This window comes from Pangasianodon hypophthalmus, chromosome 25, assembly GCF_027358585.1.
Source record: "Pangasianodon hypophthalmus isolate fPanHyp1 chromosome 25, fPanHyp1.pri, whole genome shotgun sequence".
In the NCBI taxonomy this organism is placed as follows: Eukaryota; Metazoa; Chordata; class Actinopteri; order Siluriformes; family Pangasiidae; genus Pangasianodon; species Pangasianodon hypophthalmus.
In genome coordinates this window covers 3,273,644-3,343,140 of record NC_069734.1, presented here as the reverse complement: position 1 = coordinate 3,343,140, position 69,497 = coordinate 3,273,644, and the positions used below count along the sequence as shown (strand labels likewise).

Below are 69,497 nucleotides of genomic sequence, written 5' to 3'. Positions count from 1 at the left end.
TTCTTCACACTTCCAGGTTACAAATGAGGAAGCTGGTTGGCTTGTCTGAGTTTGGTGTTTACAGCCAGTGGTTTTCAAGTAGTCAGATGCTTTGGAAAGCCAGCTACAGGCATATGTGCTGCCTGTGTGTGTGTGTGTGTGTGTGTGATACTACATACATAGTGATACTGTAAAGTTATCTGTTTGTCCATCTTTTTTCTCCCGCTGTGATGGTCATGACTGCTTATATACATATCACACACACACACACACACACACACACACATCTACTATCATATCTTGTTTTTATCTCCTGTCTAATGCACATGCTCAGTAGGAGATCAGATATCCAGTCTGCGTTACATCACATCAGCCTGACTGCCACAGCTGAAGTGTTTGTGCTGGTCAGTTACACATTCAGTTGAGATTTTACAACCAACCTGAGGGTGGATCGCTTCTCAGGTTCTCCCTGTGTCTGTCTGGGCTTCCTCCAGGTTCTCTGGTTTCCTCCCACATCCCGAAAACATGCCCTAAGTGGACCGGTGACTCTAGGTGTGTGTGAAGGAGTGTGTTTATGGTGCCCTGTGATGGATGGGTGTATTTCCGCTTCACTCCCAGTGTTCCTGGGATAAGTTCCGGGTCCACTGTGACACCGACCAGGATGGAACTGTTACTGAAAATGACTGAGATGAATGAATGATTTTTGTCTAACGATCTGAAACTATTCAATGTGGTGAATCTGAAAAAAAAAAAAACAGGAAATCGGAAAGGGGGCAAATACATTTTCACAGCATTATATTATAGTATCTGGAACCTTTGCCCTAAATTAATGCAATACCAGAACTCATGGACCTGAGAGACTCATGCATCAACCGCTCATCAGATTTCTCAGAGCAGGCTGGTTTTGTCCAGATGCCAACAGTTCTCAGAATCGGACTACTAATATCCCACTACTACTGGCTGGCGACCCAGTAAGTGACCTTCGCTAAACCCCTCCCCCAGACAGCGATTAGCCAATCATAGCTAGGCGCTGGCACTAATGTTACTCAGTTAATATGCTGCATGTAAACAGCGTACTAAACAAGATGTCTGATATGTCTAAAGTTTAGAGCGAAGTGAAATTTCTCCAATTTCCTAAACCTAAGAAAGAGGAAGTGATGTGAAGACTTAGAACATTGAACATTCTTTTCTTTCTTTGTTATTGTCTTAGAGTTAAATGCTCTCCAGATTATCCTATTTCCCACTTACATGGGAAATTGCATTTGCATTTTTTTTCATAGGGGTTTAAAAACGTACATAATGAAACCAGGAGCTGGTTAAAGATGTACTCCAAAGTCTGTGGTTTATACAGTAACTACTGAAAGTAAGTTATATATACTATAAAAGGAAATAAGTACCTTTTATTCAACCATTGAAAACTTCCTTTACTACGTCATCATGAAGAGGTAAATGTTAGTAACAAGTCAGAAACAGAGATATCGAAATTACGCTTGCAACTATCTTGTCAACGTTTGCGTGCAACTTTTAAGTCGAGAACTGTAATAGTTTTGATCGCACATTAAACACTTCCCTCAGAAAGGCATTGGAGAACTTGAATAAGTCATGTGTGGTCATGCTGTATAACAGTTTCATGATGATCTGTAGTTCTGGAGAGTCACGGCCTTACGCTGGCTTTTTAATTCAAATTATTACCTGTACGAGTTCCTAATAAAATCTAAAAATCGAATTTTTAAAAAGACTGTGCCATAATGTGTGTTCTCCACGTCAGATTATAAGATCTAAAGATAGATCTGTGACTAACGAGAATGACTACATTCTGCTTATGTCATCAGTCGTGTAAACAGAAATGTTCTGCAAAGTGAGCTTGAGGTAATAAGTAAATTTTTTCGTTTATATTTCATCATCGTTACTAATATATTTGTAGCTGCGTTATGAGTTTTGTGTCCACCTCTGGTGCCTACTATTGGTGGCATCAGTGCAGTGCTTACACTCACACAAAAATTTCTCTCACTACCAGAACATAATCGTCGGCCATCTTTTGCTCAAAGAGACACTAAATCGGTCACATTACGAGATCTAAGAACGCCGATCTTTAACTCATGACCATAATTCTTTTACAACGTAGGATTTTTGGCTGCAACAGCAAAATCTGGCTGTACGGAGTAAACCCAGCTTTGCATTTTCCTCTCTGAAGCACACCAAATTCAGTCCATAAAGGCTTTAATGATTATTTGATGAGTTGAACGAGGTGTGTTTAATGAGTCCTGCAGCGTTAAAGTCTAACGTCTCCAGTTGATCTTCATTACAAATGTTCACTGCACACATTATCAGTCAGGCTACCGGGTCCGTACACAGGGTCACACGAGGTAACACACACACACACATACACACGAGAGAAAGAATATATCCATTTCTTCTGCTGTGCAACACGAGTGAGCTTGCTTAATGTTCAATAATCCCCATGATGGTCATTATTCTGAGCCCCATTCTCCTGGTGTGACATTCACTTTTTAAAGCATTCTCTCTTGCTTGTCTGTTTTTGCAAAACTCTGTCCCAGATTTTAAGTTACTTGGACGTTGTTAGAAAGAAAGAAGTTGCACAAGTGTCACCTCCTTTTATTCATTTGGAAATTGGAGTTAATGGTCATTTGTGCTCATTATATCCAGCTTCATGGTAACGGCCCACCTGGTCAAACAGAGAGAGAGAGAGCGAGGAGCAAAGTCCAGGTGTATGGCCTGGTCAGCAAACAGCTAATCGCTAGCAATCCGTGTCCATACACACACAGATATGGACTTATAACCTTAGCTACAGTTGAATGGAAAAGTTTGTGCACTCTCTCCCTTAATTTCTGAGTGCAAAAGTGAAAAAGTCCCTGTTTTCTTTTTTTTTTTTCATTTATATACTGTATAAAACCAAACCAGATTTCTAAGTTCTTCTAAAAGTCATTTCCTGAATACCCATTAAAAACATGCAGCCTAAATACACTCCACTTTATTAGGAACACCATACTAATTCAAGGTAGGCCCTCCTTTGCTCTTAGAACAGCCTCCATTCTCCAACAAGGTGTTGGAAACATTCCTTTAAGATTCTAGTCCATGCTGACATGATCACGTGCATTGCGTAATTGCTGCAGATTTGTCAAAGTTAGACACGTTGTGAATTTTGAGGTGCTTTTCAGCTCACCACGGTTGTAAAAAAGTGGTTATTTGAGTTACTGTAGCCTTCCTGTCAGCTTGAACCATTCTGGCATCTCTGGCAGAACTGCAGCTCACTGGATGTTTTTTGTTTTCTGCACCATTCTGTAGTGTAAACTCTAGAGAGTGTAAACCGTGGGTGAGAAGTGAGACTGCTGTGTGTGAAAATCCCATGAGATCAGCAGTTGAAGTTGAACTGAAATTCTCAAAGCAGCCCATCTGGCACCAACTACCATACCACGGTCTGATGTTTGATGTGAACATTAACTGAAACTCTTGACCTGTATCTGCATGGTTTTATGCATTGCCCTGCTGCCATGTGATTGGCTGACGGGATAACTGCACAAATGAGCAGGTGTGCAGGTGTTCCTAATAAAGTGGTTGGTGAGTGCATGGAAACAATTGTCTCAAAGTCAGCAGTTATCTTTATTAACAATTGCAAAAGCTAGCTGACCAAAATCTATGTGGATTTTGGGTTTATTTCTGCAAAGCAATAATAACGTCCTTCTCCTTGTGAAACTGGTTTTACTGCAACTCCTGAGAATTTTACTAAGATTTGGGATATGTGTTGCTACAAGGCCCAAAAAATGTTTATTATCATTTTTTTTTTTTTTTACAAATTGACCTCTGGGCCTGCACACTACATTTTGTCCTTAAAATACATATCATGTATAGAGTATATTCACATTCAGTGCTTTAGTTTCAAGCTCAAAAGTTTGCATCCCCAAATCAGAAAAACAGCTCAACTTAATACAGAAAATACTGACCTTTCACAGTGCATGAAGGCAGGAAACACAATGTTTGCAATGTTTACAAATGGTAGACTTCTTGGAAAAAAAAAGAGAGGCTTGAAGAATAAAAGAATTCAGATTAATACCTTAAAATACATTTTTTTGTGTGTGTGATAATAAAGGAATGGCTAAACCTATGGTAATGCTGTGCATACTTTTGCTCTCGACTGCATTAAAACCTGAATTCTTCAGAGTAGTATTTCAACATGAAATTGCTATCACTATTTTATTTGACCTTGCAAATTAGACAGACTAATCAAGTAATTATCAATAAATCTATCACACTTTAATTCAGCACACTGATAACTTTGCTATTTCAATTGAGTTTTCCCGTACATCTTATCGAGCCACAGTAAGGGACACTGTGTCACATTACCATAACTCACACTGAATCAACACACCTGCAGCGCATATTAAACAGCAATTGGTCGAGGAATTCACCAAGGTGCCACATCAGTCACAGGTCTGAACAGCATACGTGCCACGTGCGAGTTTCGCCGGTTTCGCCGCATGCTCAACACTTTGATGGATCCGTCCTCCAATAGGGAGTCGTTTCAAACGCAGCCCCGAGCCTCGGTGCTAGTGATAAGCCGAGTATGATATAGCTGTGTTCCTTCAGTCGGCTCCTCGCTGCTAGATTGTAAGGATTTGCACAGCTTATCTACTCGCACTAAAGCATGATCTAGGCGAAAGGTTAGCATTACACTGCAGTCCTGTTCTACACACCACTAATGGGGCCAATATGTCACCAGGCAGCATCAGTTCAGAAGCCGATGTAGGTGAAGGGTGAGTGAGGAGAGGGGACGACACCACACCGTGCCTTCACAGAGCTATGAAGATCTACGTAGCATCTACATACATACATGGATCTATGTAGGCCATTTCTTTTAAGATTATTTCTGGTCACACGAGATCCCCAAAAAATCTTGACTGAATTCTATAACAGACTGTTCGATGACATGTTTTCTCCATGTCAGATTATACAATGAAGATCCTCTAATGACAGACCTGCGATTAAAGAAAATGACTACGTTCTGCTTACGTCATCAATCAGCGTTATCCGGAAATCAGTTTGTGCAGAAACGCAAACATTATTCAAAGTGAGGTTTTAGGTAATAAGGATTTTTTTTTTTTTTCGTTTACGTGTAATCATCGTCTCTACCGTATTTGTAGCTGACTTTGGCATCATCCACTGACGTCCTCCTATTGGTGGCTTTTAGATTTAGCGCTGAGATTTAGCACTCAGATTTTTGCAGTGTCACTAAATCAGCCATCACGTTATGCATTCTAAGACTCAAATCTCAAACCATGACCTAAGAATTTTTTACCATGTGCAATTTTTTAGCGATAGCAGAATCAGGCCAAAATCAGAGTAAGAAAGAGAACAGTGCTAGTGACCTAAAGGTCACTAACCAATGGCAAGCGATTAATTCTTTTTGTATGAGTCATTTAGGTGAACAACTCAGTATCAGTCACTGCCATGCACTGAGTCATTCTTTGTGTTCAGTTGCTTTTGACAGGTTTCGTCACTGCAAACTGCAAAAATGCAACATGCAAACCAAAGACCTACATTTCTATCCATATCTATAACTAACTTCATGATTATCAAACAGATTTAATGCAGTTTTATGTTATATGCCAGTCCTTTTTTTAATCTGAATCTGATCCATGCACCTTGATTCAGTGAATCATTTCAGTCAAGACCAAGATTTGTTTCTCTCTATATATTCAGTGGTTTATTGTTTGACTCAGCTAATATATTGTTCATGACAAAGATTCATTTCTCTTGTTTTTAATTTGATTCAGTAAATCTTTTCCATCAAGGCCACGATTCATCCTCTCTCCTTCAGCAGGTCAGTATTTGAGTCAGTGAATCCTTTGCTCTTCTCAGGTTCAGCGGATCAGTGGCTGAGTCAGTGAATCATTTCAGTCGAGATTCGCTCCTCTCTCTGTATTCAGCAGTTCAGTGTTTGCCGATATTTTAGTCATGACCAAGATTCACACCTCATTAAACAGGTCAGTGTTTAAGGCAACAAATCTTTTATTCATGACTGAGATTTGCTCCTCTCATGGTCAGCAAGTTAGTGTTTGAGTCAATGAATCTTTTCTGTCATGACGAAGATTCGCTCCTCTCTCCTTCAGCAGGTTATTGTTTGAATCAGTGATCCCTGGTCATGGCCAAAATTCACACCTCATTTAATGGGTCAGTGTTTAAGTTAATGAATTTTTCCTTCACAAGCAAACTTCACTCCTCTCACCTTCAGTGGATCAGTGGCTGAGTAAGGTTGAGTGAACCTTTTCGGTCAAGACCAGGATTAGCTCCTGTCTCTGTATTCAGTGGCTCAGTGTTTGCCAATATTTTTTGTCATGATCAAGATTCACACCTCATTTAACAAGTCAGTGTTTTCTCCTCTCATGTTCAGCAAGTCAGTATTTAAGTCAGTGTATCATTCCATCACAACCAAGATGTGCTCCTCTTTTATTTAACAGGTCATTCAGCAAATTAAAATTTTGGTCATCACTTCTTTTTAATTATCCCTTTTATCTGCCTATGTATTGATCATTTAAACATTGATCAATTGCATGTGTGGCAAATCCGATCTGATATCGAGAAGCGAACAAAACCAGGGCTGTTGTTAAAGTGGGCGGAGTCAGTGTCCATACTTAAGTATGATATACTGACTGTATTCTGCTTTGCCTTAAAATTGTTCAGATAAAAACGTCCACCAAGTAAAGAGATGTAAATATTATTAGAACAATAAACAGTAGATAGAGAGTTGCATCATGTCAACAATCCTGTATTTCCCTAGAGGTCATGCAGATCACGATATCAGTGAGTTTATCAGTATCACATGGCCACAGTGTTGGTTATTGACATCCTACCATGAACACTCATCATGCTGAGGACTTTACAGTGACCGAACAGCAGGCAGAATGCATGCAGACAGAGCGAGAGAGGAAAATGTACAAAGTTCAGAGAACGACCGGACGCTCTGTGTGGTTCAGTGACCACGTTTTACAGCTCAGTGATTGGCTTATCTTCTCCAACAACAGAGAGAGAAAAAGAGATGATATGTCCCAGAGGTAATGGGTGACAACAAGGCTCTCCAACTACACATACTGTTTGTGTAAAATAAATCAGCATGTTCATAACATATAAGAAAATGTAAATGGTTTAATGTAGTGTGAAATATAAGGGAAGCATTCATCATTTTTCTGATAACTTCTTTCTTAATAAAGACAATCAGTTGTTAGTATTCCTACACATTCCGCTTGTTGGTTATATGACGGATCCTTTAAATACAGAGTAGTGACAGTACTCTGTGTGTGTGTGTGTGTATGTAATGGAATAATACAGCAATAGTAATGGAAAAGAAACAGCCAAAACAGGAACACACTGCTGCTGCCAGGCCTCACACACACACACACACACACACACACACAATGTGAATATTCATAAAACATGACATGGTTTGTGAGTGAGAATGGCCCAGATAGAAACCTAATTGTGGATTAAATTTCACTGGGAACTCTCCGCTGGAAACATTTTTAGTAACTGAAAAAGATCTAGGCATACTCATTGTGTGGAAAGAAAAAGAGGAGAAAAGAAAAAAAAATGTTCACCGTAATTTTTTCTTTGCTTAGGAAGGGTGCAAATAATTCTGGAGCAGACTGTAATAACCTTGCTATTACCACAAAAAAATTAGTAATGGGAAAAAAAGTAATGGAAAAATAAATAAATAAAAGCAAAAGTATTGGAAAGTAAAAATCTAGGCAAGGAATCTGTGCAATATTTATTATCATATATTCTTGAAAAACGTGAAATTGTCTTACTGCTCTGTGAGAAAATGTTCCTTCTTAAATCTTTTAAGGGTAAAAAATATTTAGAATGTTGTGTGAAAATATATAAAATATAAAATATTTCTACATAAATACATGTAATAAGATATTAATAATTTTTTTCCTCGTTCATTTAGCAGTACATCATAAGTACATCAGCAAATGTAAATTTTGATCATCACTTCTTTTTAATTATCTCTATTATCTGTCTATGTATTTTACACATTGATCAATTGCACATGTGGCAAGAGATGAGAAGCGAACAAAACCGCTGCTGTTGATAAAGTGGGCGGAGTCAGTGTCCATACTTAATTATAATATCCTGACTGTATTCTGTCTTGCTGTAAAGTTGTTCAGATTATGCAGATTTTGAAAGGTTTTCTACAGAGATGGCACAACACCACTTTTTCTTTTCCTATAACAATACTGATTCTGAAACCTTGAGTATCAGTCGATACTGATACTCAGCCTATATTTTACTTTAAAAAGTGTTAAGCTTTAAAATAACATTTTTAAAAAATATATTTTGGAATCACTCATACAAAAAAATACAGAAAAAACACAGCTAAAACATGACACGCAAAGCCAACACTTTTTATTCAGTTAAATTCTTTCAAAAAAATATGGCAAATATAATCAATGTAATGAAGTATAAAGTATAAATGTAATAAAAATCAATCCTAACAAAAAAAATACAGTTACGTCTCTTTATATGTAAATATTTCCAGTTCCAAAAAAAATCTTTTCCAAATCCAATTTCAATCTTTTCGATTTGTTACAGGATCGGATTGAATTAGTTCTTGTTTTTCTCCGATATCTGATCCTGGGTATCGGATCGGTGCCATCTCTAGTTTTATATTTCCAACTGAAATATCCCTTACACACTGGAGAGTAGGATGAAAAAATAAAATCACTCAAAGGCAATGATTATGACCCGAATATGCTAGAAAATATCAATAAAAAGAGATCTCTGTGTAAGTGAAAAGGCAGTGAGGCAAAAAACCCGAAACAGACGATGACAACCTGGCAATCAGACTGAAACACGTTGGCTGTATGTGTGTGTGTGTGTGTGTGTAAACATTTCAGTTTTTTTAAGGAGATGTACATTCAGTTTCATGAAGCAGAAGTCGTGAAACTGAGCAGATCGTCCGCATCCATCCTCCCTCTTTTACATCTGACATGTCTCATGTCTCTATACGTTCTTATTGCATTAACACGACCCTTTGGAGTGTGTGTTCAGAGCTTAGCTGTCTTATTTCTGAGAAGGAACTCCACTAGCTTCCTGGAAAAATCCAACTGTACCTAGACAGCTTGAGATTTACTTTTGTTCTCTAGCAGGAGAAATGGGTTCTTTATACTGCACATAAAAGCGTTATAACACACAAAGTGATTATTAATGTTAAGTTAGTGTTTGATTACTTTCATATTATTGTTGATTTCCATTCTGTTATAATGATATTACTGTAGGTATTGTATATTCCTGTAACACATCTACACATCTACTTAGATATTAACAAAGCTGTTTAAGTGTGAGACGAGAACACATTATTTATTTGTTTGTTTGTTTGTTTATTTCAGCATTTTATTAGAATCTGTCTACAATATTTATCTCGATATTTTCAATATTTATATGCAAATTTGCTATTTGTACAATGTCTGTAAACTTCATTTTATAGATTTGTATAGATGTATTTTATGTTATTATTATTATTATTACTATTATTATTATTATTATTATTACACATCACAACAGCTTCATAATTTCTTGCATACTAAATGCAAATAGGATGACATTTTTTGTATCTATTTTAATTTCTATAGGGAGTGCCAATAATTTTAACCACAAACGTTCTTGAGAGAAAATACTATGATTAAAAAAAAACTGCTTATGAGAATGAGCTTTTCTGTTACAGGAAATTTATTCAGTCTCTCTTACTGAGTGGAAATTTTTAATTATTGTGTATAACGTTTATTTTAAACAATAATTGTATACCTTCTCTTGAAGGGTGCCAATAATTCTAAAGCTAACATTATTATCTTCTATCATTAGTATTTAAGCAGAGTATACATCTAATTAATCATCGATTCAGCCGAGCCATGTCTGCCATGTCTTTCAGGGATTCAAACACTAGCTGCACGAGTGGGAGTCTTACAGCTTGCACTCAGGTACGAATGGGAGGAATCGTGACTCCGCCCCAGTATCACGAGTTAGTGGAATCCAGGTAAATTAGCTGGCTTGGCGGTGAAATATAGAGGAAGAACCACGGTGCCGCACTAGCGGTACATATTCACAGGCCCACTGGTGAAACACACGAGGGAGAACTTGACCCAGCAGGATGAATAAGAGATGAGTGCAGCTTACTAAAGCTAAAGCAATAACACAGAAAGAGTTCGTAGCTATAACTAATGAATAGCATGGAGAGTGAAGCTAATAAGGCTAGCAATGCTAGCGAGAGAAAGGAAACTTGAAGATACCAGGAGCCAAAGAGTTATGTAGTGTTTCACTAGAAAAAGTGATTAAAAATATACTCACCGCGACCGAACAGAGGAGAAGAATCTATCACCTGCTTTGGATAACAGGATACCTGTAGCTTCGTCTGTAGTCACTAGTTGCTACCCTGACAGCTCCACGAGGTGTACACGTTGTCTGGCACGTACAAGGCAAAAAGAAAAAAGGAAAAGACGACTGTATGACAGCATATATTGCAAATCCTGCTTCACAGGGCACTTTGTGAATTAGCTGACGGTTTCAGCTTATAATTGTATGCAGGTGATTCTCACCACTTCTGGAGGTTAGGAGGTGTGAAATAGAGCCGCTCTGATCCAAAACTTTACACCACACTTTAACAATCCTTCAGCTGTACAACATGACCCCTCAATTTAACATCTTTTCCTGGCTACCAGAAAGTAAAACTTTGCTCCTGTGTAGAGGCCTGGTGTGAGTGACGAGTGTGAGGAACTCGAAGACCAGCGCTTGAGTTGTAAAACTGTATAATGTTTCCTGGATCATTTTTGAGCTGTTCAGCACTTTTTAGAAAGTCTTGCACTACGTTCTGTTTTGAATTTAATTTTGTGCCGTCACTAAGAAATATGAAATAACTCACCAGGCCAGCTCTCATACAGTGAGCGAGTTTGGCTTTGTTCACGTCCAGCTCTTAATAGCGTGACTGAGGGGAATCCAGTGTGCTTCTCCTGCTTCTGCTCTCTGCACAGACTCTTGCTAGGAGAGTGACATTTTAAGCTTGGAGTGATTGAAGACTTCCTCCGTTCTTAAAGCTTGAGAGATCTCTTCCACAGTAAAGGCTTAAGATGCTCGTCTTCTGCATGTAGAGTTGATGTTTGCTCTTAAAGCTTGGACTAATCGTCTGCTCTTTTTTTTGGGAGATCTTTGGGAGAGTTTCATGTGATCTTCTGCACTTAGATTTCTATTAAAGTTTGTTGATCTTCAGCTCCTAAAGTTTTGGTTGATCTTCCTCTTCTGTCAAAGCTTAGACTGATCTTCCAGAGGTCTTAAAGCTCTGACTGATCTTTCTTTTTCCATAAAGCTTGGACTTGGGTCTTCCTTTCTATGTAAAGTCTTGCGTGAGCTTGTTTTTGCTCTTAAACATTTGGACAATATTTCTTTAAAAGTTTGAGGTGAACATCATCTGCTCTATATGAAGATATGTTTTGGGCTAATTGTATAATCTTAAAGTTTTGAGTGATCTTTCTCTACTTTTAAAGCTCGGGGTAAACATCATCGCCCGGGATGTTTTGGGATCCTTTTCTGTTCCTAAAGTTCTGGGATCTTCTATTTGGGATGTTCTGTTCTTCAAGTTCTGAAGGTTTTGAGCCTTCTTCCTAAAGTTTTGGGATATTCTTCAGTTCTTAAAGTTTTGGGATCTTCTGTTCTTAAAGTCTTGGGATCCTCTCTTCTTAAAGTTTTGGGATCTTCTGTTCTTAGCGATTGAATTTATCTTCCTCTGCTGTTGAAATCTAGGCTGGCATTCCTTTGCTCTTATAGCTCTTATGATCTTCATTGTCTTTTAGAATTCAAAGTGATCTTTCTCTTCTATTAAAGCTCCAATTGATCTTCGGCTCTTAAAATTTGGTGTGATCTTCCACTGCTCATAAGGCTTGGACTGGACTTCTTCTATCGTATGTTATAGGTGATCTTATATTTTGGTCTGATGTTCCTCAGCTCAGTTTTTACCAAGCTGGAGGCTGATTGTTGGTGACCACGGCCTCGTCTGTTTACTGTCTCCAACGTCTTCCATTAGAAGCTTGGCCTGATCAAAACTCATTTTTCCTCACTGCAGAGACGCCCACATTTCAGCCTCCAGTGGAGTTAGGAAAGAAGGAAGCATAGGCCAACTGTAACGCAAGGCTAAGAATAGCGTACACATTGTGCTATGATTTATTGTTCTTTTCAAACTAGCGAGAGCAGGAGAGAAGGATTTATAAAATCATAATTAGCTTTAGCCCAACAGGGGTTTGTGAATTGGATCGCTGGTTAGTTTTGGCTTGCTCTGCTTTAGCGGTTTTGGACTGAGACCCAATAATATCTATCACAGCTCCTAGCATTATACAACTCTCAGTGTACTGAAAATGAAGTAAGTGAAAAAGAATTAAATGCTTTTATTGCTTAAGTACTGACAGTCGTAAGCAGCAAAAATGTTCCCAAGATAATCGCTCTGAGTTTTGAGCCTATATTAAGACAACCACGCACCCTGGTGGAGTAAAATGTAAAATATTAAAATGTAGTAACATTTATTTAGGTCAGCAAACAGCTCTTCTATATTCAGAGTAATTAATGTACATTACAGTTATCAGTGGTGAATGGAACATGTTTTGATGGCACTGTAATTGAGGCAAAAGGGCACTGGGGCAGAGTGTTTGACTTGATGTATCAATAGATGTCAATGACACCCTTGGGGTGTGTGCATGTCTGTGTGTATACACTGATCAGGGCACACTTTGTCCATAACGGTGACTAAGACCATAATAAAAACAGCGACCTGACAGGATCATTTATGAACAGGGAAGTCAGGTGACAATCAGTCCACATCTTACACGCCCACAAATTCAACAACAAAAAAAGATGTATTTGGATCAATTCTTATCTATGGGGATATGTTTTCAACGGAGACTTCTGGGCACTTCTGTAAGTCACTCTGGATGAGAGTGTGTAAAGCTAAATGCCGTAAACGTAAATGTAAACGCAAAGCCGATTTGTCTGGCAGTAGATCGATCAGCATCTTTCATCACTGCTGTTTATGAAGTTAAAGTAAAGCTCTCACTCCCTGAGCAGTCTGGACTCTTCGGGCCTGCTGAAATTTCACCTCGTTTCATCAGGGAGCGCCTTCACTGATGCAACCTGGGTTCAACCTGCTCAGATAACGCGGGGGGCCGACGCTACCTAGTGGTCACGTCAAGAAATGCACGTAGTGTAAACACGAGAGAACATTTGTATTTTATTGAAATACATTACGTTTATTAGACAGTACAAAACTATACAAAAATATGTGACAATTATCAACGTTCACCATTAGTTCAGAGTACAATCACTGTACATATACAGAAATACATATATATATATATATATAAATCAATTAATATTTTGAATATACAGTTTTAGTCCTATGAGAACTGAAGGACGAGCTAAAGCATATCAGCATTACTCATATCAGGAGTAATTCTGATTCAGAAACACTTGTGAGCTGGAAATCTTGAGAAAAGCTTGTCTTTTCATACAAAATGATGCAAAATAAATAATGTGCAAATCAAAAAATGTGCTTTTGAATGTGCTCTCAGGAGAGGTGAGTGATCAGGTGACCAGCAAACAATAGCTGTGGTTTGATTGAGTGACTCAAGTAAGACGTACATGTGTGATGCATGACCAACACATTTCTATAAAAATATATACATATTTATATATAAGAACTAAAAAGAAGAAGAGGAGATGTAGCCATGTTTATGTCTGAGATTTCATATTAATGAATACATAATGGTGGGTACACTCGTACACTGTCCTCCTCACGGCACCGAACGGTCCTGAAACCCACATGATCTTCTCATACCTTTACACATGGCTTTAAACATATTAAACTGTTATTGTCTCATTCTCATCTGCTGAGTGTTTATGTATAAACAGAGTGTATAAAGCTGACTCCTGACCCAGTTAATGATGAGCAGACCACAGGAAATCTGTGCAGATCAGTGTGTGTGTGTGTGTGTGTGTGTGTGTGTTTCAGGACGTGACGCTGTGGGCTGCTGCTAAGAGTGACGCAAAGGCAGAGTCTGGTTTTTGCATGAGATCCTGCGGCCGATCAAATTCAACAACCTGAGACAGAGAGACAGAGACAAAAGATGAGATGGGAGTCGAGAGAAAGAAAGAAAAAAGAGATAGAAAGACAGAGAAAGGAAAAAACATATTTATTAATGTTACTCTCTCTGTATGGACACTAAATTTAAGTAAATGGACAGTGATTTAACTAAATGTGTTTAATAACAGTTCTTCTCTTTTCTGTGATGCTTTAGAAGTATTTTACTGAAAAAGCCTGCTGCATTGAACTGAATTCAAATGAACTGAAAAGAGAGAAACAGAGTAGAGAGAGAGAAAAGACAGATGGATAAAAAGAAACAGAGAGAGAAAAAAGAAAGATAAAGAGAGACAGAATGACATAAAAGAGAGGGAGACAGTCAAAAGAGAGACAGAAAAGAGAGAGACAGAAAAAAGAGGCAGAGAGTGAGAGAGAAATATAAAGCACTGCTGAACTAAACTGAACTGAGAGACAGTGAAAAAAGAGACAGAGAGACAGAATTGCAGACAAAAGAGAGACAGAAAAGAGAGAGTGAGACAGAAAAAAAAACAGAGAGACAGCAAAAAGAGACTGACAGAATTACAGAGAAAAGAGAGAGAGGGGGAGAGACAGAGAAAAGAGATAGACAAGCACTGAAAAGAGAGAGATAGACAGAGACAAAAAAGACAGAAAGAGAGAAACAGAAAAGAGACAGTGAGAGATTATTGTACATTTTGTGTGCAGTTGTGTACTACATGTTTCAGTGTGTGTGTGTGTGTGTGTGTGTGTGTGTGTGTGTGCTGTCACCTTGCCCTTGTCCATGACGAGGATGCGGTCACACTCGAGCACGGTGTTGATGCGGTGCGCTATTGTGAGCATGGTGCAGTGCTGGAAGACGTCTCTGATGGTGTGCTGGATCAGACTGTCTGTCTCTGAGTCTATAGACGCCGTCGCCTCGTCCAGCAGAATGATCTGTACACACACACACACACACACACACACACACACACACACATCAGCACTCTGACTATCCAAGTGTATGAGTGTTTTTCACAAAACAGCTGGAATTTAGGAATAACACAAAGTCGGTGGTTAAATGTTATGCAGATTTGGCTGACCCTACACACATATTTGCCTACACTGAAAATGCATGTTTTTAAAATCACAAAACATAGAACACATCAAACTTTTTGCAGATGGGGACCACTTTAATTGTAAAAAAAAAAATCCATGGAAAATTTCTGTCTGATTTATTTTAAGAACATAAACCTAAATATAATCTATTTCAGTGTGTACATGAATATTTTGCCTATTTACTGGAGTCATAGTATAAAGTAAAGAACAACACACAACAGACCGTGAGGTTACACGAAAATAAGTGTATTATAGGTGTGTGTGTGTGTGTGAGTGTGTTATTCTGGTTATGCCGCAGCGATTTGCCAAAGATTTCAATGTTTAATTTATTAATAAACGGCACATTTTAGTGGTTTATAGTTAGATTTAGTGTTGTGGAGAGTCTAAGATACAAGTTCCTGCTCTTACTCTCTCTCTCTCTCTCTCTCTCTCTCTCTCATTCTCTCTCTCTCAAAACTTCAGTTTGTTATTTTACCAAGAAACCGGAAAGCATGAACTCCTCTGTCCTGAACACTTTCTCGTGCTGAGAAACTTTGCAAAGCACCGTAACTGTTATAAAGCACAGACTCCCGAGAAATGTTAAGTAACATGTCTCCTAACAAAAAAAGTCACAGCATCAACGATTATATATTTTACTTTGTTAAACACCAACACAAAAATAAAGCACACCTTCTGGCCAATCAGATTTGAGAATTGGACCACTCTGTGGTATAACAACAATTAGATTCAAGACTGACATTTATACTTTATAGTCTTGTTTTTGAGTTATTAACATTTGGATTAAACCTGTCAAATTCAGGTGACCCATCAACTGGGCTAATAACTATAAAAGAATTTATAAAAATACTTTTTGGTTGTGATTTCCACAATTTTAACTAAATTGAAAAAATCAGAGACTCCTGGAGTCTCCAGACTCTCTCTCATGTTTTGAGAGCCATGGCATTAAACAACCAGGTATAAATATCTGATAATGCTTTTACATGTTGTTTACGCGCTGAATATGTTTTGAAGCAATAAAAAGCTTAGAAACTACCAGAAACTACCAGACCAGCTGCTGCCCTACGATGTGGAGATTCATTTGTAGAGCTTAAGCTGATCCTGTATAACTGCTGTGCAGCCAAATCCATGTGAAAGCACAATGATGTAATTTTCACAAATTATGTCCAAAACGAAACAAAAAATCAAATAAAATAAACACAACATGATTTTTTTTTAATGATACAAAAATGATTTATATACAAAGGAATATAATATGACAGAAATCCAATGGGGTAATGGAGAAATTTAATCCGTGTGTGTTTTTAGGGGTGTGTGTGTGTATGTGTGTGTGTGTGTGTGTGTGTTTCTTACTTTCGAATTGCGAAGCAGTGCTCTGGCCATGCAAACAAGCTGCCTCTCTCCTACAGAAAAATTCTCGCCGTTCTCCACAACTGGCGAGTCCAGCTTCTGTGGCAAATTAGAAATCTACCGAAGACGCAGAGAGACGTTTGATTGGTTCGTTGCTTCCCCGTAACACATCAAGTTACTGCTAATGGCAGGCCTGAAGTTTTAAATCTGTACTTACTGCATTTTTCATGTATGTTTTCTCCAGAGCCATCCAGAGCTCCTCATCGGTGTGCTTATTAAATGGGTCAAGGTTATACCTGCATAAAATTCAACACACATTTAGGCTTTTTAGTATAAATACAAGAACTCTGTGATATTTATTCATTAGCCTGTGTTATCATACACTGATCTAATCTGACTAGTTTAATTTTATATCAAGACATACTTGAAGCAATATTTAATAACGATCTATGTCAGCCCAGAAGCAATATCTGACAGAAACCAAAAACTAGGCGTCCTGACTCCCCTCTTCATTCCCATCAGTAGTCACCATGTTGCTTCTCTTCTCATTTGCATAAAATTAAACTCCTGTCACTTTTTGCAACACAAATGCAACTGTAATTAAAAATGAACAATTGGCGGCCATTTTGTCGCATCGTGTCACCGCAGGTGTGCACTTCTAGTCCAAAAAGGCACTTCGAAGGTCAGAGATAAGAGTTGAGCGGTTACCTGACAGTGCCGATGAAGAGGACCGGGTCCTGTGGGATGATGGACAGCTGACTGCGAAGATCCTGCAGGCCCAAAGTGCAGACGTCCATGTTGTCGATCAGAATAGTGCCCTCTGCTGGCTCCACCAAGCGAAACAGAGCCACACCCAGTGACGATTTACCTGCCACATTACAAGATTAAATCCTTTAAAAACCTGTATCCTGTCTTTCTTACCAGTTATAATGCATCCATAACATTATTATGATTTGTTTGGGTCGAAATGATCTAGTTACCAAATGGAACAATGAAAATGATAGGAACAATTACAAGCAGCTTATTTTATATGTCTTACTTACACTGCCTTCAAGAGGATCATGTTAAAGGGTTTTATGTGGATTTTTTCCATAAATATTTTTCATATTGTTCATAACTATGATGAAATTGAGAGAAAACTGCCAGCACATTATTCAGTTTTTCCTCTTAAAGCATATTACTGAGTAAATATTGTGACTCGCATCTCACCTGAGCCGGTACGCCCCACTATGCCGAGTTTCTCTTGTGGTTTGATTGTGAAGTCGAGCTGATCCAGCACTATCGGTGTGCTCTCTCTGTACTTCATGCTGTAGTTTTTAAAGGTGATAGCACCCTCCTGCGGCCAGCCTGATGGGATGTTGATGCCTTTCACTTTGCGCGGTGCTTCAGACACACAGCCCTGTGAAACCGATCATATTTTAGCAGTGACTCAGTAAAAATAACATTGAGCAACAGTCTGCAACTCCAACTGAACTGATGTGCCTTATAGAGTCAAAATGTTAAAAAAAAAAGAGTGAATGTTCAAATCAGTGAATATAGCTATACACTGGAGGTTAAACCTTATTTATATATCATGACAAGCCATGTAAAATATTATTTAAAATGTTAAAACCGATAGTCTGACTAGTATTCTGTTAAAATGTAGAACGTCTCACAGTGATGTACTCCTGCAGTCGCTCCACTGAGGTAAACTTCGCCTCCACTTCCGTAGAGAGCCTCACGACGTACTGTAGTATGCCTGTCAACTGCAGGGAATAAAAACACAATAAGCAACACAAGTAAACACTTTCCTACACACTACTGCAATGCTTAACTCTAACACTGAGCTAATATCACCATTGTGTTTGTGTGTTTGTGTGTGTATGTGTGTTACCTGTATGGTATACGATAGGGCCAGACCCTTGAGTGCAGGATTGATGGCCTCATTGGAGCTGAGCACTACAAACAGCCCCACCAGCAGAGTAACAGAGGCAGACAGGAAGTCCAGCCAGAAGGACAGCCAACGTGTTCCGCAGTTAAACAACAGGAAGTGATTGGAGTTATAATCGCTTATCATTTTAAACCTGTCAAGGAAACAGTCACATCACACACACACAGAGGATATGAGATCAGTACGAGTCAATACTTCATACTGTTAATAAAATATGTAGTTTGATTGTTTGGTCATACTGTTGTATGTACTGTGCTCTTTTGTCGTAGGCGTGGATGGTGCTGAGGCCCTGGATGACGGAGGTAGTGAGAGAGATGCAGGGAGAGCGACTCACATTCTCCATCCGCTTCATCTCTCGAATGCTCCTCTGGAAGATGCTAAACCACACAACGCAACATAGAGTTAGCATAGAACCACAACACCACACCACAACACTTCCTGATGTTAATACTCTACCACAACCCCACTTACTTATTTACTTTTCTATATAAATATATATATACATATATATTTATAAGTTTGCATCCCCTTAGGACAAATTCAAGAAAATGAGTATGGAATAAAACACTCTGTGTTGTGTTCTTATAGGAAAATAATCAATGTGACTTCATGTTGCCACCAGGAAGCTTATTATTTTCCAATAACCGTACTTCCTGAGCTTTTTGTATTCCTCTTAAACCCCAACAATTTGTCAGCAATTACATTTTTACATTTAAAGAACAATATGTCACACATTTTATCCATTTATTGTTACATTTAGTGTTGTGGAACGTCCACAGAACAAGTTAATTAGTGTTCTTACTTACATTATAGCAGCTAAAAACAGTTGTTCCCTCATCCCTTACTCTATCATGAAGACTGATGAAGACTGTGCCATTGCAGAAAACTTACTGACTCTGGAGACTTCTTCCATAAATGTTAAATAAACGTCTTCTTAAAGAAAACTTCAAGGATTATACTTTTATCTTTGTTAAATAAGATCACATTTTAACCCATTTACTAGTAGGTTTAGTTTATGTGGTGCGTCAGCCATTCAAGTCCCTGCGAATGAGCTGTTACTATAGAAACTATTATGTATTAGAATGAACGTATTAATATAATCCTGTGAATTGCAGCTGCACTACTGTCAGAGCTGCTGTTCTGGGAAATTAATCAATTCCTTCTGACCAATCAGAATTGTGGTATAAACAAACTGCCTTTATATCTCTTTGCATTCTTTAAACCAGGTCTGGAGCTTGAGCGACATTTTTATAGATTTTGTACCTCAGTTCATTTGAAAAATCGTAAAATAGAGGTACATTTTTCTTTTTGGCACAGAAACCATAGGTTTATGGGATAGAAAAGCTTTGTAGTTAACTGTACTTTTATTTTACTTAAAATAGCAGAGCTGAACTTTTTTTTTTTTTTTTTTAAATCACAAAATCTCAGACTGCCATTTTCACACTGATCAGCAGATGGCAGTGTTCACCAAACTAACCAACTTACCACATCAGCATCTAATTTTATTTTCTAACATTGTCTATTCCATCTCTGTTTGAAACAACACTATGGTTCAGTGACCCACATGACATTTACAAACATATTACAATCCCAAATAGAACTGTTTTCCTTTTTGTATCATATCTTTGATATGATTACATCTTAACAGTGGTCTCTTACATTGCCTACACTGCCAAAGCAAGTGCTACTCGTAAGCGTCTGCACTGCAGGTGACTGAGGGATGAATGTTAAATCTTACTAGAGGATGACAGCAAAGATGGCTCCAAGTGCAACCACGGCGATAAGGAGGAAGGGAAAGACGATGCAGATGGTCAAGATAGTGGTGATGACGATGAGGCAGAACTGCAGGAAGTTCTCCATGTTGAACGGCAGGACGGTGTCGATCTCGTCCTGATCCTTGCTGAAGCGATTCACCATACGGCCGGTAGGAGTCGTGTCAAAGAAGCTCATGGGACTGGCCAGGATCTAATGGGCAAAGTTACAACATTAATCACTATACTATACTATACTATACTATACTATACATGCTCCAGTTTTGTGTAACATGTTTCTTTCAAATCATCAAGCTGTATTAACTTCTAATGGCACAAAGAGTTAAAATGCACAATGATAATCACAGCATTGACTTCCAGGTCTAATGCCTATGCTGATGGCGTGTGTCAGGAAGTCTCACCCTCTTGAACATGGTGTCGTGGAGTTTAGAGGAGGCGTGCAGCGTCACTTTAGTGAAACTGTAACCCTTCAGGGCACTCAGCACCACCATGGCCACCACAGACAAGCCATATATCATCTGATAGAAGCCCAGATCAGGATTTTGGGAGATGTCACCGGTGTCAGAGGTGGGATCTGATGCATTTGAGACCTGTGAGAAAAAGAGAGAGTTTCACACATCATCAAAATACCCCCACATTCTTGTGCATATATTACTCCTTTTCTAAAAACAATTTTCAAAAATTCAGCTGCCATCCAGGTAAAAAATAGCTATACTGTATAATCCAAGTAGCTACATATAATAATCACATCTGCATTAATTGAATAAACAAGAATGATTTCACACTAAATTTTACATTTTACTGATTATCTAAAGTTTATAATGTCCATCTAAACTCCATACCAGTTTACTCATCATCTCCATACGTCATCTCCATACCGGGAGACAGAATATTAACATTGCTATAATTTGCGAATTCCCGCTGTGGGAATTTTAAATTAATTGATAGAAAGGGAAATTTCTTTCCTAACTTTCACTGTGTTCACATTTTCACACTTTGTGTTACTTTTTGTGGTTCTCATGTTAAGAGATATCAGCAGTCAAAACTGTCAGCTCTCTTTTGCGTGAATTAGCAATGTAAGAGCGCACAACTGTTCAGGAAACAAAAGGGCCAAGTGTACAAATATGCATGGTGTAAAGTAATGTCTTCATTCTTTATTTCCGTTAATGCAGTATAATCATCACTGTGTGTGTGTGTGTGTGTGTATGTGTGTGTGTGTGTGTGTGTGTGTGTGTGTGTGTGTTTTTTTACCCCAGAGCCTTGACTTAGCCAGTAACTGAGCCACCAGTTGCTGAAGGCAGTCATTCCCACCAGCAGGATGAAGAATATCATGACAAAAAACAACAGAATGTAACCTAAAGAGTGTGAGAGACAAAGAGACAAAATAGAGTGGAAAAATGAGAAATGAGCAAGACAGAGTGAGTGTATGAATGATTGAGTTGGTGAGTGAGTGAGTGATTGAGTGTGTGTGTGTGTGTGTGTTTGTTTGTTTGTTACCTCCAGCAGCACGGCAGTACTGGTGGTAAGTTCTCAAAGTAACTGATCCTTCCTGAGACACCTCCTTGGTGACGAGCTGGTCTTTACCCTCTAAGGTTCAGAAACACATTGAAACCATTTAAAAGAGCAGATCTGTGGAGTTAAAGCATGCTTGTGTAGATATTTGATAGTATACTTGACATGGGCAAGAGATTTACAGCACCTTTTATTTCCTGAGTCTGGGATGTTGTGTCATCTGGTTTAATTCTCTCATCAGACATGTCGAAGGCTGGACAGGACATTGACAAACACAAACGTAAAAAATGATTACCACATTCTGTTACTTTATAACGCAAATAATTTGCTCGTTATGTAATTTCAGTTATCAGAGAAAACGCTTCTTTGGATGATTGAAATTTGTGCAATTTGTAGCCATAAAACCTCCCAAATGAATTTTTTTTTACACAGGCTTCTTCTTCACTGGGTTCATTGGCAGGTTGTAGACATGTGATCATGTATTTACAAATACACTCATGCTGACCCGGAATTTTGCCATTATCTGATTACTTAAGCGCATGTAAATCAGGCTAAAACCTGATTATTTATAATTCTCAAAATACGCCTTCTAAGAGTCAGATCAACCCAGTGTATCCTGCGCTGTATGACCTCTGACCTGGGTTTACATTTCCGCTGCCTTGGTTGCTGTGCTCGCTGGAATCAGAGGGGCTCACTGGGGCTTCGTCCTTTACCTCCTATGAAAAATAACAATACAAAATCACGCTTTTCAGTACATCTGAAGAAATCAATATGCTAAAGCGACAAAAGAAAGCACCATTACATTGCTCTCTTCCAGCTGGTAGTTGCTGATGAGATATGCATATCGACCCTTTGTGTTCATCAGCATTCTGTGCGTTCCAGCTTCCTTAATCTTCCCATCCTCCAAAAGCAAGACCTCATCACAGAACTCCAAATACTACAGAGAGAGAGAGAGAGAGAGAGAGGAAAGACAGGTGGTAAAATAAAGTCATCAAAAGAGATAACCCCCACAGGCTGTTTATTGTGAGTTGCACATTAAATGAGAGGCTCATAAATGGCTTTAGGGATGATGTGGGTCGCTTAATGTTTACCTGTGCGCTGAGTGAGCATGATTCATCTAAAGTGTGTGTCAAAGGTTTGATAATGATTGTGCATGTATTCCTCTCTGATATCAGACACTTATTTTTTAATATTATTTTATACCACAGAGCTGTTGAATGCTCAATTCTGATTGGTCATTAATTTTCAATAGCAGCTCTGACACTAGTTCCAGCTCCTGTTATTTACGTTTATATTTATTCATTTCGCAGATGCTTTTATCCAAGGCCACTTACAAATGAGGAAATACAAGCAAAGCGATATATCAAGCAGCGCCACCATACAAGATTTTTAACTGAGTTATTTAACTGAGTTATTTAAATATCTTATTGCTAATGTTATTTAGCATTTTATGGAAGGAGTCTCCAGTGTCAGTGCTTTGTAAGAATCAAAAGTAAAGCTTTAACTTTAAGTTTTAACTTTAAGACCAGGACAGAGGACTTTGTGCTTTGTGGTTTCTCTGTAACACAACAAGCTGCGTTTTGTGTCTTATTAACTTCGAGAGAGAGAGAAAAAAGAAGAAGAGACGAATGTTAAGTGATAACCAGGATCTACCTTGTTTTGCAGTCGCTGCACAACATTAAATTTAACAATGAACGGACAAAACGAATGACGTGTTGTTCTTTAATACATAATATTACTTGTTTATTATTACATAAATCATTGGCAAATTGCTTGAGAGGATGTCTTCCAAAATATGACTAAAGAGTTTTCCGTCCTGCTAAATATGGCCTTTTTTATACAACTTGATGTGATTTTTTTTTTTTTTTTGCCAAACAAATGAGCATCTGTATGGCGTGAGCTCATTACACCCAGCTGAGGACCCCACATTTAGCAGGTTTGACTAAAAAAAAAATTATTTGTGGCAACATAAACATAAAATTCTCATAAGCGGCTCATGTCAGGCAATCCTTCAGTAATTGCGTCCAGACAGAGTCTACTTTCAACACGTCCGAGTTTCAGCTTGGACACATTGCACAAATATGTTTGTAGATGGAATATAAATGATGGCTCTATTTAGTCTGTACCCTTAGTTTAGTAAGGTTAGATTTATGAAACAGTAGAAGAATAAATCAAAGATCAAAAATGACCTAAATACCTGAAGCTGATGTGTGACCAGGATCACGGTTTTGCCCTTCAGCTCTTTTTTGATGCACTCCTCAAAGATGTGCTTGCCCACGTGGGCGTCGACCGCCGACAAAGGGTCGTCCAATAGGAAGATGTCTCGGTTGGAGTAGACCGCTCTTGCTAGGCTGACTCTCTGCTTCTGACCACCTGATAAATTCAGACCGCGTTCTCCGATCTACACACACATCAAAAATATGCATCAATGTATATTCGCCACCAGTTAGAGAGACAAATATTATGATATGTTTTACTGCATTAGGCTCTGAAAACAAACCTCTGTCTGGTCACCATACGGGAGAATAGCAAGATCTGGCTTCAGACTGCAGGCGTGGATAACACGGTTATACCTACAACACAAACACACACATACAGACACACATATATAAAAAATACACCAAGTCCTTAAAACCCAGACAGTTTCATAAGAGAAAGTCTTAATTGTGCTTGATTATGCTATAACATGTATTACAGATACACTTCAAGGACACACAACACCCAAACCCTGAGCATGAGAACAAATTTAACACGTTTAACACTTTACTCGTGCTCTGTCAATCCAGACCTCAGCATTTAGCACAGGAAATATACACTGCTAAAGCTATGATTTGTGTTGAATAATTTACTGATATTGAAATGCCCTATGTGTTTACACACTTGCAAATTTGCACAATTTGGGTTGGATAAAAAAATATAAAGGTTAAGATTAGTTACAGTTACATTTAATATTGTGGAACAAGTTATCACTTACATTATAGCAGCTCTAAACAGTCGTCCCCTCAACATTTACTAAGACAAAAAAAATGACACGTTTTGTCATGTTACTGAGAAAATATGCAGTTTTCTGTTTTTGGAAAACTTTCTACCTGTTACAAAGCGCTGACACTGTAAATAAATAAATGTTAAATAAACGACAATTACAAGATTTCAATCTTAATCCGTAAAATGTTAATCAATTTATTATACAGTACACATGCACAGTAGGTTACATGTGAACGAGCTGTTACTATAGAAATGATAACGTAGTACAATAAGTGCATAACTATACAGTAATTCGCAGCTGCACTACTGTCAGAGCTGACATTACGGAAAATTAATCAACATCTTCTGGCCAATCAGATTCTAGAATTTAGCAGCACTGTGGTATAAATTTATGTCTGTAACACTCATCCATATTTCATTCACATTCTGAGTATCTTTTTAATGAGCGTGTTGCTTCTTGCATTGCTATTGCTATTCCGAATCCGTACGAATTTCTCATGAGGTCAGGTTGAAATGTCAAAATTGCAAACAAATATATGCGATTTTTGGTTAGATAAGTGTTTGACCACGTACAGTTCTGTAATATGTAGCTCAGGGTGTGTTTGTTATAGAGTAGTTTATAGATCAGTTTGTGTTAGAAGTAAGGCACGGTGTCTCGGGTTTGTGTGTTACCTGTCTTGGTCAAAAGGTTCTCCCATTAAAATATTATCTTGTACAGTTCCATGAAAGATCCAGGCTTGTTGGGAAACGTAGGCTAACGTTCCATTTATCGAGACTGATCCACTCTGAAGATGCATCTAAGAGCAAAATAAAGAAATGGTCACTGGTTAAGCCATTGGATCACTGCTTGGGAGGTCGTGAGTTTAAATCCCAACACTGCCATGCTGCCACTGCTGGGCCTTTGAACAAGGCACTTAACCCTCAGCTGCTTAAACAAGATAAATGTAAGTGGCTCTGAATAAGGATGTCTGCCAAGTGCCATAAATGTTACATTACTCATTCCCATCTAAACAGTTACATATTATATATAGTGTGATGAATAATACCACATGTGATGAAAACAGTTACATATAGTGTGATGAATAATACCACATCACCATACAGACAGGTGATGTCATGAGATTATCACTGTTCATATTATTATTACGTTCCATTTCCGTCAACAAAAATGTCACTGAAAAAACATGCGACTAATTACGTCACTGAACCAAAAGTCCAAGTTATGGTCCTGTGAAAGAGTACCATACCTGCTCAAGTATGCTTGATATCAGCGAGGATTTTCCACTTCCAACATTGCCACAAACTCCAAGCAAACTTCCCTGGAACGAAAAAATGTTTATCAATCACCATGGCAGCTTGTCATTAGATAAAAAAATGTATACCATGCCTATGTTGAATGCTCAATTCTGATTGGTCAGAAGGTTTCTGTAAATTTTCTGTAACGGCAACTCTGACAATAATTCCAGCTGCAAGGTTTATATTAATATGTTATTGTTTCTATAGTAACAGATTACACAGGGACTTGTATGGTGAACACTCAGCATGGTGAACAACAGCTTTTATACAACATTGTCATTACAAAACACTTCTTTGGGTTGTGAAACATAAACGAGACTCACACACATAGACACACACCTTGGGAAGAGTAAACGTGATGTCCTTTAGTGTTGGTTTGGTGTCTTGTGTGTGTGTGCCGTTCTGAGTGACCTCCACAGGCTCTACTGTACTCTTCTTTACCCCGTTGGCCACAGACACTGGGCTCTCAGGGCTGTTTGGAGCAGAGGAATGCCAGGAGAACGAAGCTTCGTCCATCACTAAAGCAGCACTCATGTCTTTGTTCTGGATCAGATAGGGGTCGGGATTCTTTATCATCAGGATCCTCTGGGAAGGAAAGCACAGGAATGAGTATAATAATTATATAATTAAGCTCAGCAACTTGCAAGAAATGTACAGGTTTGCAATCCAAACCTTCTGAAATGCTATTTGGAATTAAATTTTAATTCAATTTTTTTAAAAGTTATTTGGAAAGCTATTTAAATCTACACAAAGTAGAGTACACATTTCTCATTTTTATGAAACAGGTATACTATTCATATAAATCTTCTGATTGTTAAATAAAGTCAAAAGTAAATGTCTGAAAATTAGACTATGAAAAACTGGGAGTGCTTCAGTGATTTAATGTACAAACTTACACGTAGGAGGGGAAGAATGAAGATCAAAATTTGTAAAAACAGGAGCGAAAGGAAAATAAAAGTCAAACCTTTAATCGTGTGAGAGCCACTTTCGCTTCAGCTAATGCTTTTACAGAGAACGGCAGTAGACCCATCGTCATCCGCAAAGAGTTAAACACAGCAATGATGGTGTATGCCTACCAAACCACAGAGAGACATACAGTGTATACAAACAATATTTACATATGATTTCTTCCACAGTTACATCATTTTTACAACCTCCCTGAGTGTGCGTGTTATTTTTTATAGCAGTTATGAAAGCCTAATAAACCACTGGCTCAAACTTATCACATGAATGTCACTGAAAAAGGATCACATGATTGTCGTTTTTACTGCCACAGGGTTAAAGAGGAGTACTGTAGGCCACTGAACTATTTTATCCTGTCCATGCGTAAGGAGGGTGACAACAGAAGCCGTATAAAAGGTGGACACTCACAGTGGAGGGCTGCAGAGGTAACCTGAGTGCTGTGTGAGAGATGAAGGTAACGATCGTGGCCAGAGAGGGAACTATTGCAGTAAAGGAGGAGTTCATACTCTGAGTATATCCCACTTTCTCCAAAAGCAACTTCTCTTCCTTCCTGATACCTACAGAGGAAGAGAGAGAGAGAGAGAGAGAGAGAGAGAGAGAGAGAGATTAGAATATTTATAATATAAATAAGAATTATAATATTTGTGAAGCTGAATGTTAGGGTCGGTTCATAAATAATTTGGTTTATAAGCCATACCCAGGAAAAAAACACTAAAGTAACTATATTACTGCACGGCAGTTGATTCTACATCAGCATTTATACTAGGAGCACAACGAACAGTTTGGATCGAAGCTTCGGTTTTAATGAATTGAGGCAACAATCATAAATCTGGCTCGAAAATATAAATGTGTACCTGTAATTTTCTTTTCAAAAGACTCCTCCCATGCGTACATCTTAATGAGTTTGATGCAGGTCAGGACTTCGTTCATGGTGCGAACGCGTTTGTCTGTCACAGAGACGGCCTTTTTCCGAAACACTCTGATCAAAAAGCCAATGAAGAACTGAAGAAGAGCACAAGAACACAGAGGCTCAGTTGTGGTTTTCAAACCACAGACTGTATTTTCTGCCAGCGGGCCTCATTTATTAAGCTGGATATGAGCAAATGTATTCATAAATCGTTCATAGGAGCATTCTGAAAGAAATTTAGTATTCATGAAAATCCTGAGAGACGTTCGTATCCTAAAGCCCTATTCAGATTGGATTACGTTATGATGGGGACGTCTGTAATAACTTTTCTATACACTTCCTCAGTGATAAAACGCTCGCATCTGGATACCAATAAAAGTCCCATAGGAGGAGCGAGTTTCTAGCAGGTTGTATTTTGTGTATAACATGTACAACCAGATGTTTGCGTCACATGGTCACACCATCACGCTCCATTCACAAAATGGCATCCAATCCGTCAAAGAGGCACTGGAGCAGAGAAGAGACGCTGGCTCTTATTTTTAAAATTCGAAATTTCCCCAGGACCCCATGTAAATGTAATCCTATCTAAATAGGGCTTAATTCACTTGATATTTCAGCCTTTTCAGGTGCTGTTAGGCTGCTAAATATTTTTCATTGGTGTATACGTGAGTCAAAATAATCTCCTCTTCAATATATTTCTGTATAATATAATATATTATATATATTTCTATCATTGTAAGGATATTTGAAATTTGAAAAAAAAGGGTGCTGTGTTAAAAGTTCACCAGAAGTTCACTAACTCACCTGGATAGGCAGAAAGATGAGGTAAATAATGATTCCTATGAGTGCAGTGTAGCCCAAGATGTAGCATGAATAAATAATACACACAAGCAGCAACAAGGGGATACACAGTAGAAACGTGCCAAAAAGCCCCGCCTCAAATATTCGATAGCCATCACTCGTTAATACGTTGACCATCTGCAGGAGAGAGAGAGAGAGAGAAAATCTAAATAATGTAATTTTTTTCAATTAAGAGTACCCCTAAGCCCTTTTTATTCATCTTAATTCATTTTAATTCAATTCGGTTATTAAGTCACTAGTTTTTATTTAGCTGTTTAATTTCGATATATTATTTTAGTTAATGAAAATGTTTTTCATAAATTTATCTTTTAACCCCAATACAGAGGCCATGTGTTATCATGAAATGACATTAAAAATTTGCTTGACTCGACTATGGCTATATTTCAAAAGGGGGTTTAATTGATGCTGACAATCAATTCTGACAATTCCGCGATTTTAAGATACTCTTTGACCCTCAGTAAGGTCAAAGCAGATTATCATTTTATTTTATCCAATATTTTAGTGTAATTCAGTGGCATGTAAGTAACATATTTTTATAATAACGTATAATTTTTTTTCTGGAGGAATCCGGATGCTCGGTAAGCGCTGGAACACTTGCATTGAATGAAAATGCTACACTTTTCTGACATCTATTTGCAGAAAAATATATTAACTGCAAAATTAAGAAAAAAAAAAAAAAAAAGTTTTCATTTAACTCACCCTCATAGGTTTACTTACAAACTACCAGCAAAAAAAAGTAGTGTTGCATTAAAAAAAAATTCAAAATACAAATAAATTTGATTATTATTCATAAAGATATTTATAATAATTTTTTTAATATTTTATCATTCAGAAACACTTTTATTCATGAATAATATATAGAAATATTGGTGTGTAACCAATAAAATTTTAATTTGTGTTTGATTCAAGCAGCAATTAATGGGGCCAAGCAATTTTTGGCCCCAAATCCTTAACGACGGAAGAAGATCAGAAGCCATCGAGACCACTGGCTCTAGTTCCCAAGGAGATGTACTAAATTTGAAGGCAATATTGTGGAGATACTGCCTCACTTCCTGTTTTCAGCAGCCCTACCAAGTTGCACATGAGCTCCAAGCTTTAGGTCATAAATTGCTAAATATATTAACATTTTATATTTTTGAAGTACAAAATTTGAACATCACCTCGACTCCTTTCAGTACATTTGTCATTATTTTCAAAGAATTTATAAGAAAACATCACCATATCTCAGAAAAATGTATTGTAGCATAATTTATCATGATATTGATATGATATTGTCATATCGCCCAGTCCTACTAACAATCAACCAATCAACCTACTAGCAATCAACCGAATGACCAATCAGAGGTACCTCTCCTACAGTGACGTCGCTGAGTGTTCGGAGTTTGATGATTTTCTGGAAGGCGAGCATACTGAAGGCTCCTTTCATTCGGATGGAGGTCCGCAGGTTTATGGCCCAGAAGAGCGACGCAAAGAAAGCTTTACTGAACTCAGAGATGAACAGCGCCACACACAGGCCCACGCCATGCACCAGCGTGGACCCCTCGGGCTGCTCCACATACGTCAGGATCTCGTTCACCAGAATAGACTGAAGAATGCATAAAGAACACAGAGAGAAAACAGTGCTTGAGAGGAAGAAATAGCATTCACCTTAACAATGTAGGTACTCGCCCAGGTCATTTCTTTCTTTATTTTTTAAGGAAATACACATAAAAAAAACCTCTTGGATGCTTGTGGATTCTCTTGTGTATGCAATGTGTATGATACATGAATGGAAATTGCTGCAACTGAAATACATCTAAAGATCAGTTATCTTTTAAACATTAAACTAACCTAAACATAACGCATTTAACATGCAGTGAATGTGATTCAAAAATTTCATGAAAAAAATTATTTACAATATTCCTACACTTATAGCAAAAATATAGCAATAGGAGAATTTGAACTAAAGAGGATATTAAGGAAGTTAGGAGCACGTTAAACATAAGATTTTATGGTGTGTAGAAGTAGAGAAAAAGAACGTACCGGTCCAATAAACACTGCTAATGTGAACAGAACAGTGACGATGCAAGACACTATAAAGCGAGTCTTCTGGAAACGCATCACTACTGAGGCGAGGGACGCTTTCTCAATGCCCACACGCGCCACCTCTTCCTCCCACATCCTTAAGAACCTACACACACACACACACACACACACACCAGCATAGTTTTAATCTTACAAAAAATAATAATGCAAAATGTGTTTACTGATAATCAGATCCCTTAAGTAATGTAGCCTGTACGTAATGGTTAACCCAACTGAGGGTGTGCTTGTACAGGAAACTAATCAAGGACAGGATGGTGTGATGAAGCACAGTTACTGCCACCGGTAACGCTGAAGTTGATTATTTTCCTCTAGATGCATATCCTTAAGTGGTCTATTCGTCTTACATCGCAGCAATTTGCTGTTAAGTTTTTTATTTATTATCAAACAACATGTACTTTTTATATCCATTTTTAGTTACATTTAATGTTGTGGAACATCCAACAAGCCAGTTATTGCTATAACTTTATAACAGCTATAAACTAAACTCAATTTTAATCTTTTATTAAAAGGAGAATAATGCTAAAATAATAATAAACACTTTAAAAGTTATTTTTTAAAGTATTTACAAATACATATTTTATATTTAAAGTATTATTGTGGAAAAAACGATTTTTTTATTTTTCTTATTATTATTTTAGATTTTATTTTATTTTAAATTTATTATATTAATAAAAAGGAGATTATTGTCCCTGTAACACTCCCTCCATCTCTATTTTCAACTCAGAAACAATAAATTTTAATTTTTTTTAAATTCTATAATTACAGAATGAAAAAAGATGACCTTTTAACTAATAAACTCACAGCTTCATCCTACACCTCTGCCTATAATACCTGTAGCCTTTATGACCTACCTCTCTCCATTTTTGTGCATGCCATCATGAGGAGAAAGACTGAGAGAGCTTGCATCCAGACGATTCCTGAACAACTTCCACATCATGGGCGTCATCCATGAGAACGAGGTAAAGGAGAAGAATCCGGCATCGTCCATAGGGTTTGAGCTGCAAAAAAGGAAGAAGTAACACAAACACTTATATAAGCCATTACATACCTTATTACACGTTAGATATATTCGTAATTATTTTTATTCTTGTTTGTTCCTAAAGCACATGAAGATCTGATGGGAAAGTGCAATATAAATAAAGTTCACTATCGTTGTTTATTCTTAAAAAGAATTCCTTAAGGGCCAACAGAAAAGCGTTCGAATATCATCCGGAGACTGTGAGTTAGAAATGAGACGATGACATGGCCGTCCGTGGCCAGGAGTCTGAGACAGTAAAATTAGCTGGGTGGGAGGAGCATACTGTCCCTTCTCTCGCCTGTCAATCACGGCAACACTGGCCAATGTGGGCTTCTGTGAGCTCATGTATGCAGAAGAGGGCAAACAGCACTTTCTTCAGAGTGTGTTACGCCGCCCTGTGACGCAGCATGAGCAGCAGTTCGAAAAGATGCTGACTTCACGTGTCTCAGAAAAAGCACATGGGGGAAAATATCCCACTGATCATACTGTATGTTTAATAATCATACAATAACATTGAAGTTAAATGACGTGTCATCATCACTGGATAGATATGGCATGGAGCATGTTTACCCTGAGCTGAAGCGGAAAGGAATCAGGGTCTTCATGCTGTCGTGGTATTTCTTCCTATGGCTGAGCGGAAGCTCTGGTTCTCTGTAGTCTGGAATCAAAGAGCCTTCAGGAAAGGAGATCATGCTGACAGACGACTCGGGCCTCCAAGCAGAACTGTCTCTCCTCTTCCTCTGTGGAAAGAATTCAATGGAATAAAAAAAAGGTTTTAGAAGTTATGAATGAAAGTGCAGGAGTGAAAGGAAGCTATAAAGAAGGACAGACACAGCAGACGTTACTCACGAAAGATAGTCCTTCAACACTTTCTTTCTCTTTCGGTTGATGTGAAAAGCCCGTCATTTTCATGTGGCTCTGTAGAAAAAAACAGAATGAAAAATCACATGATCACTATGCGCAGCATATTTTAAGAGATTTCAGTATCCTTAAATGTTTATTATTTAGAACTGCTGGCATTTTTACACTTTAATATGCAGTATGTCTAAGACAGGTTCGATTTTTCTTACAGCAAAACAGTTGTTCACAATACGTAGTTTCTACCAACAAGTATATAGTACACTGTATATCAAGCTGTATCTATACTATACATGCCTGTTTACTCAATGAAAAATATGCATTTTGGCATAACTTGCATTTTTAAAAAAAATTTTAACTGGACGAAAGTCTTTAGAAAGAAGTCAGCAGCTTCATAATATCTTCCAGTATTAGTCTGTATGAGTTCAACAGACACACTTAGCACAATGCAATAAGTAAGTAAAAAAAAAAACATCTAGATATATCCATGAACGTGCATATTTTTTGTTCATGCATCCACATTTGATTTTAGATTCTTGAGACGGATTATGACTGGGTGTCAATTAAGTAAAACCAAGACTGGAGTTTTACTAAAACATTGTTGCTGATAAATTATTATAACATTTCAAATATGATTTGATTTCACAGCCTATATAATTATTATAGAATTATATACCTATAATTATTAAATAATCAATAAATGGTCTCTTCTTAAAGAATACTGAAAATGAAACCATGTAAAATAACCTACTTCTTGTAGGATCAGTAATATTTCACTAGTACAAAACTATGATTATTAATTTCTATTATATTTCTAAAATTATTATATCCATAATGCTTATCAATGCATTATCAAAGTCTCAAAATGTAAAGTCAGAAAATTACCTGTGTTTGTCTCATGCGAGGAGGAGAAGTGATTTGCGCTGCAGCCTGATTCATTCTGAATGCTTTTATTCTCCACCAGTGTTATTCTTGGCTCGGGCTCTGCTTCAAGTTACGTCAGAAACGTTATGAGTCGAAAAGGTTAACTAGAGCAGAAGTCTTGGTCAGAGGCTGTTCCTGTCTTTTCCCATCACCGAAGCTGATTCATGACATGCTGAGTCACAGACGCGCTGTCCTGTACTTCTGTTTATACGGATTTTACCTTTAGTCACAATAACTGAAGGGGTTTATTGACTTGTGTTCATTTATATTTTGCATACATGGTGCATGGAATATAAACCGTTCCTCCCCATTGCTCATCTATTTCTCTCTCTCTCTCTCTCTCTATCTCTCACACACACACACACACACACACAACATATTGCAAAATGCTTCTGATTCTCACACTCATCAAAAAGAAACCTGAGGTGAAAGAGGGTGTACTACACCCTCTATAATGATAAGAGAAAAAGATAGGAAGAATGATGGCTTTGGTTCACCTCCAATGATGTGACCAAGATTTACCTACATAAATTTTCAGATAATCACAAGACAAGGAGCAAAAGTATGTTTCAGTCATGTCAAGTTACTTCAGCAGAAGTCAATTATAAAATAATCCGATTTTATCAACCTTTGTGTGTCTTCTTCGCCTTGCTGTTTTGCTTCTGAATATGAAGAGTTAATGTTCAGCACTCTGTGTGAGTTAATCAATACTTCCAAAATCTCTATCACCTAGTTTTACTGAGAGCACTGTTAAACATTAAACATTAACACTGCTAATCGCCTCAAAGTGCTGTCAATTACTCAGTGGGTAAGAGGGGACATCCAGACGTCAGCAAAACACTGATTTTTATCCTTTATCCTTTGTTATGCTTTCTTATCGCAAGAATACTCCCAAGAAACCAACGCATACACACTTCCTGCGGTCTCCATGCACACCACGAAACAATATTAGCAAAGATATTAAAATAGCTAAACATATTCATTTTAGAAATGTACCGCACAGTACCACTGCAGATCAGATCTTATTTCTGTGGAGCACCATTCTCAGGACAGCTGTGGCAAAGACATGGTAGTAGTGTGTGTGTGGTACGAGTGTATCAGGTCCAGCTATCTTACTGGGATTTTAAACATAGTGCTGTAAATAAATACTGTTTAAAACAACCAAAACAACACTGCTGGACTTGATCCACTCACACCAGCACCACACACACTACTACGTCAATGTCACGGCTGTACTGAGATTAATCCACTACAGCTGTTACGGTGTTTAGTCACGGCGTACGATCAGACAGTCACCTCACCTCTTACCTGATTAAAGTGTACTTCTGTCATTATTTTACCCTTACTCCAGTGGTTCTCATCCCTCTTGTGTCCAGCTGTGTACACAACCCTGTACCTCTGGACACGCCCTAAATCACACTACAGCAACCTCAGTATAAAACAATCAATTTTTGCCCAAATGATTTGGGTCTAGGTATCGAAATATAAATCCATTAGTCATTTAAACCACCGTGACCGTGACCAGGATAAAGCAGTTACTTACGCTGAATAAATGAAAGCAGTAAAGACACCATACAGGTTACACTGTCATGTTAATGAACATGACTTTCCTTTGTCCTGCTAGCTTCATATCTGACCTCTCGCAGGAGCTATTTTTTTTGGGTCCTGTGGGAACCCAGAGCACAATGCAAACCTCTATGCCAGTTAGATTTTTTTTATTTTAGGCCCATTCCACCTCTTTTCCTAGCAGCTACTCTTTCTTTCATCTTATAACGACAATGTGATAAATACTGACACTGTAAGAAATTTAATAGAAATGCAAAGACACTTTGGTACACTTTTCAACACTTGTGACTTGTGTTTGTAAACGGTCAAATAATCGCATTATCTGATGTCGCCCAGATGAGGATGGGTTCCCTTTGAGTCTGGTTCCTCTCAACGTTTCTTCCCCCTGATGTCTCAGGGAGTTTTTCCTTGCCACTGTCACCTCTTGCTTGCTCATTAGGGATAAATTTAAATCTGTATCCGGATTTCTGTAAAGCTGCTTTGGGTTCTGTGGGATCCAGTTAGATATTTTTTTATTATTATTTCTGACCCATTACACCTCTTTTCCAACAACAGTGTTGGACAGTGTGACAATAAACAATGAATTGAACTGAATTAATACCAAAACACTAGTGAAATCGGTGATGTACAGTACTGTGCAAAAGTCTTAGGCACATGCAAAGAAACGCTGTAGAGCAAAGATCCCTCTAAAATAATGAAATTAAATGTTTCTACATTAGAAAAAATACTATAAAGAGCAGTAAACAGTAATAAATGAAACAAAGTCAATATTTGGTGTGACGACCCCTTTGCTTAAAAAAAAACAGTATCTGAGGTGCAGTGTGTGCAGTTTTATAAGGAAATGAGCTGGAAGTGTTACTGAGCATCTTGCAGAAGCAGCCACAGTTCTTCTGGAGACTTTGACTGTCGACTCGCTTCTTATTTCTGCAGCGAAAGCCAGCAGCCTTCATTATGTTTTTTTATCTGAAAAGTGTCTCTTATGGAATCTGCTGCTTTCTTTACTGACATACAGACATTTTTCTGTAACATTTCATTTTGTGCTGGAAAACTAATGTTTGGAATCTAAAAAGTTTTTGTACTGAATCGATAATGTAGAATCATAAAATAAAAATCTATAACAAAGTTTGTACTAAAAAAAAAACAGGGTGCCTAAGACTTTTCCTGTGGTGTTTCCTTTCTCTGATGGACAGAACAGAGAGGTTGATACATGTGAATTACAACAAACGGACTACAGCCATTAACTGTACAACTTAAACACAAAATGCACATATTTATGCACATATGTATACCTAATAAAATATATACAGTATATACACAGTTTTAGATTATTTTATAGTGAGTTATATATAAAGGTGATTAAGTAGGTAGAAACTACTACAGTTACCATAGTTACCATATAGTTCCCACATAATAAATGACAAGTAATTAATATTAATAACCTAATAAAGCAACTAAAAGCTTAATAAAGATAGACAATCATCTAAATTGAGCAAAATATAACTTACTTTCACACCCGTTCTACGTCACTATCCTTTAGCTGAAGGACGTCATCCACAAGTGCCTGGCGTTACCATGGTAACAACCTAACCCTAAATGACTGTTATTTTTCAAAGTCAAGTCAAAGTCAAAGTCAACTTTATTGTCAATTCTGCCACATGTTCATCACATATAGAGAATTGAAATTATGTTACTCTCAGTCCCTAGGTGCATACAGATAACACACAAAAAAAGGATGTAAAAATACAAATGGAAATACAAATGGATACATATAAATAGAGTAGAAATGTAGATCTACAAGGCACAACAGACAGAGTGCAAACAGTGCAGATGTAAAGTGAGTAGTGCAAAGAGCTTGTCAGACTGTTAAAGTGACAAAGTTAAAGTGACAAAGTAAACTGTCAGAAGAGGTAATTTACAGTCCAATGCTGTATGAGGTAGAGCATAGACTAATGCTGCACAGGTGACTGGTGCAGGTCCTGGGGAATGGGGGGTGGGGGGGGGGGGGGTGTTTGTGTCAGAGGCTCAGAGTTTGGGAGAGAGTTGAGCTTCCTGACAGCCTGGTGGATGAAGCTGTCCTTCAGTCTACTGGTTCTGGCCTGAAGACTCCGCAGTCTTCTCCGTGATGGCAGCAGTCTGAAGAAGCTGTGTGTCGGGTGGGTGGGATCACCCGCAATGCAAAGGGCTTTTAGGGTGAGACGGGTGCTGTAGATGTCTTGGAGGGAGGGGAGAGAGACACCAACAATCTTCTCAGCTGCTCTCACTATGCGTTGGAGGGTCTTTCGGCAGGATGCGTTGCAGGTGCCATACCACACAGTGATGCAGCTCGTCAGAATGCTCTCGATGGTGCCTCTGTAGAAGGTGCACATGACGGGGGCCGGGGCTCTGGCTCGCTTCAGTTTGCGCAGGAAGTAGAGACGCTGCTGTGATTTCTTGACCAGTGATGCAGCGTTGTCAGTCCAGGAGAGGTTTTCTGTGATGTGCACACCCAGGAACTTAGTGCTGCTCACTCTTTCCACAGTCGCATCATTGATAGTCAGAGGAGCATGCTGAGTGTGCGCTCTCCTGAAGTCGACAACAATCTCCTTTGTCTTCTCCACATTCAGAGAGAGATTGTTGTCTTTACACCACCCGGCCAGGCAGCTCACCTCGCTCCTGTAGTCTGTCTCATCTTTGTTTCTAATGAGACCCACCACAGTCGTGTCGTCCGCAAACTTAATGAAGAGATTGGAGCTGTGTGATGGTGTGCAGTCATGGGTCAGCAGAGTGAAGAGAAGGAGGCTCAGCACACATCCTTGAGGGGGCCCTGTGTTCAATGTGATGGTGCTGGATGTGTTGCCGCCGACCCGTACTGCTTGAGGTCTCCCAGTCAGGAAGTCCAACAGCCAGTTGCACAGCGAGGTGTTGAGTCCCAGCTGGACCAATTTGTGTATGAGCTGTTGAGGGATGATTGTGTTGAATGCTGAACTGAAATCTATGAACAGCATTCTAAAGTATGAGTCTTTTTTGTCCAGATGTGTGAGGGCTGAGTGGAGAGCAGTGGCGATGGCGTCATCAGTTGAGCGGTTGGACCGATATGCAAACTGAAAGGGGTCAAGGGAAAGGGGTCAAAGTCGTTCAAAGCACTTCATTAGGATAGGAGTAAGTGCAACCGGACAGTAGTCATTGAAGCAGGAGGGTGACGACTTCTTCGGGACTGGAATGATGGTGGTGGTGGTGGCTTTGAAGCATGAAATATTGCACTGGCAGCAGTGGGATTATTTCCCAAATCTCTAAAGATTATTGTCTTCTCTATCATTCCATCATGCTTTTTTAATATCTTCTACTCTTTTTAAAACACATTTTCCGACTTTAGTTCATTAGCAGATTAAGTTAATATGCAAATAGCTTCTTAATTCAGAAGGGGCGTTACCGCGGAGAGCGCGAGCGTTCGCGAACTGTTTTATAGAACGAGCCTCATGAATAATTAATGAGGACGAGTTGCTTCATCCAATCACAGCGCAATAAGCGCGTGCGACTCGATCCAATCACAGAGCAAGAAAACGGAGTCACGTGTCCTGCTGTTACAAAGTTTTATATTTATAGAAATGACTGTATTTTTCATGTAAATAAATAAAGAAAGAAAGAAAGAAATGTTTCGCTTAATATTCAGTAAATTGACTCATAAGTCTGTGAGCATTTCTTCAAATAATGTTTTATGAATAAACAAACAAACAAACAAACAAACAAATAATGTTTCGCTTAATTTTCAGTAAATTGACTCATAAGTCTGTGAGCATTTCTCCAAATAATGTTTTTATAAATAAATAAATAAATAAATAAATAAATTTCACCCAAAAATTGTTCACATCAATAGATAGTTTGTTTAAGAACTTTGAAAATAATCTAAAAAAAAATTCTCTAATTTCAAATGTTTTTAATAATCCTTTATTTTCATGCCTTAAATTAATTACTTATAGCTCTAAGTGATAAGTCGTGTAAATTTGTTGGACAGTCGACTGAGTTCAGTGATGCCTAGAATACTGATTAACTATTAAGTGATACCTATAGTGTCTTCCATGTGTAAATTTTTTCTTAATATATATCCAAAATATCACTGTTTACTTGTGCATCTCTTCCATATTCATAAAGAAATTATTTTAACTCTTAAATAGACACAGTTGCCATGCATGGTATATTTCGGTCATGTGTCCCTGATAGAAGCTTCCTGTCAATAAGACTGTTAAGAAGATGAAAGAATGATAAATATCACTATTTTTTTCCCTCCATCCTGCCATTGTTTCAAAGCAGTGAATTTAATACACTGTCAATAAATTTACCTTCAAATCTACAGTAACTTACTTAATATCTTACTTATTATCATGTTAAGTTACTTAATATGTTCATTTAAGTAATAATCTATCTAAAATATCGGGGTAGCTAGTAACATTAACTAGCACTGTGTAGCTTTACTTTTGGTTTAAACTTTTTGTACGTACACTGCTTTGCTAAAATAACTGATGCTGTGATATTTTATCAAAACCTAGAATGGAAAATAGTGGGAGGAATGAACCATTAGCTAGATGTGGTTCCTTTGCTGCTCCAGGAAAGTGCTTTTAGCACCTAGTTTTACAGTAAAGTTAAAGCTTTTGGATGTTTTACTGTTATTACAGTATAGTCACAGTGGTGTTACAGTATAATTTGCATTTCTATAAATGTAATACCAAAATATGTGGGTATGCAGCAACATGACATATTGTTGGGGCTGGATTTCTTTTTTATACCACGACAGCTGTCCCTTTTATGCCTTATATTTTTTTTAACTCTGTAATATCCTAAAGTTGGTAATGGATACAGCAATTGTAAGAATTAACACTGACTTTTTTTTTCTGATTTTTGATAGTCCATGGGTTTGTCTCATGCTAAAGAGTCGCCTCTGGCTTGCTCATTAGGGATAAATTCTGACAAAAGTCCATTGTTAAAAGCACTATACAAATAAAATTGAATTGAATTAAAGCAGTCCAGAAGTCAATACCAAGGAAGAGCCATGAACCATCAAGAGCAAACATGGACCTGGAAAAAAGCCTCTGATTCTCATTACAGCTGCAGCAGATTAAGGTTTGTGATGTATACAAAAAAGTTTAAATTGAAATTTTAACATAAATTTAAATCTAAGACATTTCTTTTCCTTTTCTTCTACATGACTTCACTACAGCATCACATGTGAGAAAATACCCAATACAACTCACAGGTATGATTTGGAAAGTATATTTATTTAAATTTATTTAAAACTGTTGGTCTTTATTATCGTTTTGCTTCCATCCTCTCTGTATCAGGGGTTACAATGGCGCCACAAGGTCTAAAACACCAAAACTAAATTATTAACACATTAAGTACATTATGCATATCTATAGAACACATGCTTAAGGCATTATTTATACATTTTGTTTGCTTTTTTTTTGCAATACTTGACAAGGATCAGATTCTCTCCAACTGTTAAGACAGCAAGCGTACCACTCAGAACATCTCTCAGTTGTAAGTGGATTTATAAAATATTATAGTAAGAGGCTTGAAAAACATCAAGTTCACAATGACCTCCTAGAAAATACTGAAGTTCAACTAATGCTATTATCAGAATAAAAGCTAAAATGTGAGCACGCAGTAAGTGTCAAGGTCCGTTCATTACTTAGAACAATATTAAGGTCTCCAGGTATGAAGCCGATGTTCTTTAGCTGCACTAATGACAGTGTTGCTGCAATAAAAATATAATCAACATCTTCAGACCAATCAGAATCAAGAATTCAACACTGCTGTAGCATAATGTGTATCAAATACAGAGTTAGTGTATATCCTACTTGTGCACTGTAATAGGTGGGATTTTTTAAATATTACTATATTCACAAGAAGTAAACCAAAACTGTGCAATAGTTGGCCTTATAATAGCCTAAATACAATGACTTTAAGGGGTTCTGCCCTCAAATACCATAATCACAGTTTTCTTATTCCACACTGAGCTTCTGATGTCTATCAAACACTAAACCTCACAGCACCACCAAATGGTCACTGTATGGCATTAAACTACAGTAGTGATGACAAGACAAAGCTTCATGAAGTGTTGAAATTGAAAAATGGTCTGTTTCTCATGGCTTCAAGTTCGCAAAAAAAAAAAAAAAATATATATATATATATATATATATATATATATATATATATATATATATATATATATATATATATATATATATATATATATATGACCTGTGCTTCATGTGAAACTGTTTTTAGATGATAGGACTGCATTGGATTAGTGACAGACAAAAAGAAATAAATGGCTCATGTATACCAAGTCAAGTCGAGGAATTCTGGAAAGTGTATAACCTTTTTTTAATTGTAGCCTTAACATGAACTTTAAATAATAGATGTTGGCAGTGATACCTTTCTGTGTGCTGATAAACCTTATAATGCTATTAGGTGCACCTAAGTACTTATTGATGTAAAATCTACAGAATATTACTGTGCTTCAGCAGGACAGTGACTATACATGATCATCATCAGTGACACAATTATGGGAAAACATCACAAAGTGTATTTACATTTATGGTATTTGGCAGATACACTTATCCAGAGCAAATGTAAATGTAAAAAAGGCGCTCTACCTTCACGAACACATGCTTTTTGGTTAAAAATGCACTCCAGGTGTCTCTGCTCTTCAGACAGCCTGTGTCTGCCCCTGAGTTAAGCCCACATCAGCCTTACCTATGAAGTACTAGGCGAGGGACCAGGGCTAGGGCTAGGGCTGGGTTAAAATGGATGAGTGTATGTGTATTTGTTAAAAGTTTCACTATAAATAAATGCAAATGCAACCTATTCTATAAGCATGCTATATATGTTTGTTTGTTTGTTTGTTTTTTTGGTTACACAGCTGTTGCCAGATGCCTCTATGGTTTATTGTTTGTTAACAGTTTCCACTAGGACACAGTAGGTTACTACTTGGACTTCATTCCTTTGACCACCAGATGGAGTGTTTTAAAACTTCAAATAATGAACTCTTTTCGAAAAGTTTTCGAAAGAAATTTTAATTGCTTCAGATAGTTTCTTTTGGCATCACTAGCTTTTTAATTCTGTAAGCACGCTCTGCTGTTTATCCAGCTTTTGTTTACTTCCGGTTTCTAAAACCGGAAGTGTGAAAAGAGTCCCTTCGAGTTTGTTTACATTTCTTCTCCTGAATTCGCCAGCTTGAGCAGTATTCTCCCTGACAGTGTGTGAACAGTTTGCAGTGGTTCTCTGTTTTTGAAAGGTATGATTTAAATACTGGATTCGTTATTTGGATGGATTTTACATGCTGTTTACTTGAGGGAGTGAGTGAGTAAAAGTGAAAGCAGCCTGCTCACTTTCACATTCTGATAGAGCAGTGGTTCTTTTGCAGGTATGTAAAATAACATAATATTTTACACACATTGTCCAGCTATTCAAATATTAGACATGATATTTAAATGTGTACAATAATATTCTGGCTATTTAAGGACAGAACACTTTAGGTCTAAGTTGTTTATTTATAGGTGGCTTGTTTTTGAGTTAAGTTCTGGATTAAAACTGTTCAATTCAAGTGACCAGTAAAACAGACTAATAACTAATAATTTTAAGTTGTTATTTCTACCATTGTTACAAAATAAATAAAAAAAACACTGACTCCCCATCCCAAACTATGCCTTGGGACTCCACTTTCAGAACCACAGTGATAGAGCTGCTAAATTTTTCCACATGGTTCTTGACATTTTGAGGCAGCAGTTTGTTCTTTCATCCTTTGCAGGAACAAAATGGATCTGCAGGAATACTTCAGAAGGATCGGGTTCAGCGGGGTGTACGAGAAACCCGATCTGGCCACGCTCCGCACCATCCACGAGCTGCATGTGATGAGCATCCCCTTTGAGAACCTCAGCATCCACTGTGGAGAGCGGAACACCATGGACCTGCAGATCATTTATGAGAAGATTGTGAAAAACCAGCGTGGAGGATGGTGCAGTGAAAACAACCTGCTCTTCTCCTGGGTGCTGAGGGAGATGGGCTACAAATACACCACACTGGGCTGCAAAGTCTTCAACACGCTCAAAAATGACTTTAACCCCTTAGATTCACACCTCATTAACCTGGTGGAGATCGAAGGCAAGCCGTATATCACTGACGTGAGTTTTGGAGTGTCATGCCAAATCTGGCACCCATTAGAAATGATCTCAGGTAAAGAGCAGCAGCAACCGGCGGGAATCTTCCGCCTACTGAACGACGGCGAGAGGTGGATGCTGGAGAAGACTGGAAGGAAGCCACTGGTCCAGAATGAAGCCTTCACTAATTCCAGCCTCGTTGACAAGCGCCTGACGAAGACGATATACTCCTTTCTATTAATACCACGTGGGATTGACCATTTTCTGAAAACAACCGAGTATCTGCAGACCAGCCCTGAGTCTCTGTTCACCCAGAAATCCATTTGCTCTCTCCAGACCTCCACTGGATTCAGAGCTCTGATTGGTTGGACCTACAGTGAAGTCACTTTTAAACCTGAGGAAGACACGGACATCATCGTGATGAGAGATGTAGCTGACAGTGAGATAGAGACTATACTCAAGGAAAAGTTTAATGTCATTTTATTTAATAAACTGACACCGATTAACAACAAAGCTTCATATAAACTGTAGGACATTTATATCACCTAGCTCAGGGCTAGATCAGGGCTTCCCAAGCTGTTTGGGAAACCCCAAATGGGCATTATGATTTTTGTGACAACCCAAGCATTGATTGCTTTACACATTTTTAATTTATAATTTATAAAACAGATTTATAATGTATATGTCAGTGACATATGTGTGACAGAAGTGATTATAAATGAAAGGAATATTCATTGCAGTCTAGTATGAAGATTGAGCTTAGGTTTCTTGACACAGCTTTTCAAAGTCAGGCAGTTTGTTTGAAAGGGCGCATCTCATTAACACTGCGACATCCAGTTTCGAATGATGCTTGGATTAAATCCAGGTTCATGTAGATAGGAACCTGCAAAGTAATATCTGCATAGTCTGTTTTTGTAGTGCAGTTTACATAAAGTAGATGACAGGGTTGAGCACTAATCACGCTAAATTAACAAGACACAAATCACAATATATGCACAAGTAGCAAGAGAGAGTACTTTGCCTATAAATTTCTGTGTCTAATTAATAATTAATAATAATTAGTAATTAATGCAAACTGTATATAAGTTTTACAAAGTGGAGTATAAAGTTCAGATGAGGTTCAGTGTGTGTAGCTCATTGATGGATGGATGGCTGTAGTCACTGACTTGCTATGCATATTTGATAACATTTGATTTTTGGATCGAGCAGCAGCAGACAATAACCAGACAACGAAGTAGGAAGTGATTACGCTTTCAGAGATAGCGCTGTGGAACTGGATAAGGATGATGTAAGAAAATAGCATGAACACTGTTCGTTTAAATGTGGCTTGTCTGAGCGTGACTTCCAGTAACATTTTAAATTGTAACCCACATAATCCATCTTCATAGTTAGAGCGATATTCATAATATAACTTTGTAAAAAAAAAAAAAAAACATTAATGAATAAAGCAAAACAGGACATTATGAGTTGTTCTCGTGACCGCTTTTGTAAATTAAGTGACCCCATGTTTCACATTTTATTAGTAAATCTAACATAAGATTTGTTATATAAAATTTGCTATATAAAATTGCTGTCCCTGTCAAGTTTGCTCATGATTACCTAAAAGTTCGTCAGCACTGTCAGGACAGTGTTCTGTGTGCAGATGATTCAAAATGTGAGCATTTCTTTGTGCACTGGATCCACAACAAAGGAAAACACTATGAATGCCAATAAATCACAGATCCACTCACAGAGCCAATTTCCAAGTTATATTCCAAGTTATATATAATTGTATAGGTGAATATCAAGGTGGCATGATCTGAACAAGGCTACACTCCCTCTAGTGGATCCCTTAAAAGTTCTAGAGAGAACCCTATGCAGCGCTCGTTGCAGTTCAGAGGGAAATGAGGACACAGGAGGCAGGCTTGACTCTGTCTTTATTTCGCTTCTCCTCCTCTTCAAGAGTGCTTTTCAGTGCTGCTGATAATTCTCAGGGTATCTGTCTCACCCAGACACATAAATAAACACAGCTCAGCTCTCACTGCTCGAATCTCATGCCACACAGAACCCCTGCGTGACCTCTCGTCTTCTCTCTTATCATCTCATCATTTGGCACGATTCCATCCACTGGACTGGATCTGGCACTCCTTTTTTAGAGGATCCTAACTGATGTAAGACAGGGATTGTTTTTATGATTAATATCAGGAATTGTGAAAAAAAATAAGTTTAAATGTATCTGGCTAAGCTTTATGTGTATATATATACACACAGTACTGTGCAAAAGTCTTAGGCACATGCCAAGAAATGCTATAGAGCAAAGATACCTTCAAAAATAATGAAATTAAATGTTTCTTTATTAAAAAAAATACTATAAAGAGCAGTAAACAGTAATACATGAAACAAAGTCAATATTTGGTGTGATGATCCTTCACTTTAAAAGAAAAACAGTATCTCAGGTGCAGTGTGTGCAGTTTTTTATAAGGAAATGAGCTGGAAGTGTTACTGAGCATTTTGTAAAACCCAGCCACAGTTCTTCTGGAGACTCTGAATGGCGCACTTGTTTCTTATTTCTGCAGCGAAACCCAGCAGCCTTCATTATGTTTTTATCTGAAAAGTGTCTCTTATGGAATCTGCTGCTTTCTTTACTGACATACAAACATTTTTCTGTAACATTTCATTTTGTGCTGGAAAACTAATGTTTGGAATCTAAAATGTTTTTGTACTGAATCAATAATGTAGAAGTCAGAAAATAAAAATCTGTAACAAAGTTTGTACTAAAACAAATAGGGTGCCTAAGACTTTTGCACAGTACTGTATACATACACACACACACACACATATATATATACACATACATATTTTATATATATGTATTTCTTTTTCTGGAAAGGAATATAATGAGAATTTGAAAGATTTGTAACTGTCTTAAACATTGGCACATGAAGATTTGGGTGATGGATTATAAACCTAACAACTGCTGTCTAAAGATTACAGCATATTGGTAACTTATTTTATGCAAATTTGATGTTGAGTTAATATAATTTTCGGTTGATCTAGACTCAATGCCAATACAGTAAGACTTTCAAAATGTAATCTATCACATGATGTGTCATGTGGCAACTTTAAAAAAAGGATTGTGTATGAAACAAACTGTACATGACCCTGTATTTGGCTCTTTATAGCAAATAATACCAGATTGATAAAGAGGTTGAACTAAAAAAAAATTAATAAAATAACAATGATGGAAATGTTTACAGGTCTCCAGTATCTTAAAAATCCAGTGTTGTTCATGATACAACTGAACATTGGATTAATATTTGCACAAAATTAAAATTAAAACAGTTTTTCAGGAAAGAGTCCTTCATTAGATTGAGGTTATATAATTTTTTTTTTAAATCAAAGGTATTATAATTATTATTGACTTCTTAAAATTATGGAATAAATAGGTAATTTGACTGGTCACCTTAACTGATTGGGTTTAATCCAAAACTCAGGAAAATCCCATTAATGCATGCCAATGGACCATAATGTGTATCATATTTAATCAGAAAGGGCATTTCCAAAGGTTTCTCACATTAAATTTTTAATATATGCACAAACAGCATGAAATAAATTCTGTGGATTTGTTTAACACTTAAATTGAAACAAAAACAACTTTGATAGTCAATTTATTAAGTATATCAATACCTAAACATAAAGACATTGCCACTAAATTATTAAAATTATTAAAACTAAATTATTCCATCAGGAGATTTAGGCCACTTTAACAAAACAAAACTTCAAACCATAGATTAAAACTCTAAAACAGACCATGTGTTCTATACAGACTTTGGAAATCAAATTATCATTTTATAAGAGTCATGGTGTAGATAATTCGCAAAGTTTTTTCATAACTGTCTCTAAACATTACCTAACATTCAGGGGTCCAAGGGTTAACTCTGTCTCTTTCCAAACCCTGTTTGTTCTAGTTTGTTCTCATTCCTTCTCCTGATTCTGGCAGATTTGGCAGCTTGAACAATCTCCCTGACAACAGCAAACAGTGTGGCAAAAAATTCCCAGTGGTTGTTCGTGAAGGTTTTTTTAAAGGTATGCTGATTTTGTTATTCGACTGCATTTTACTTCATTAAATTGCAGTTAAAGTGAAACCTGTTTGTTCATTTCCACATCCTGAGAGAGCTGCTAATGTTTTGCACTTCTGAGCAGTTTAGCCCTTCGTCGTGGCTGTGTATATTGTGCTCGCTATGTTTTAAGGCAGCAGTTTGTTCTTTCATCCTTTGCAGGAACATAATGGATCTGCAGGAATACTTCAAAAAGATTGGGTTCAGCGGGGTGTACGAGAAACCCGATCTGGCCACGCTCCGCACTGTGCACAAGCTGCATGTGATGAGCATCCCCTTTGAGAACCTCAGCATCCACTGTGGAGAGTGGAACACCATGGACCTGCAGATCGTCTATGACAAGATTGTGAGAAACCGGCGTGGAGGATGGTGCTGTGAAAACAATCAGCTCTTCTCCTGGGTGCTGAGGGAGATGGGCTACAAATACACCACACTGGGCTGCAAAGTCTTCAACACGCTCAAAAATGACTTTAACCCCTTCAATTCACACCTTATAAACATGGTGGAGATCGAAGGCAAGCCGTATATCGCTGATGTGAGTTTTGGAGTGTCATGCCAAATCTGGCATCCGTTAGAAATGATCGCGGGAAAAGATCAAGAGCAGCCAGCAGGAATCTTCCGCCTACTGAACGATGGTGAGACTTGGACGCTGGAGAAGACTGGAAGGAAGCCACTGGTCCAGAATAAAGCCTTCACCAATTCCAGCCTCATTGACAAGCGTGTCACTAAGACAATGTACTCTTTTCTGTTAATACCACATGGGATTGACCATTTTCTGAACACAAGCGAGTATCTGCAGACCAGCCCCGAGTCTCTGTTCACCCAGAAATCCATTTGCTCCATCCAGACCTCCACTGGATTCAGAGCTCTGATTGGTTGGACCTACAGTGAAGTCACATTTAACCCTGAGGAAGACACAGACATCATCGAGATGAGAGATGTAGCTGAAAGTGAGATAGATATTATACTCAAGGAGAAGTTTAATATCTTTTTAGTTAATAAACTGACACCGATTAACAACAAAGCTGCATATAAAATGTAGGACATGGTGTGTATACAATATGCACATTTTTATCACATTCTAATGATCTAGCTGTTCCAGACGTAGCGCAGTATGAAATACCTAAGAACAAATCGTCTTTTTAGGTTTCAATATAAATGCCTTAAGATACAGGAACTGTAGAAAATTCTACAGAGCAACTGAGGTGACATGGCAGTTATTTCTTAATGAGGTGTAGCCACAAATTAATTCAACAAGGCCACAGCATGTTGAAGCCAAAGGTTAATATTTTGAGGCCACTTTAAATATCTTTTGGCCATAAAGTATGTGACTTGAGCCCACGACTTAATATGTTATGGGAAAGTCATACTGAATACATGGCCTCCAGTTAATTATGTAGCAGAAACGGGAGAAAAAGTCAACTCGATTTGAGAATTCATTCAATGCGACACATGCTAATGGCACCTTCATGTGGCAACACCACTGACTCAAGTATGTCTTGATGCATCATCCCAAAATTGAAATAAAGTGTAATATTGTCAATCATCTCTATGCTTAGGTTCATGTGTCCAAAATTCTACTGATTTTTCTGTCACACTCATTTTAAAATACAGTAGCTGTCACAAGTTAATTACTCCATGGCCATTAAATGGATCTCGAGAAGCTCAACTCTTGGCCTCAATATATTAATTCATGGCGACACATCAATGGCTGCATACAATTCATCTGAACTTACTACTACTTAACTTCTGATTCATTTATTTGAATTTAAATAAATTTAAATAAATCATAGCCTAATCCCAACAAATACAACACAATACACAACAGATCACAGACAAATGGTTCAAACAAATAAACCTCAAATAGTTTTTAAAATTTCATTTTGTATTTGTGGTTTTTTCCCCATGACACCTGATCTACACTAGAGCCCTTCTCTAGATGCGGGCATGAGCAATTGTATGTCTACAAAGTAAATGATAAAATGATAATTTGGGTAATATTTGTCTTGATCCTCCTTCCACTGACTTCAGACATATTCAGCAGTCTGCTCCCTGGACTGGATCTCCCTGGTAAGCAAGGAACACAGAGATGTATTGAGTATGTGCTTTTACACATACATGTAATTTTGGGTAAATTTACAGGAGGACAAATTTATATTATTAACTTGTTTTTGATGTTTGGAAAAGTCTACATATATATATATATGTGTGTGTGTGTGTGTGTGTGTGTGTGTGTGTGTATGAAGGACCTATGAAGGGCCAAACAGGAAATACTTATATGAAATCTGAATATAAAGTTAGTTATAAATTAAAGTTATAAATCCAGACTCAAAAGGGAACCCATCCTCATCTGGGTGACACCAAATAGTGTGATAGTAAATCATTTCCCTTCAATAACTGTATACTATATAGTCAAAAAGTGCAATTGTGCAGCCAGGAACTTAAGAGCTTATGAACAACTTATGAATATGAGGATCAGAGTTATTTCTGAATTCAGTATAGTTTTTACTTGAATTCTTATATGATCGTTTTTTTTTTTTTAAGTTTGGGAAATTTCACATTAATCATACGAAATGGAATTGTATAAAACCCAATTATATTCAAGGTTTTTGAACTTCTGTATTTATGATTTTTCTATTATTTGACATGTATAACAAACTAGAAAGAAAAAAGAAAGAAGCTGAATGAGCTAATCAGGAAAGCTGGCTCTGTCCTAGGCTGAAAACTGGACACCCTGGAGATGGTGGTGCAAAGGCAGATGGTGGAATAAATGGAGAGGATCATGGACAATAGCAAACACCCCGTCCATTCCACACTGGCCAAACAGAAGAGCTTCTTCTCCAGTAGATTACGGCAGCTTCGCTATAACACAGAAAGGTACAAGAAGTCATTCTTGCCCACTGCTATCCGACTCTACAATGAGACAACAACAAGATTAGGGAGCTAAGTGGTCATTAGAGATGATGGACGTGTCTATGGGTTGTTGCTGTTTTTTTTTGTTTTCTTTTGCATACCCAACTACTACACTGCATATTGCACAACAATTTTTACACAGGGTCAATACACATTCTTACACACCCACTGCCACTTTACCTGTGACTTTACTTATGACTGCTGTACATTTTTATACACACACTACCACAAATGCTCATCACACATGTCTAATGTACAGACTCAGATCTGCCAACCTGTTATATATTTCATACAATTAATCTGTACAGGAATCTTAGTCTGATAACCTGGAGAGCTATTTATTCTGTAGATTCTTTATTGTCATTGCACAGGGTACAACGAAATTGAGTGTCCCTCCTAATGGTGCAGAAGAATAAAATAAAGGGAGTAAGGGATAACACAAATATAACAGGATATAAATATTAACATAAATGATCAGATCTGTTCAGTTAAGATAGTAAAGCAGCTAAGATATTGCACTTAACATATTGCACATTTGAACAGTGTGATCCAACAAGATTTATACATTTTAAATATAACAATAGAAATTAAAATAAAACTAAGGTATTGCACATGACAGTATTGCACATTCATTTGTTGAATTGCTATTTTGTCTTATGTACAAGTTTTGCATTTGGGGATAAATAAATATGAAGTAAGAGTCTATAGATGTGAGTGTGTGTAGTGCAAATAGTGCAATAGTTCCCTCTTATTTGTGGCATATTGTGAGTTTATTGTGTATTTTTGAAATCTTGTGAACTGTAAAGTCTTAGTCCTCCCTGTTGCTCTTGTTTTTGTGTGGCTGTTGTGACACTAAATTTCCCCTTGGGGTAAATAAAGTTCTCTCTCTCTCTCTCTCTTTCTCTCTCTCTCTAAAAGACTAGAGGGGAAAACGGAAGGGAAAGGTGTTGGGAAAAAAGGTATGTTTTAAGTTTACTTTTTAAATTGGGAGAAGGGAGTGAATGAAGGTCATGAAAGTGATGAAGGTCCTGGGGGATGAGTTTCTATAGTTTGGGCACTAAAGGATCTTCTTCTTGCTTTAGCACCACCAGAAAACCAGAGCTGGTGAATGTGAGTCCCAGCAGGGCTGCAGTGTTGCAGCTGCTCGGAGAGATAAGGCGTGGGGACGTCAGGTAGTGCTTTGTAAATAAGAAATAAGACTTTATATTTAATTATTTGTGAAACAGACAGTCAGCTGTTGTGTAATGTGTGCTGAATGCTTTGTATGCGTAAGAACTTGAGGAAATTACACAGAAATTGCGCCACCATTAAAGAAGTGGTGGCTGTCTGTGAAATATTCACATAAGTAAATACTTATTTAGAAAACACTGAACACTTGTGATGTTAAATGTTATATCCATTAAAAAACGTTGACGTGTTTACGTTTATGTGTAATCATGCGCATATGTTTATGTTTCATCATGCGCATAATTGTGCAGTAGTGACCGCCTTGAACGCACCCGCGGCGCTTTAAAATGTGACGCAATCACGTTTGTCCAATCAGAGCAGAGCTTTCGCTTGCACTGAAGCGAGGCCTGGACTGTGAGGAACCGGGTGAAGAGCGATGAACTCTCTAGAACAAGCAGAAGGTATTAAAATGAAACATTTTAAATGACGCCACGTAAATGTGAAAGCACTTTGTCCACCTGCTGTCCACGTTTGACTGAAATGGTTTTATTTTGTGATGACACGGGAAAGTTAACCGCCGTTGTCGCGAGCTAATCCCACAGCTAGCCACAAGCTAATTTACCTAACTGATAAAAATCCAGATGTTGTTGTTGTCATGGAGACGGTTATGCGATATAATGTTAGCAGTGAATGTTGAGAATGTTAATTAATTCTAACATTGGTGTTTGTGTGGATTTGTAAGTCAGGGGTTGATTTAGAAACAATGCAACAGCAATGTTTTAATGTTACAGCATGACAGCATGGAGTGTGAGTGTGTTTGTTTGTTTATTTGTTTGTTTGTTTGTTGAAACACTGATGGATGAGGAATAAAACACTCCGTGTCGTGCTGTTCTAGGAAAATAATCAACGACTTTGTGGTGTGATGAAGCAGAGTTACTGCTGCCACTCTGAAGCTGATCATTCCTCTATTCCAACACACCCTGAAGTGTTTTATTCCTCTTACACCACAGTAACCTACCAGCGATTACAATTTAGAAAGTTAAGAATGATGATGTATTTTTTATCCGTTTATTGTTACATATAGTGATGTGGAACATAAAGTTTTAACTTGCGTTATAGCAGCTATAAACAGTCGTTCCCTCAATACCCTCGATTTTCTTTCTCGAAGTTAATAAGACAAAAAAAAGTGTAAACTCCTCCATCCTGAAGACTTAACCGCTGACACTGGAGACTCCTTCCATAAATGTGAAATGAACATCTCCTTAGACAAAAACATCACTTTAACTTTAACATTTTATTATTAGGCTTAGAATGTCTGTGGCGTACAAGTCGGTTACTATAGAAACGATAACGTATTAGAACAAGCGCATTAATACAAACTTGTGAAAATTAATCAACACCTTCTGACGAATCAGAATCCAGAATTTAGCAGCACTGTGGTGTAAAGGCATTACAAACAGTGTGTGTTACACTGGATATTAATAATGGAGGGAAAAAAAAATCAAAGTATCAATGCAGAACTTGCATCTTCCTTTCAGAGTCAAATGTAATTTTTGGATCATTGTGGTTGTAATATTTGTCCTTTTTACTTCCTGACATTTGTTCTAATGCAGCCATATAAATTTTTTTGACAATCTGCTAAAAACAGCCATAAAGTGCCTTTTTCAGATAAGATCTAGACAAAGAGAATCATGAAATATTTGATATATACAGCACTGTGCAAAAGTCTTAGGCACCCTATTATTTTTTTTTTGTACAAACTTTGTTACAGATTTTTATTTTATGATTCTACATTATTGATCCAGCACAAAATGAAATGTTACAGAAAAATGTTTGTATGTCAGTAAAGAAAGCAGCAGATTCCATAAGAGACACTTTTCAGATAAAACCATAATGAAGGCTGCTGGGTTTCGCTGCAGAAATAAGAAGCGAGTCGACAGTCAAAGTCTCCAGAAGAACTGTAGCTGCTTCTGCAAGATGCTCAGTAACACTTCCAGCTCATTTCCTTATAAAACTGCACACACTGCACCTCAGATACTGTTTTTTTTTTTTTTTTAAAGCAAAGGATCATCACACCAAATATTGACTTTGTTTCATTTATTACTGTTTACTGCTCTTTATAGTATTTTTTTAGATGTAGAAACATTTAATTTCTTTATTTTTAAGGTATCTTTGCTCTATAGCATTTCTTTGCATGTGCCTAAGACTTTTGCACAGTACTGTATGTTTTGTATATATAAAAATATTTCATATATATTAACTTTGATTCTAATAAAACTTTTTTTTTTTTTTTTTTTTTTTTAAATTTCCTCCTTTTTTGCTCCAGAACCATGGCGGATACACATTTGTGCACTCAACTACATATTTGCCTAAATAGTTGGATTATGCTCCTAAACTGCCTTTTGGGTTGTAGTAGGTGTGAGAAGCTCTGTAGGAACAGACTAAATAAATGATAAACATTCTTGCATCACATTATCAGGTTCCTGTCCTGTTCATATGTCAATCTCTACTTCTTCTTCTTCTTCTTGTAGATCTGAAGGCTTTCGAGAGGAGACTAACGGAGTATGTATCCTGTCTGCAGCCAGCTACAGGCCGGTGGCGAAGTGAGTCACGCCATCTTGTTTTAATTTTTAAATAATCCGTTTTTTTTTTTTTTTTTTTTACATCAGTTATGATGTGGAACAGGAAAGCTTCACTACTGGCATTTTCACTCTTTATTGCATATTACTGCTCCAGAATTATTGGCACCCTTTATTTAAAAAGTATTTTTAAAAAAATGGATCTAACAGGTTATGAAAAAATGTCCTTGTGGTGAATTTCATCACTCTCACATCTACTGTGTCCTGAAATCGGTCCATGGAGAAAGTTTTGCCTTTTCTAACCATCTTTCTCACTGTGCATGGGGCAAAACACACTTGTATCCTCTTTCAGTCGGGTCCACTACAGCTCCAGTCATTTTAAACTTCTTAATAATTATCATAACAGTGAATATGAGCATTTTTTAAAAGTATATGTATCTAGCTGTTGCCTGTCACACTTCTGTCTCATTTCACTTGTGTATCCTTTAATCCTGGCCTTTTTTTTTTTTTAAACCCCATCTTTATCAAGGGTGCCAATAATTTTGGAGCTGACTCTATTATCAGTATTGATTTTAAGATACAGGTGTCAAAGCGATTCCCAGCTCTCTTTTAGACACTTTAATAACCTTCGCCGTTTTGTTTTATTCCAGTGATTTTGATCGTGGTGTCAGTTTGCACAGCGACCGGAGCTTGGAACTGGTTAATAGACCCAGACACTCAAAAGGTGAGAACAAAGTTAAAGGTAACTTTAACGAGTTGAGATGTTAATCGTCTTATCCTCGCAGAGCTAAAGTCATTCCTTTCTCCTCCACAGGTGTCCTTCTTTTCGTCTTTATGGAATCATCCGTTTTTCACCATCAGCTGCATCACTCTCATCGGCTTGTTCTTCGCTGGAATACACAAACGCGTCGTCGCACCATCGATGTATCCTTATTCGATCAATGTTGCACGCCAACATTTAAACCTGAATTTGGTTTAAGGCATGAAAATAATATATATATGTTAATGCATAAAATTTAAATATTATATGCTACAGTGGAAAGGGCAGAGGTTTGTTCACAGATGAAACGAATCAGCAGTGGACAAATCCTAAATCCCAGTGAAAGCACCAATGCACTTGCCCGGTCCTAGTTGCCCAGAAGTCTAATTAACTCCCTCAAAAATGCAGCTATCATAATTTAACTAAAAAGTATAACAAGCTAATAATTATGTGAAAATAAGTGAGTAATTGAATCCCTGGAAGAGGTGAGTTTATGTAGTAGAAGTCTTCACCCTCACCTGATAACGTCCCTGCTGATGAAGCATCGTCTTTTCGGCTATGAGCTGTGGCGTTCTCTCCTCGCACGTAAAGAGTCTGTTGTTTGAGTCTGGTTCGTGTCTGCATGTTGTGCAGCACTGTACTGTAATTTGCCCAGTTTAGTTAGAGTCCATCAGTCCAGATTAATTAATCTACTGATTGTAATAAGCTCCACTCTTCTGGGAAGGATTTCTACTAGATTTTGGAGCGTGGCTGTGGGGATTTGTGTTCATTCAGCTACAAGAGCATTAGTGAGGTCAGGCGCTGATGTTGGGATGTCGAGGAGGTCTGGGGTTCAGTCGGTGTTCCAGTTCATCCCAAAGGTGTTCAGTGGGGTTGAGGTCAGGGCTCTGTGCAGGACACTCGAGTTCTTCCACTCCAACCTTCACACACCACGTCTTCTTGCAGCTCGCTTTGTGCACAGGGGCATTGTCACACCGGGAACAGGTTAAGTTTGAGCAAGGCCCACATATGCACGTCATGGTCAGGCGTCCATGTATACTTTCAGCCTTATAGTGTATGAACAACCTATAGTGTGTTTCATTTAAAAAATATATCAAATGAAAAGCTTTGTTGTAGCTGAGAACTGCTGCTGTAATCATAAAGGCACTGTTGCTCATAATAAACATCTTTTCAACTCGCTCAATAATGTTGAATACTGTTATTAGTAGAGTACACTATTATGGTGGAGTAATAATTTATAATCCTGATATATGGTGTCACCTAGAAGAACATGGCTTCTCCTTTGATTATTCAATGTTTCTTTCTCATGTCAAAGTTTTTCCTCGATTCTGTCACCTTTAGTTTGCTCACTGGGGATCTCAAGAGTCAAGTCAAGTGGAGTTTATTGTCATTTCAACTATATACAGCCAGTTAGTACATAGTGAAACGAAACAACGTTTCTCCAGGACCAAGGTGCTATATAAGACAAACACAGAACTACAAGGGACTACATAAATTTATACATAAAGTGCACAAGTGCAGACAGCACAAGACAGTACAGTGGCTACTGTGATAGACAATGGGCACAGTAAGTCCCAGTGCAGCGCCGACCAGTACACAGTTCTGTTTAAAGTGAATCTAGTGACAATAGTGCAAAGAGTACAAGAGTACAATACAAGTAGCTGAAATAGTGCAAACCTAAGAGTAGCAGCCTATGTACAGTATAATAAATATTGTTGCAGCATCATGTAATGTGCAAAACACTTGCAAAAAAAATTGCAAAGAGGATGGAGGATGCTCAGTTGTGTGTGTGTGTGTGTGTATATGTATGTGTGTGTTCTTTCAGTCCAGTTTCTGAGAGTTTAGGATCTGAATCTACATCTGGATTTCTGTAAAGCTGCTTTGTGACTTTGTCTATTCTTAATAGTGCTGTACAAATAGAATTGAATAGGAAGTAGAGTTTTACATTGTACTCTGGTGACCGTTAGATCAACAGCCTACTGAAACCAGCTTGTCCACTGGGCAGCTGTGAAGAAAAAAACTGGTAGCCCAGATACATGACCTGCCTGGGCTCACTGCATTCTTCTAAAGAGGTTTTAATGAAGAAGTAAATGACTGAGTTATTTCTAACAGCAGCTCCTTCATTCTTTCCTTCCTTCCTTGACTCTGACGCAGTATTGCTGCACGCTGCCGGACAGTGCTAGCAGAATACAACATGTCGTGTGATGATGTGAGTGATGGAACATCCATTGTTTTATCCTCCATAATTTTAAGAATGCATGATTTTTTTAAAATCATGATTGGTGTCTCTTTCTGCTTTGTTCTAGACGGGGAAACTTATCCTTAAGCCACGGCCTCACATCCAGTAGCTGATCTGGAGCTGAATGTTTTTTTGTTTGTTTTTTTTCCTCCCCCCACCCGGTTTTGTTTGAAGAATATGAATGCTACCGTTTTAAAAGCCTCCCCTGTACACACACACACACAGACACACACACACACACACACACACGTGCAGTTTTACTTTACATCATACATTAAGTGTCTGTATTTCTAATGCTGTTCTTTTATTGTGTACCCCGTGGGAATCGTTTGCTATTTTAAGCAAATGGCTTAACACTGTAATTATTAAATACACAGATCTCTTTAATTAGAGAACTTTATACATCTGAAAGAGACTCTGTTACGATCAGTAGGTTTTGTACCATAAATATCATTGTATAACTACACCTTTACAGATAAGAGTCTTTTAAATTGTAGATATGATTCCCTGAATTTGATTTTATGCATGTATACATTATTTAAGACCAGATGTGCTGCTTTGTTTTCTATATTTGTAGGTTTTGAAAGAATCTTTCTGATATCAATAATAAAATGGCTTCCTTTTTTGTGATAATGTTGTATACATCGAGTCAGAGTGAGTTCACCTCACAGCTCCATGGTTTGATCCTGAGCTCAGATTCTTCATGGGAAAATACCAGAAAAACTAAGTTCAGTTTTAATCCTTAAAAAATTATGTAACAAGGAGGGAAAACTTCTGTAAAACCATATTCAGAAATGTTCGAATAGATGTTCAAAACTGTAACATCTAATCAGCTACTTCCAAGAATTTCTAAAGAGTTTCTTATAAAATTACTAACGATACCTCAGTATGGTTTATATTTTTAGAACGAGAAAAGTATATTGTGACAATAATTTATCCCGATATTGATATTGTAAGTTCATATCACCCAGCCCTAGCATAAATATCTGGTTATATTTCATTATATTAAATTACCACAGTCATTAATCATTACAAATTTTCTTTATTCTATTCAGTCATATATTGTGTAAATTGGATAATATTATAATCTAAAATCAAGATAAGTCTCTCACACAGTCTCTCTCGTCCATTTTTTTCTGTGTAAAAACTCTAATTTCTAGTTTGTCAAGCTTTTAAAATAAGTTAAAATGTCCTTCAGTGTCCCTCTTTATGTTGATAAGGAAGACTTCTGATGTAAGATCTAGAGACTGAATAACCCGAGTGAGACGGAAGGAAGTCATGCAGCTCTCCTGAGAACTTCTTTAGCTGGTCAATATGGACATAACCTGCAGAGGAACCAAACAGGAAACACGTCATAACCCCAACCTCAGAAGAGATCCTAAATTCTAAACAAGTCCTGTTCTAGCTTTAAATACATATAAATCAGGTGTCGTTCTTTAATTAATAAAACACTGGGGAAAAATATTGTTGGGAAATTATTGTGCTACTAGATGAATGAAGCACTTTATGATGTACTCTTACAGGAAAATATGTTCCTTCACTTTCAGGGTGGTAACAGTAACTCTACTTGATTACAAAACCCTGTCGTTGATTAATTTCCTTTAACAGTACACCTCATCCCGTTTAATTCTTTACTTTTTAAAAATCGTGCTGTTTGATGTACATTAAACTGTATCACGTAGTAATGCGTAGTCTATCTGTGAACCCTAGGGACATCTTACATTCTGCTTTAATAGTCCTAATTATTGATGTAACATAATAAGTAAAATAAAGTAAGGAAAGATGCAAAAAATATATATGTATAATGCATTACCCTTATTGGCTATTGAAAAATGCCAGTGTGGCGTGTGCTATAACTTCTAATAGCCTTGTTGAAGTACTATAAAAGTACTCTATCTACTATAGAGTTCAGTTCTAACCTTCATCTGTATCCTGATCCAGATAAGCAGGTCCTTAACTATTATTAAATATTTCTGTATTAGATTTTAGGTAGAACCAAACAATGTAGGGTGTCTACCTTATACCAAGAAGCAAGGGTAGGGATTTCTACAACTCTGTGACCTGTGACTGCAATATGTAAACTTCATCTGATTAAACATGTGTTAATTAAATACCTGAAACCATATTGTTTACAGGATAGAGCTGCGCCTCACAACACACTGATTCATCTCTTGATGGAGAGGTGTTCATGCAGTTCTCCAGCCTGAGAAACACATTACCATCTAATTTAACATACTATACATCTGTGCAGAGGTGTACAGCTTAGTGTTGGTGTTTACTATCTTATGAAACACCTTCATTACATTATATTGAGTTGAACCAGTCAGGTAAAATAAGGGAAACTGCTAAATGTTGCCGTGAGATGGATCATAATTACAAAAACTATGATAAATATGATACCCAACTAAGAACGTCTTGCATACCTTGTCTTTCCTTTCTCTGACTGACTTCCTTTAGCATCACGCTGAATGTTCAAAATCTGCTCAGTGCCTTTATTTCCATGTGGCGTCTTTAATAAATGAGATGTGAGAGAAGATTTAAAGACAAACAATACTGATAAATAGAAAACATGCCATACAAAACAATATACTCACAGTCACTCCTAGCATCTCATCCTGCTCCCATATAAACCTTCCAATCCTGGCTTTCACCTCTAAACACAATCAGGCATAAAAACCGGTACAATAATAGCAGGTTACAATTTTCAAATCCTAAGGACTTTGCACTCGGCATCATTTTTTTCAAATCTCTAATCTCACACCTGACTAAAATCATGAGCTAACTGCCTGCTTTTCATGGGATTTGCTTTGGCTTTGTGTTGAAATTAATACTGCAAAGAAGTAATCTCCTTAATTCAGGACTTGGTGATCATTAACATAACTCAGCTCACCTCTCTGTACAGAAACAGGAGGCAGCAGATAATGACCAAGCGGCACAGATTTGGTGCTCCACCGCAGCCAACAATTGGACAGGTAGGCGCTGTGAAATACCGTGGCTCTGTCCGTCACATACTCATCACTCACATGGATCCTAAAATGAAATGTGCAGACTTTTTTAAATCACATTCGTCACAAGTGAACCTGTAGGACGTCCTACTACGTACTGCTTAGGCCTCCATGAATATACACTCAGTTTCCAGTTTATTAGGTACAACTGGCTAATAATGACATTCATCAGCCATCTGAGTTTCCACATGCTCTCCTTGTGTTTGTGTGGGTTTCTTCCGGGTTCTCCAGTTTCCTCCGACTGTCCAAAAAGCACGCAGGTAGGTGGATTAGCTGTGTTAAATTGCCTCTATCTCCCATTAACCCATCCAGTGTTAATTCTCTCACCTTGCAACCAGTGTTCCCGGGGTCGGCTCCGGATCCACCGCCCTGACCAGGATAAAGCACTTACTGAAGATGAATGAATGAATGAATGAATGAATGGTAGAGGCATATGTGAGGTGATAAATTGTGCATAGCATCAGATGGGCTGCAGGTAATAATACCTACATTATATACCTACAAAGTCACCTGTATGGAAGGTGTAAGTTTCCTGATAAAGTAAATGTCTATGAATGTCAGGTTCATACTGCTGTAGAAGGTAGACACCAACATACTGGCGTTGGATATAACCTAAATTTAGCATCTTAACCTCGAAAAAGCAATAATAAAGGTGTGAATGTGTGTATTTCTGTACAGGTGAGGCCTGTGAGTACCTTTTCGTGTCAGGACAGGAGGCGTCGTCGCTGAAAAGGTAATCAGCTGTTTTCCAGTCAGAGATAAAACCGCCCTGAGATACTGAAAAACATCACTTCTTTTCACTGTTTACACGTTTATACGTAATATATTTGGAAATATAACTAATGTAATATAATGGTGGATGTATCTGAACACGAATGAATATGCTAGCTAGCTTGCTAACTATATATGGATATGAAGAATGTTTTAGCTAACAGGCTAATCGCTCAAATAACTTACCCCAAAACCTGGGAATGTCTCTCTTTACACTCTCTGAGAACCAAGCTGTTTTGTTTTTAAACATATTTCTTTACTAAAATTTGTTTTCCAACCGTTGCTCAATCCTAAATAATTGGTTTTGGCTTTCAATATTTACTTCAGGTAAATCATTTTTAACGAACTGCTCATGCTAGCAGGCTTTTTTTTTTTTTTTTTTTCACAGACAGAAAGATGAAAAGTCAGCTTTAGGTAAATAAGTTCGTTATGATTTAAAACTAAAAGTCAGTGATCATGATAATAGTAATAAATAAATAAATAAATAAAAAGTAAACGAATAAATAATAATAAATTAATTTGAATATAGTCACAGGGATTATGCTCGTGCACTTAGTGAATTATTAACTTCCTTAAAAATGTAAACTGCAGTCATGAGAAATTTGTCTAATACACCTGGTGTACAAAGAGAAATGAGTTTAAACACCTTTTGTGATTTATATTCACTCTGTTTGTGATATTATATGTAGCCAGTGTTTAAATATATTGTTTTTTATTGTTTCCTGCCATGATGCATGAAATATATGTGTTCAAGCCACTATACAGGTGAGTATCCTCAGGTAAGCATTAACAGGTAAGGACAAAAAAATATCTAATCTGTGTCAGATTATGCCAAAGTGTTTACACAGATTGCTTATATTCCTTGGGTGATGCTTGACAATGTTTTCATGAAGTAGGGAACTGGTGAGCAGTAACAGGTGAGCATTTAAACAGGTAAGCAAGCCAAGGAAGATTAAGCCAAAATGTTTAAACAAATCTTCTTCCGAAAGATCTTGAAGTTTTGGGGGGAAAAAATAAAATAAAAAAATAAAAACAGAAGAAGAAGAAGAAGCTTCTGCTTCTCAGATGGTGCATAAAAATGGGTTGAAGTCAAGTCAGGAACAGGTGAGCATTCACAGGTGAGTGTAAACAGGTAAGGCAGCTACCACGTCCTAAAAATCAGATGTGTGTCAGATTAAGCCGAGGTGTTTGAACCTGTTAAACTGATGCACTGACTCTGTCAGATTAATTACTATCTGTAGGAATAGTAATTCCTAATAGTAATGTAGGAACACAAGGCCTTGAGGAAGAATACTTCTATAGACTCAGGATAATTTACAGTTAATCTTTCACTGTTTATTGGGATTTTAGTCCCAAAAACTGAAGCTATCTAGTGATTCTGGAGCACAATAACAGTGGTGGGTTTGTTGTAGTGTGCAGTTAAAGCCATTAGATGGGGCTATAGATTTTCAAAACAGAATTTCAAAACGTGTAGACAGTGCTGGTAACTAAGTATGGGTAATTCATAGACATATAAAATTCATATACATTATGCTTTTTTTAAAATTTCTTTTTCTTAATTAGTCCCTTTCTATAGTACAACAACCTTGTGTGTCAGGAAGGTGCTATATAAATGGACTGTCATTACTTCAAGTTTTTTTTGTTTTGCTTTTTTTTTTCACAAAATAGATTAAAGACAAAGTTAGAAAACTATATCTATCTAAAGGGCATTACACATATTACACACATTTATTTCACACTAAATAATTGATCGCATAACTTTTCAACCCCTTTGGCATACCAGTTGCTTTTAAAAAATGCTTAATGACTTAAATGGAGCTCACTATTTGAATTTGTCTGTCACAGATTTTTGCTTCACCAGAGATCTCTGCTCAACTAGAGACCTCTGCCCAACAAGGGGACTTACCCAAACAGGGCCCTTTTTATCAACCAGGGGTCTTTGGTTGACAAGGGGCTCAGAGTGTCATTTTGAGTAACCATGGTTCTCTGCCCAACCTGAGACCTTTGCCCAGCCAGGGGCTTTGCTTTAACAGAGACCCTGTGCCAACCAGGGGCTTTGCCCACCATGTGGCTCAGCCCAACTAGGGGTTTCTGCCTAAAATGGGGCTTTGCCCAACCAAGGGCTCTGCCCAACCAGGGGCCTTTGTCCACCATGGGGATTTGCCCAACTGAGACCTCTGCCCAACCAGGGGCTACTGCCCAATGTGGGGCTTTGCCTAACCAGGGGCTTCTGCCTAATGTGGGGCTTTGCCCAACAAGGGTTTTCTGTCTAACATATGGCCCAGCCAGAGGCCTCTGCTCAACCAGGGGTTTCTGCCTAATGTGGGGCTTTGCCCAACTAGGGGCTTCTGCCTAACATGCCCAACCAGGGAACTCTGTCCCGTTTCGGCCTCTGCCTATGATGAGGCAGCAATAATGTGATGTTTTAATGTGATGTCATTGTGGATTATTTGTATTTATTATGGAATTGTCACTGGTTGCACTTGCACTCTCTCTATTACAGCTACTTGTCACTCGTTTACTCTCACCTCCAAAATGATGTCTCTGGGCGGCCAGTAATTAAATTCATGTAATGACATGTTTGTAGAGATAAAAAATATTGTCCAACTATATTTATATTGATGGGATAAAGGCTACATAATATTAAATTGTATTTTTATATTATATCTAAGCTCATGCATTGCCTACTGCCTGCTCATTTTTAGACACATGGCTAGCAATGTGCTGTTGTAATGAGTGTGAATTCACACCATCCGTGAGGCACCCAGGCTGCTTTTCACATTCACACTCTGGCATATGCTACAGAACTAGCATCAGCTATGAAACATTCAAGCCCTAAAAAGGCTGACAAATTAAAATGTCTGTGCATGACACAATGGAAGAATGTAGCCAGGGACATGAACAGTTTCCCTGAGTTTTGCACTAGGAGAAGACCAAAGGCTTTATTATCTTTTATGTTCTTAAACTGTGATAAAAGCTCAAGCAGTTATCCTGATATGAATATGTAATATCTGTACATGATTTCCACGCACTAGTCATGCATATTTTGAGAGCAGTAAAGCTGTTATATCCTTGTTGTTTACGTCAAGCCTAGTCCTTGTCTATGACCCGGCTATGAACATACAGCAGAGGGATGGCATACTGTCTTGCTCGTTGATTGATTGCTCATGCCTTGGCAAGTTGCTCCTGGCAGAGCTCAGATAAAATACAACAGACATACAATGAGCTGCAGGTAACACTGTATTCTGTACAATGATTTAGGCCATGTTTCCCTATGCCACTGCTAAATGTAATCATCATAAGCCCAACAGCAAGATCAAGACAAGGTGAACCTGATGTTTTTTTTCAAATTCATAGGATTCACTGGATCGAGTACAAAAATAGAAATATAGAAAATCTAAAGCGCTAATGTCACCTCTACATCGTTGTTAACTGTTTGGAAAGTTTACATCATAGCACTATTGAATTCTCAAATCTGAAGGTGTGGATTCATTCAGGTGTTTTTCAACAAAGAAAAATGTATACTCACTGTAATGGTGAAGTTTCCTGTTAGGAGATGTTTATTTAACATTGATGGAATGAGTCTCGGGTGTCAATGCTTTATAACCGTCAGTAAGCTTTCCAACATGGAAAAGTCTTCAGGTAGGACAGAGGACTTTGCTTTTTCTGACCTCTCTGTAACATTACAATCTGTGTGCTTTTATCGTATTAACTTCAAAAGAGCGAAAAAAAGAGAAGCTCTTTAGCGTGCATGCACTTAAGCTTTTCTTCATGCCATTAAATGTGGATATCATAATGGCACATCATCCAAATTGCTTGTTTCTATTCTTAGCCGATTGTGCAATTAAGAGCGGATGCAAAGAGAATGGCAGATAATTTTGTTCATTTCCATCCAATCATACATCACAATATAATGCATACAGATGGGAGACAGATTAAAGGAAAAACTGGTGGCTCTATTATGCGGTGGGGGGCATTTATTTATTTTACTTGCATTCTTTGGCTCTACTTGTCCCCTTAGAGGAAAGCATCACAAGGTGCTTCTGACTGATCCACTTTATCTGATGATATAACATTTCTATTTTGATGGGCATGGTTTCTTCCAGAATGACTCCTATCTACAGGGCTCAAGGGCTTGATGAGGACGAAAATGACGTAAATCATATGCTTTGACCTTCACACTCACCACATCTCAATCTAATTGAATGATAATTGGATGGAGATTTTGGAGCAATGTGTTTAGGCAGAGCTCTCCACCACCAGCACCAAAACACCAATAGAGGAAAGGTCTTTTGGAATGCATGTGTAAAGACATGTAGAATCTGTGTCAAGGCCCTTGAAGCTGTGCAGAAATTATGTATAAAACATTATGTACAGCAGAAAACAACGAATACAGAATTCAAAAGAGAAATTTAAGCTGAATTCAGCACTTGAAGGAAGTGTGTCCATTTATGATCCCTCAGTGACAAATTTACATTTTTATGTAGAGATTGCTTTGTACAGGAAATGCTGGTTGACCTATTTATAGTTTGACATGATGTCAGACTCGATGGAAGACCCAATGGTGCGCAAAAATAGACTGACTCCTATTACCCACTAGCTATACAGCCTGCACATTCATTAATGATAAATTAGTTTGTCACCAAGCCGGAAAGCTGTCATGCCATTGGATGCCAGAATAGGCAAAGCAGCAGTGCCATTTGAAATTTTTTTTTTCTGCAAAGGAGAAGATAAAGTTTAAGGTGGTCAAAATGGGCAAGATTGAGTTTTTATTTGGTTTGTGATTGTACACAGTAAAAAAATTGTCCTAGAGGACGTCTTGATACGTGTGTGTGTGTGTGTGCGTGTGTGTGTGTGTGTGTGTGTGTGTGTGTGTGTGTGTGTGTGTGTTGGGAGAGATAAAAGCTTAGTGGTCAAGGCAAGGTCAGGGAAATTCATAGCTCTACCCATACCCTGTAACTGATTGCTTCACATGTTCCATAAAATACTGCTGTATTTCCAACTATACCATAGATCAGCTGAGATCATTGTGAGCCTTCCAGCACAAGTCAACTTTGCTTTTTTTATCAGAATCTTATCAGGATTTACATTAGTATTCTTTACCACTAAACAAAACATATATAAGCAAAACTACATTTAACCTACATTTAACCTACATTTATTGCTTAACCTACTGATATACAACAAAAATATACATTCTTAATATCTTTGTAGTTGCTGTATCCATGGATATATAAGATGATGAACAAAATGTATCATTATACCTTCTAAATACCTAAAGAAAATGGTTGTGATAGTATAAATGTCATTTATTTACAGAAAAAGCAAATATGTAACTGGATGATTAACCCAAACAAAACTAACTTTGCTAACAGGTGTCAAAATACATCTTGCACATTGCCTTACTCATCAAGTTTTATTCAAGCAATTGCTATTGATTGAAGAAATTTTCTAAATACTAGATCATTGAGTGCATGACATTGAAATGTACTTCAACCTCCTGCTTTTTCTTCTCTCGTCACTTGCTGTGGAAGAGATAACAGGTCAGGATCCAACAGAAGTCCCATGATTCTTAGCAAGGTTGTGGGTTCAAATCGCAAGTCTGCCAGAAAGCCACTGTAGAGCCCTTGATTTGAGTGCAGTCATAAAACTATGCACAACAGCAGTCCTGAATGGATCTTAACTGTTTGACAATATTTGGAAGTGTCCATGATGTATAACTGACTATCCTCACATACCTACTGTAGACTAGCTTTATCATGCCATGGTCGAATGCATTTTCTCTCCCTCTTTGTGTGTAGACTACTATTTGTTTCAAATGGAAATGCCGTGCCTCCTTTTTTTTGGAACATTTTCCGGAACATCAGCTTGGTGTACGGCTTCAAAGGAGCCTCTTTCATGGCAGGTGTTTTTGGATTAAGGCCACTGCCGGATCGTTGTTTTTTTTTCTCTCCTTCACCTTTGAAGTGTCATCATCTCTTTCACCTGCCTTCTTTTCCGTTGTAACTCTTCCCGGATCAAATTCTCAGCTCTGGCAGAGCACCGAAATAAACATTCTATTTTAAACCACAAGTGAGATATGTGGGAAAGGAAGTGTAATGCTAACACATGTACAGCTCAAAGTAAGGTGGGAACAACTGTAGTGCCATAGCATGGACGATAATCTACTTAATGGGCTTGGTTTCCTAATACGTTTGTTTTTATTATAAAGCATGTTTCAAGAGAGATGTTAATTAGATCATGTACTTGAAATGGTCATTGACCATGATGCTTAAATATCATATGTAAAAAAAATTGACCATGTGTTACAGGCTCTGTTATTTTTGGATGTGATGAACAACCTCAACTAGATGTGAGGTTGGTCTGGTTTTTAAATCCCACTCCCACCCACTTCCACAGACACTCTTGAACAATCTTCAGCAGATAATCTTGACCAATTCCGCCTGGTCCCACAGAGACTCTTGACGAAACCCGTTTGCTCCTGCAGACATTCTTGACTAATCTCATCAACCCTGCCAGCTCCTGCAGACACTCTTGAACAATCCCAACCGTCCCGCATTTTACTGATCCCTTCAGCTCCCACATTTGCTCTTGACCAATCCTGCCGGGCCTGCAGAAAGTTTTACCAATCTTGCCAGCTCCCAGCAACACTATAGACCAATTCCATTGATTCCCACAGACACCTTTGACCAATTACATCCACTTCCACAGACACTCTTGACTAATCCTGCCTGCTCCTGCAGGCACTCTTGGCTTCTCCCCCTTGGTCTCCCAGACACTCTTGACCAGTTACACCAACTCCTGCAGATACACTTGAGCAACTTTGACAGCTTCTGCAGACACTCTTCACCAATCTTGCCTGCTTCCACAGAAAATTTGACCAATCCTGTTAGCTCCCATGACTTTTTTGTTGGGTTCTACAGGAAATCCCAGTGCCAATATACACCTATAAATCTAGACTTGCCATTGCAAACAACATTAAAGGTCTAGGGGAAGATTTCAAGGGCCCTAAGTAAACACAAGGCAACTCTGGATGACCCAATGGAACAAAATTGTCTGGGGACTGGGGTACAGTTCATTAACCGGTTTTGGTCACAGATCTTTAGATGGAAAACAGCATTAAGAAGAGTTAGCTGTCTCAGATTGTCAGCACTAGTAAGTGCATTGTCACTTGTTATTGCACTGTGGGATCAAGAAGACCTTGTCAGGATGAATGTGGGTTGTGTGAGGACCCCTGGCTAGTTACATCAGTTAGCACAAGGCATGGTGACTATGGGGCGTAAGGCTGTTTGGACCATTAAGAGGAAGTCACTGAGGTCATTGAGACACCTCTCCCCAAGGCCAGCTGATAAAATGTGTATGTGCAGAGGAGTGAGATGAGGTGCTTTTGAGACTTTTGACACTTTTTAGTTGTCTCTGGTGAGTGGTGTGGTGTGATGAGGCACTTTTTGCTCTGACTTGAGCAGAGCTATAAAAGAATGTTGATTATTCAGTCATTTTAAAATAATGTCAGGCTAAAAATGTGGTTGTTAATTTTAATTGTATGACATACTCGTTGCCTAAACAAGGCAGTTAGTGATAGATGAATGTTATACAGTTTCCCTCACAGTATGGGCTTGTCACAATAATAAACAGTAATTAGTCAACTCTGGTACATGCTAACTTCTCTTCCTGTTCCTGGGCCCATAGACAGTCAATAATATATCAGGATGTTTCACAGCATCTGCTTTTATTCATCTTAGACTATAACACAGAGGTCTGTTTCTTTTTGGGCTTACTAAACAGCCTTAGCCTTATCCAAACACACACAGACCCAGACATACAACACCCAAACACTTCTCATAATACTTTCATTTTCTTATCCTGGGTCCAAGTTTAGCTTGGATTGTTGGCACAGCTTAATTACTACAACTCAATCTGACATGAGAGAGATAATTAAAACTGGTTTTCTCAGGGTTCTATATTACACCCAGTTTACTTACTGCCTCAACCATATTGTTCCACGTGTAAATTTTAAAGAGTAAAGTTTTATTCTATTTTAAGCATTTGTACCACTATGGTAACTATACTGTGTTGGGTATTTAATGTAGTGTTTGACACCAGGCAGCAGAGAGCTTTTGATTCTTACAGTTTTTTTATCTATGAATATTCTATGGTCTTGGCTGGTCTCAAGAAGAACGAGTGAAAATATCACCCAAGCACATGACAAGATCAAGACCATTAACGTGTCTTGAGACCAGGCTTAAGGACAATAGCATTATCCATTATAATTGGAAATATCCATTTACTAGTTCAGCCACCACCAAAATACAAAATTAATAAATCATTGTGTATTGACCTAGGACCTGCATTAGATGATTACTGGCCACCAAACCATATTTTTGCATTTGTTATGCACTGTTTTTGGGCTGGATTAACATGGTTTCTTAACCAAATCCTTCAAATGACACTGTGTATACATACATGTGTTTTTCAGCTGTCAAAAATTGTACTAATTAGATTTACTTATTTGAAAAATTGATAGATCTCTTGTAAAAGAAAGTGGGGTTCTATGCAGGTTTGGAACAAACATCACTATGGTAGCCAT

General features: G+C 37.8%; 4 protein-coding genes across 11 annotated transcripts; 2 read left to right on the top strand and 2 right to left on the bottom strand.

Annotated features, from left to right (window-relative positions):
• Nucleotides 1-13,242: 13,242 nt before the first annotated feature.
• On the bottom strand, nucleotides 13,243-33,773 carry abcc12 (ATP-binding cassette, sub-family C (CFTR/MRP), member 12). 2 transcript variants are annotated; one of them, XM_026937619.3, is made up of 31 exons: nucleotides 33,640-33,773; nucleotides 32,746-32,814; nucleotides 32,467-32,636; nucleotides 31,730-31,876; nucleotides 30,816-30,963; nucleotides 30,142-30,378; nucleotides 28,737-28,910; nucleotides 27,880-28,027; nucleotides 27,434-27,582; nucleotides 27,027-27,134; nucleotides 26,402-26,647; nucleotides 26,014-26,085; nucleotides 25,439-25,563; nucleotides 24,282-24,354; nucleotides 23,979-24,182; nucleotides 22,584-22,718; nucleotides 22,419-22,497; nucleotides 21,969-22,034; nucleotides 21,767-21,856; nucleotides 21,521-21,624; nucleotides 20,671-20,859; nucleotides 20,236-20,462; nucleotides 18,737-18,874; nucleotides 18,441-18,630; nucleotides 18,223-18,312; nucleotides 17,777-17,966; nucleotides 17,276-17,435; nucleotides 16,785-16,863; nucleotides 16,571-16,684; nucleotides 14,894-15,058; nucleotides 13,243-14,127 (listed from the first exon to the last, which is right to left on the bottom strand). In XM_026937619.3, exons 1-31 carry the CDS (start codon nucleotides 33,691-33,693, stop codon nucleotides 14,035-14,037), a joined length of 4,233 nt encoding a protein of 1,410 aa, XP_026793420.3. In that variant the 5' UTR covers nucleotides 33,694-33,773; the 3' UTR covers nucleotides 13,243-14,034. The 2 variants fall into 2 exon arrangements, with proteins under 2 accessions (XP_026793420.3, XP_053085505.1); XM_053229530.1 differs by lacking the exons at nucleotides 26,014-26,085; nucleotides 26,402-26,647; nucleotides 27,027-27,134; ... (7 more) ...; nucleotides 32,746-32,814; nucleotides 33,640-33,773 and adding an exon at nucleotides 24,756-24,793 and having other exon boundaries at nucleotides 25,439-25,532.
• An 8,512-nt stretch (nucleotides 33,774-42,285) lies between these two features.
• Nucleotides 42,286-48,979, top strand: LOC113540997 (arylamine N-acetyltransferase, pineal gland isozyme NAT-10). 4 transcript variants are annotated; one of them, XM_053229601.1, is made up of 3 exons: nucleotides 42,286-42,517; nucleotides 43,031-45,529; nucleotides 47,359-47,445. In XM_053229601.1, exon 2 carries the CDS (start codon nucleotides 43,038-43,040, stop codon nucleotides 43,908-43,910), a length of 873 nt encoding a protein of 290 aa, XP_053085576.1. In that variant the 5' UTR covers nucleotides 42,286-42,517; nucleotides 43,031-43,037; the 3' UTR covers nucleotides 43,911-45,529; nucleotides 47,359-47,445. The 4 variants fall into 4 exon arrangements, with proteins under 4 accessions (XP_053085576.1, XP_053085574.1, XP_053085575.1 ...); XM_053229599.1 differs by having other exon boundaries at nucleotides 42,290-42,646; XM_053229600.1 differs by having other exon boundaries at nucleotides 42,290-42,646; nucleotides 47,327-47,444.
• Nucleotides 48,980-51,471: 2,492 nt separating this feature from the next.
• cnep1r1 (CTD nuclear envelope phosphatase 1 regulatory subunit 1) lies at nucleotides 51,472-57,767 on the top strand. Its single transcript, XM_034299723.2, has 7 exons — nucleotides 51,472-51,561; nucleotides 51,933-52,017; nucleotides 54,088-54,159; nucleotides 54,786-54,859; nucleotides 54,950-55,059; nucleotides 57,050-57,104; nucleotides 57,202-57,767. The coding sequence occupies exons 2-7, from the start codon at nucleotides 51,993-51,995 to the stop codon at nucleotides 57,241-57,243; spliced, it is 378 nt and encodes a 125-aa protein (XP_034155614.1). The 5' UTR covers nucleotides 51,472-51,561; nucleotides 51,933-51,992; the 3' UTR covers nucleotides 57,244-57,767.
• Nucleotides 57,768-58,156: 389 nt separating this feature from the next.
• terb2 (telomere repeat binding bouquet formation protein 2) lies at nucleotides 58,157-61,308 on the bottom strand. Of its 4 annotated transcripts, none has more exons than XM_026937712.3 (8): nucleotides 61,097-61,308; nucleotides 60,835-60,916; nucleotides 60,467-60,529; nucleotides 60,025-60,164; nucleotides 59,729-59,787; nucleotides 59,558-59,643; nucleotides 59,249-59,337; nucleotides 58,157-58,459 (listed from the first exon to the last, which is right to left on the bottom strand). In XM_026937712.3, the coding sequence occupies exons 1-8, from the start codon at nucleotides 61,158-61,160 to the stop codon at nucleotides 58,329-58,331; spliced, it is 714 nt and encodes a 237-aa protein (XP_026793513.2). In that variant the 5' UTR covers nucleotides 61,161-61,308; the 3' UTR covers nucleotides 58,157-58,328. The 4 variants fall into 4 exon arrangements, with proteins under 4 accessions (XP_026793513.2, XP_053085595.1, XP_026793514.2 ...); XM_053229620.1 differs by lacking the exon at nucleotides 61,097-61,308 and adding an exon at nucleotides 60,238-60,380 and having other exon boundaries at nucleotides 60,835-61,090; XM_026937713.3 differs by lacking the exon at nucleotides 60,467-60,529 and having other exon boundaries at nucleotides 61,097-61,307.
• Nucleotides 61,309-69,497: the final 8,189 nt, after the last annotated feature.

Coding starts and splice junctions, on each gene's coding strand:
- abcc12 (XM_026937619.3), bottom strand. CDS start 33,693: ATGAATCAGGCTGCAGCGCAAATCACTTCTCCTCCTCGCATGAGACAA. Junction 21,625..21,766: donor GTACTGCCGTGCTGCTGGAG/GTAACAAACAAA, acceptor CACACTCTTTAG/GTTACATTCTGTTGTTTTTT. Junction 17,967..18,222: donor GACTGCAGGAGTACATCACT/GTGAGACGTTCT, acceptor TCGGTTTCACAG/GGCTGTGTGTCTGAAGCACC.
- LOC113540997 (XM_026937740.3), top strand. CDS start 47,646: ATGGATCTGCAGGAATACTTCAAAAAGATTGGGTTCAGCGGGGTGTAC.
- cnep1r1 (XM_034299723.2), top strand. CDS start 51,993: ATGAACTCTCTAGAACAAGCAGAAG. Junction 54,860..54,949: donor TAGACCCAGACACTCAAAAG/GTGAGAACAAAG, acceptor TCTCCTCCACAG/GTGTCCTTCTTTTCGTCTTT. Junction 57,105..57,201: donor ACAACATGTCGTGTGATGAT/GTGAGTGATGGA, acceptor GCTTTGTTCTAG/ACGGGGAAACTTATCCTTAA.
- terb2 (XM_026937712.3), bottom strand. CDS start 61,160: ATGTTTAAAAACAAAACAGCTTGGTTCTCAGAGAGTGTAAAGAGAGAC. Junction 60,530..60,834: donor TCCTGTCCTGACACGAAAAG/GTACTCACAGGC, acceptor ATTCATCTTCAG/TAAGTGCTTTATCCTGGTCA. Junction 59,338..59,557: donor TCAGAGAAAGGAAAGACAAG/GTATGCAAGACG, acceptor TGTGTTTCTCAG/GCTGGAGAACTGCATGAACA.